The 60,948-nt window shown below is 39.3% G+C and overlaps 3 protein-coding genes across 3 annotated transcripts; all 3 read right to left on the reverse strand.

Annotated features, from left to right (window-relative positions):
• Positions 1 to 8,298: 8,298 nt before the first annotated feature.
• On the reverse strand, positions 8,299 to 8,679 carry LOC110725124. Its single transcript, XM_021904594.1, has one exon. The coding sequence runs from the start codon at positions 8,677 to 8,679 to the stop codon at positions 8,299 to 8,301; it is 381 nt and encodes a 126-aa protein (XP_021760286.1).
• Positions 8,680 to 54,841: 46,162 nt separating this feature from the next.
• On the reverse strand, positions 54,842 to 56,185 carry LOC110725135. The gene is made up of 3 exons (XM_021904604.1): positions 55,651 to 56,185; positions 55,247 to 55,531; positions 54,842 to 55,182 (listed from the first exon to the last, which is right to left on the reverse strand). Exons 1-3 carry the CDS (start codon positions 56,183 to 56,185, stop codon positions 54,842 to 54,844), a joined length of 1,161 nt encoding a protein of 386 aa, XP_021760296.1.
• Positions 56,186 to 56,422: 237 nt separating this feature from the next.
• LOC110725146 lies at positions 56,423 to 57,400 on the reverse strand. Its single transcript, XM_021904614.1, has 2 exons — positions 57,311 to 57,400; positions 56,423 to 57,226 (listed from the first exon to the last, which is right to left on the reverse strand). Exons 1-2 carry the CDS (start codon positions 57,398 to 57,400, stop codon positions 56,423 to 56,425), a joined length of 894 nt encoding a protein of 297 aa, XP_021760306.1.
• Between the last annotated feature and the right edge of the window lie 3,548 nt (positions 57,401 to 60,948).

Here is a 60,948-nt window from a genome sequence, read left to right on the forward strand (position 1 = left end):
CACATCACAGGGTTTACCACCATTTTTTTCACCATTTCAAGTACAAAGAAGTAACATGAACATCATTTCACAAAAGTAGTACCCAAAAATGGAGATTTGCTTAATTCTCCGTCAAATCATGCAATTTTTGTCTCAAATTTCTCACAAACACACATACATACATATACAAGTAAAATCATGGCAAGAATTTCACCATAAAACCTCAAAATTAAAAATCCCCAAATTGATTTTTTTTAAGGTTTTTTCATGAAATTACTTGAAGCAAATTTGAGATAAAAATTAAGAAGAACTTACATAGATCTTTGTAGAGGTTCGAAAATGTGGAATATGGCGAAAAATTGGAGCAAATTCAGTAGAAAATCGAGCAGCAAAAAGACTCATTAAAATAAGAAAACTCCGGCCACCAGCAGACCGCCGCGACACGGTCAACTGAATCCGTGACACGGCGAGGTTGTCCCGTGTCACGGTGAGCTTCACAGGCGACGGAGCTCCAGAGACTCCGACGGCAGCTCCGGCAGTAAACAGCAACCTCGAACAACAGCAACAGCAGTAGGCAGCAACGAAATGCAAAAAACTTAAAAAAATTAAAAAAGAAAGAGAAGAGGCAAATCGCCGTGACACGGCGGTGAACTCCGGCCGATGGGAAGCAAAACCGAGCGCCGGTGAGCAGTCGACGAGGCACGGCCAACCAAGAAAATTTTTGAGCTTTTTGAGTAAGAATCAGACGAGGAAGAGAATGGCCAAAATGAGAAAAAACTGTTGATATTTAAAAACATAAAAATCCCGTGCAACGAACCCCGTTCCCATGTAACGGTCAAATTTTTGTGTGGTGCACAAGCCTTGACCGGTCAAAGATTCTTTTTTTTGCCGTTTTTCAGCCATTCGGTTCCCGTGACACGAGACCCTCTTGCCGTGTCACGGGAAGCAGCTTCGCGTGACGGGGGGTCCCTCCCGTGTCACGGGAATTTGTTTTGTGACACGGCGATTTTTGTACAGTTATTTGCGAATATTCTGTTATTTTGACTGAAAGTGCACGATTTTTTGCATAAATTGGACAGTTATTTTTCGCTGGAATTACGCGGAAAATTGTAATTGATACTTAAAGGGCACTAAAATTACCATTTTACCCCTAGCAAGTATCAAAGTCTATTTTTCGGCATTTTAAGCACCTAATATGGTCGAATAATCAAATTAAAGGTGTGAATCATCTGCGGCCCACGTTCGGGGATAATCGAACCATCATACACTTACAAATTTCAGCAATCGTCGGCTTTCATCAGGTTTGGAGAGCGTTATCGGTGGATTTTTCTTCAAGTATAGAAAACCGCCAAGTCGGCTTTCCTCAGGCATGTAAAGCGTTATCGGTGGATTTTTCTTCAAGTATAGAAAACCACCAAATTCCTTTGTCGGCTTTCCTCAAGCATGGAAGGCATTATCGGTGAAATTCTTCAAGCATAGAATGACACCAAGTTCATACGTTGACTTTCCTCAGGCATGGAAAGTATTATCCGGTAGCTTTCTTCAGGCTTAGAAAACTACCAAACTCTTCAGTCGGCTTTCCTCAAGCATGGAAAGCAGTTCAACAAATGTTACTCGGTGGATTCCTTCAAGCTTAGGAAGCTGCCAAATTCGTTCGTCACCAATACACTGGTGTCAGATACGTATCCTATCCTTTTACTCTTTTATATGTGGAACTAACATTTTTCTGCAGGTATCGGCGTACACAGAGTGATTTAGGATCGCAGAACGTCTTAAATCATTCTCCGTCCCTATTGGATACTTTAACTATCGTTTTCGAAACTAACGTTTCTACAAACTCAGTCAAAGTGGGGGCTTCTGTAGACACCTAAAAATGTTTCCCCGAAACCAAACCCGATGATGAACAACTTTCACCCCCACTATTGGTCGGGTTTAGTATTTAATCCCGAGAGTGCTTAAAAAATCGTATTTTATTAAATTCATATTTTTGAACAGTCCATGGATTAGTCTTGATGTTTGGTAAAAGCATAGTTTTAATTTCAGCCCAAACTTATAAATTAATTCTAGCCCAAACCTTTTTTATTTTATTGTTTTATTATTTATTTTTGGCCCAAACCCTTTATTTATTTTTATTTAATTATTTTCTTATTTTAGCCCGAATTATAAAAAGTCAGAAGGCCCGAAATTGTCGATCGGCACTTAAATGCCGAAGGAAATTAGGGTTAAAAATGTATTTAGATGGAAAAAACAGGCAGGAATATCCCGCGCCACGGCAGGTACCTACCGTGTCACGGGAATCTTTCCCGTCTAACGGTGGGATTTCCCGTGACACGGGAGGTCTGCCGTGACACGGGACATTCCGTGTCTTTTCCGCGTAAACCCTTGACGCGTTTTCTATCCCGTTTTCTGAAAATTTCCCGCGTCACGCCAAAAGCGTACTGTGTCACGGGAAACAGTGCCGTCTGGCAGTGGAGCTTCCCGTATCACGGTACAATTTGACGGTGTCACGGAATACTTTTTTAGGGTTTTTATCATTTTAGGGTTCCGTGTGCTGCTTCAGCATATTTTCCCTATAAATACCCCCTCTTTTCTGATGTACAGTGCACCGAGTAATTCTCTTATTTTATTTTCTCTCTTCTATGATTTAGCCTAAACACTAGCCTACCCTTTTCTACTTCAAAATTCCTTCTTCAAGTACTCAAAGGAGTCCATACTTCACTCGTGGTTCCATCCTTAAGCCTAGGCGTGAAAGGTAGAACTGTTTGAGGGTTTGGCCCCAAAATCAACTTTACTTTATTTTATTTAATTTAATTTAATTATTGCTTTATTATTTCCTTGAAGTTACTAACTCGTTTATTATTTTGTAGTTGCAAACAAATAGAATCAAAGTAAGAGTCATGCTCCTTTTATTTTTATTATTCTTCTAACGATTTTATGTTGCTGGAATTGTGATTAAATTGGTTTTAATAAAAATGTTATTCTATTATTTATGATCACCATATTGCATGTTTAAAGGGAATATGTAATTGAAAATCACGCCTAATAAGATAATTTGGACAACCGGTTTAGGATCCCTTTTAATCTTATTATTAATTGAAGTGATCACCAATATTTTAGAATTTTGTGTGCATTAATATTCAACCAATTTAGTTAAATAATAGTTTGGAGCGAATTGAATTATTGTTTGTATGCCTTTGAGATCACAAGAATGCTTTTCAATATAAGAATCGAGTAGAGGCCAATACGAGCGAATGTGAATCCATGACTCACTTCGTACCATCATCCCCGATCCTCCTTTCGTGGTTCCAAACCATATGGAGTTAGTAATCTCATGGATTATGAATGGGGTGTAACCTTCACGGGTCAATCGTTGTTGCCTATCGTTGTCCCTTATTCGTGGTTGCCTTTTATGATCCGTGAACGGTTTACAAGTTACTTAAAAACTTGTTGGCGGCTCCCTACTTTCCTTGTCCCTAATCGTGTCCTTTATCGTTATGTCAATTCCCACTTCCTATGAGTGCCAAGCATATTCACCACATGCTTTAACGTAGGCGCATTTCGAGCGATGCCTACAGTAGGATAAATTTGGGATTATGTGAGAGAAAAGCTATGCATTGGGAGCCAAAACCTAATAAACCCATGATCAAATAATGATGATCATACATCTGCATAAACATAACCAACTCCAACAAAAACCACCAAATACAACTCTAATAATCATAAACAATCCCAACACTTACAATAATCCCTCATAAAAATATGATAATGTAGAACTTTGAGTGAAAAACAAACTTTGAACTCATTCTTTATTACTTTTTTTTTCAAAGTTGAATTTTTCTTTTTTTTTTCTTTAGAACAACCTTCAAATAGAACATTTGAGCATTAAATTTTTTTTCTTTTGCTCTTTTTTTTCTTTCTTTTTAACTTATATTGGAAACTTCAACTTTGAAACACAATATCAATATTTTCCAATCAAAAATCAAAGAACAAACACTCTTCTTTTATTCCCACATTGTGCAAATAATGTGCACACCACAACTCCCTCATCTCACCAACTAATAGCTCCCTCAAGCAAAGCTTGGGACTAGTAACCAATGGGGCTCATATAGGCTTGTAATGTGGCTAAATAAACAATAAAAGGGCACAAGCAACAACATGGGTAACAAGAAGGGAACAAATGTATCTAAATACTCTGAAGGCTACCTAAAAGAATGAACGCCTTCGTCCTCCTCATGTGCATAATAATAAGTCATGAAACACTACTCATAGTTGCAAATCAATACTCAAATTCATTGACATACCAGGAATTATGGAACTATCACACATTTCCTAACCAAATCAACTAGTCAAGCACTATATTCACAAGTAGTTAGGCAAAATTGACTCATGTTTAGGAATCCTAGCAATTAAACTTCAAATCATGACCAACAAATCCACAATGCTCATTATCAATAACCAAGAATCAAAACAAATTTTTCTCAAGTACGGGGCACAGGGAAGTATGATTCATAATTCATTGGAACGTATTTTTGAATTTTTTTGTATTTTTCATATATAAGAAATCAATAAAAACTACACTAGGAAAGCAAATAAAAACTATACTAGAAAGCAAATAAAAAGAGAAAAGGAAGAGAATTACCAAGTAAAAGAACACCCCCCAAGCCAAATCAAGCAATGCCCTCATTGACTTGGGAGAGTAGCCTACTCCTCATCCTCATCCATCCTCGAATAGCCCCTGCCGTGGCTAGAACCGGCTCCTCCATGGCTAGAGCCACCGCCTCCATACCCCGAACCACCTGCAAAGTAGTTAGGGTCCAAATTCCCCCAAGCCCACCAAAAGGTACATCGGTCCAATAGCCATGGACCGATGAGTAGTCGACGTAGGTACCAAAGGCACTTGGGTTCGTATATCCACCCTGCGGATATTGGAACCAATCAGGGACAAGTGAATCGGGGGGAATAGCCCCCCTCACCGTTCATGACCTCTTGAAAGCCATTGATGGTGTATAGAATAGGAATTGAGTGGTTTCTCTCTCTTAGGGCTTAGAAAAGGTTGAGAGAAAATGGTAGAAATTGGGTTTAGATTGCAGAGAAAGGTGAAAGGATTAGAAATATGTAAAAAAATTTGAGTTTTGATAAAAGGATTGGAGAGGATCTTGAAGAATAAGTGATTTGAAGGTGTAAAAATAGAGATTTTAGAGAGAGAAAGTAAAGTAGAAGAAGATGAAGTAAGAAGGAAATGAGGAAAGAAAGACGAAGAAAAATATAAGGGACGACCAAAAATAGGCGCGCCCGATCGGGCGGATAATTATGATTCCAGAATCGTTGTTGCACGCCCGATCTGGCGCGCTCCGCCCGATCGGGCACGAACACGAACGAAAAATTCGCCCTATGGCTCGCCCGATCGGGCAAGCTTCGCCCGACATATCTTTTCCTTCACTCGATTTGCGCCCGATCGGGCAACCTCGCCTGATCGGGCGAAATTTGCTCGAGTTAGTGACTGAACTTGCGCTTGATCGGGCAAGCCTCGCCCGATCGGGCCCGTGCCCAGTCGTTTTCTTAGCTTTTCTTCGTCTTCAAATTTTTTCTAAGTCTTTCGACCTCTTTAATTTATACCTGTACAAAAACACTTATAAACGGTAAAATTACACTCTCCTCGCCTCTCAAAAAGAAAATAAATAAAAGGGAAAAACTAGTCTAGAAAGCAAGAAATACGAGTTGCCTCCCGCAAAGCGCTGGTTTATCTAGGTCCCGCACGACCCTCTTACCACCATTGATGTTCAGGTTGGAAGTGGAGTTAGGAAGGTGTAACACCCCAATAATTCTCCCTTTTCCAAACCACTTACTTTAAATAAAAATAGAGGAGAACCATTGGCATGTTACCGCCACGAGTTAAAACGTTAAGGCTTTATCAAAGTATCGCAGCGGAAAATCAAACTTAAGTCTTTAAAATAACATAGTTTAGAAAATCAATAAATCAAAGCTTACAAATTGGAACCATATAAGGCCCTTATTTAAAACCAAGCCAATATTCAAAATCCCAACATAATTAAAATAGCCAAGCATAAATAAGTTCGACACAAAGAACGAATACACTCAATCACACCATCCCTTGACAATGCGATTGTCAAATCTCGAACTTCACATCATCAAGCTAACCTGTGCAATACTGCTCCCTAATAATACAAGTGTATTAATTGGATAATCACAAGGTCATTGAAAGGTGAAGGCCATGACCAAAGAAAACACACACAAAAGCACGCAATCAGCAAAGCTGAGTACATACAAGCTACAACGCACAAAACCTAACATGCTCAACTAATTAAAGTAAATAACATACAATGTGAATTCAATAATCAAGACTCCACACTTAAACAATTCAATTGACTCAACATACTTATGAACTAATTCCAAACACTTGACTCTTTATATATAATTTAATTAATTTAATTTATTTAGTTTGGAGTAAGCAATAGACGAGGTTGTCCAATCCACCAAATCATTTTGGTCCCAAATGACCATTTAAAATAAAAGTTTAGCGCGATGCAAGAATGGGCGCGACTCCATTCTCACAAAGTTAGTCTAGGATCCCATCTAACTTTCATTATAAAATAAAAATGTAAATACCAAAAGAGAAGAGGACATGTTGATCAAACAAGCCTCGGAAAGCCATGGGCTACCACCGTGTACCCCAACCCATAATTGTCAATACTCTAGAAGTGCACGCTTTCTAGAGTTTTATTGCTCATCCATGTTTCACTTTACGTGATTACAATTTTAATTAATAGTCGACTCAATCAAATAGACCATACATAAAAATCATACATCAATTTACTTTTAATCTTATTTAGGACAATGGTGATCACATCATAAATTGACCTTTGATTTAATTAAACTTCCAAATTATCCAAATTGTTGAACATAGTCAACCCACCTAGCCATTTCGGCTTAATCCACTTTTACTCAACATACTAACAAGTCATGCTTGATTTATAAATAAAATAATAATAACCTTGTGGAATAATTAATAAATACATTCCAATTAAACCATTTAACTCCAATCCTTTAATAATCCAAATGTGGTTAACAAACCAATCCAATAAAATTATGCTTGTATCAACATTCCATACAAACAATTAATCCAATATAATTCAACATGTTTGCATCCATAATTCCATACAAACATAATCAATTCACCAAAACATGTCTCATAAACATAAGCACATGAATTAATTAAATGTATAACCAAACAATTTTCATCCAAGTGTTCTCTAATCATGAAACTAAGTTCTTTTCTTTGGTACCTAAACATGATACTACTTACAACGAAGTAGACATGTACGTACCTCGTATAAACAATCCTTTGTGCCACTTTTAATCACTTAAAAGTATCCTAAGAGATAATCACTTCCTAGAAAACAAGCAACAACAATAAATTAATACTTAACCAAATTTCCAGCAATATAATTTAGATTAAAATTCCTTAAAACTCCATTAAAAACAAGTTTTTATGCTTAATTAATCAATAGAAATCCAATAGGAACAAAAGCCCCAATTTAATTAGTCATAAGAACCCTAAAATCCCAATTTAAATAAATTGAAACCCTAGGTTTTAAAATTATAAAATCCGAAAATTATAACAACAATTATAATCTGAAATTATTAGTTTAAAACATCAAAAAAACATGATTTTGATACTAAAAATATAAAATTTATACTATAAAATCAAAACCCAAAACAGTTTAATCAATTCTAAGCAAAACTAAAAAAAGAATAAATAAAACAAAGGAGAGAAAGAAGGGCGGCAGCCACGGTGGTGGCTGGGCTGGTGGGCCGGCAAGGTCGCCGGCGGCGGCGGCAGGGGGGTGCGCCGGAGGTGGCTGCTGGGCGGCAGTGGTGGTGAGTGAGGACTCACGTAGGAAAAGAGAAAGAAGAAAGAAAAGAAAATAAAAGAAAATAAAAGGAAAAAGAAAAGGAAAAGGAAAAAGGAAAATAAGAAAATAAAATAAAGAGGAGAGAAAATATGACTAACCTTTTTGTGTGGGGAAAAATTTGGGGATGTATGGGGTATTTATAGGAGAGAGAGTGGTGTAGGGAAAGTTGTAAGATTGGGCCTCATAAAATTAATGGGTCAATCAAGCATGTAAAGTGAGATTGACTTTTATTGTTTGGACATAAATATAGAATGAAGGTATGTATAAAAATTTTGTACCAAAATAATTTTCGACCCAAAATTAAAAATTGAAACTTTTGAAATTAAATTCCGGAAAAATACAAATAAATATTATAAATAATATATAATTTCATTTATAATATATTTTAAAAATATGGGGGATTACAGAAGGTTTCCTCCACATCCCCACTAGTAGTGCCCTCATGATACACCTTCAGTCGTTGGCCATTTACCTTAAACTCTTCAACCTTGTCATTGACCAACTCTACCGAGCCAAATTTGTTCACCCTTGTGCCAGTGAAGGGACCGGACCACCTAGATTTCAACTTTCCTAGGAAAATCTTTAATCTAGAATTGAATAGAAGAACTTTATCACCTGGTGCAAACTCTCTTGGTAAGATCCTCTTGTCATGCCACTTCTTGGTCTTCTCCTTGTAGATTCGCGCACTATCATATGCTGACAGTCTAAACTCATCTAACTCATTGAGTTGGAGGAGTCTTTTCTTACCCGAGGCCTTAGGGTCCATGTTAAGCTCCTAGATCGCCCAAAAAGCTTTGTACACCAATTCCACGGGAAGATGACATGCCTTACCATAAACTAATCTATAAGGTGAAGTACCAATTGGTGTCTTAAATGTTGTTTGGTATGCCAAAAGTGTGTCATCGAGCTTCATACTCCAATCTTTCCTTGACTTGGCTACTACCTTTTCTAGGATCGCCTTGATTTCCCTATTAGAGACCTCAACTTGACAACTAGTTTGAGGGTGGTAACTAAGCCCGGTTCTGTGATATACACCATACTTCTTAAGGAGGTTATCCAGTTGTCTTTCATGGAAGTGGGTACCTCCATCACTAATGATAGCCCGTGAAACGCCAAACCTTAGAAATATGGTCTTCTTGAAGAGCTTGGTGACTACCTTGGCATCGTTTGTTGGTGAAGATATGGCCTCAACCCACTTAGACACATAATCGACGGCTACAAGAATGTAGCAATTCCCATTGGAAGATGGTAACGACCCCATGTAATCAATACCCCAAACATCGAATATTTTTACTTCAAGAATCCCAGTTTGGGGCATCTCATGCCTCCGCGAAATGTTGCCAGTCCTCTGGCAAGAATCACAAGCCTGCACAAAAGTGTTAGCATCCCTGAACATAGTAGGACAATAGAAGCCTGACTCATTAATCTTAGCCACCGTTTTACTGGGGCCGTGATGTCCTCCATAAGGTGAGGTATGATAGGCGGTAAGAACACCATGAGCATCCCATTTGGGAACACACCTGCGAAATATTCCATCTGCACACTCACGAAACAAAAAATGATCATCCCAAAAATAATGTTTAACATCATAAAGGAATTTCTTTTTCTGTTGATAGGACAAGTCAGGAGGTAGAGTACCACCCACTAAATAATTAGCGAAGTCTGCATACCATGGGTGTTGCTCTACAACTGCATATAGGTTTTCATCAGGGAAAGAATCATCTATAGGTAAGGAATCCTTACCCTCATCATACCTGATACGTGACAAGTGGTCTGCCACTACGTTCTCTGCTCCCTTTTCATCTTTTATTTCTATGTTGAAATCTTGGAGCAAAAGAACCCACCGGAGTAGCCTTTGCTTTGATTCCGCCTTAGCTATCAAATATTTTAGTGTTGCATGATCAGTAAAAACAATAACTTTAGAACCAACTAGATATGATCTAAATTTTTCTAAAGCATAAATAACAGCAAGAAACTCCTTTTCCGTAGTGGCGTAGTTGACTTGGGCTTCATCCAAGGTTTTGCTGGCATAATAAATAGCATGCAAAACCTTGTCCTTCCTCTGTCCGAGCACGGCTATTAGCGCGAAGTCACTTGCATCACACATGATCTCGAAAGGAAGGTTCCAATCGGGAGCACATATGATGGGTGCCGATATCAAAGCCTGCTTAATCCTGTTAAAAGCCTAAAGACACTCATCAATAAAAATAAATGGGGCATCCTTGAGCAAAAGCTGTGTCAGTGGATTAGCTATTTTAGAAAAATCTTTGATAAAGCGGCGATAAAACCCCGCATGACCCAAGAAGCTTCTAACTCCCTTAACATTGACTGGGGGAGGTAATTGCTCAATCACTGATACTTTAGCCTTGTCTACTTGTATTCCCTTATCAGATACAATGTGGCCAAGGACTACTCCCTCTATCACCATAAAGTGACATTTTTCCCAATTAAGGACTAAGTTGCACTCTTCACATCTTTTCAAAATTTTAGCGAGATTATTTAAACATGAATCAAATGAAGAACCATATACGCTAAAATCATCCATAAAGACCTCCATAATAGACTCTATGAAATCAGAAAAAATGCTCATCATGCAACGGTGAAAGGTAACGGGTGCATTACATAAACCAAAGGGCATTCTACGATATGCAAAAGTGCCATAAGGGCATGTAAAGGTAGTGTTTTCCTGATCTTCTGGGTGAATCGGAATTTGAAAAAATCTCGAATACCCATCCAAATAGCAAAAGAATTGTAATTGGCTAACCTCTCAAGCAATTGATCTATAAAGGGAAGAGGTAAGTGATCCTTTTTAGTGGCGATATTTAATCTACGATAGTCTATGCACATACACCACCCTGTTACAGTTCTAGTGGGAATTAATTCATTTTTTCATTTGCTATCACAGTCATCCTATCCTTCTTTGGCACTACCTGCATAGGACTTACCCACTTGGAGTCAGAAATAGGATAGATAATACCTGCATCAAGTAATTTCATCACCTCCTTCTTGACTACTTCCTGCATGTTGGGATTTAACCTTCGTTAGGGTTGAATGCAGGGCTTGTAATTTTCATCTAGATGAATCCTGTGCATACAAAAGTTAGGGCTAATACCCTTGAGATCATCAATACTGTACCCTATAGCCTTCTTATGGGTTTTGAGAACCCCTAGAAGTTGGGAAGATTGTAGGTCAGTGAGTGCAGTACTGATGATCACGGGGTGTAGTTCCTGTTCATCCAGAAATAATATTTTAAATGAGAAGGGAGAGGTTTTAGCTCAGGTTTCTTGACCTCTTCAGGTTTTGATTCTTGAACTAACTTTACTACCTTCATTGTTTCCTTAGGGCTCAACTCTTTTAAGGAAAGAGCCTTTTCAATATCCTGTACCTCATTACCCCAAACGCTTGCATTGTCGCTAGATAAATTCTCGCAGAGAACTTCCTCTAAGGGATCCTTCGCAAGAAACTGTGGCAAGCTATCATCACAAATCATCCATTATATCAATTATATCAATGTAGCAACAATTTTCCTCTAACATAGGCCCTTTCAAAACCTTCCCTAAATTGAAAGTAACATTATCGTCACCTAAAGAAAGGGTTAGTTTACCATTTTTTACATCAATAATCGCTCATGCAGTGTGGAGGAAAGGCCTACCTAATATAATGGGTATTTGCGTGTCCTCTGCCATATCTAAAACAACAAAATCAACAGGAATGAAAAATTTACCAATTCTGACAGGTACGTCCTCTAAAATACCTAAGGGGTATTTTACCGAACGATCTGCCATCTTCAAATTTATATTAGTAATTTTTAATTCTCCCATATTTAATTTAGCGCAGATAGGCGATGGCATGACATTGAAACTAGCACCCAAATCACACAAAGCTTTATCAATAAAAACATTCCCAATGTGACAAGGGATAGAAAAACTACCGGGATCCTTTAATTTAGGAGGGATTTATTTTGCAATAAAGCGTTACACTCCTCTATGAAAGCTACAGTTTCTACTTCATTAAAGGCCCTTTTCCTAGTCAGAATGTCTTTCATAAATTTAGCATAAGCAAGAACTTGAGTGATTAAATCAGTGAAAGGAACTGTTACCTGCAGGTTTTTCACAACCTCTAAAAACTTACCGAATTGTTTATCAAGCTTACTCTTCCGTTGTCTATTAGGGAATGGAAGCTTGATAACTGGGCTCTGCACATCTCCTCCCTTATCCTGCGATTTACCCTGCACAGAAACATTAGTAGGGTTAGTATCTATTTGTAGCCCTGTAGGGCTAGCAGGATTAGCATTTGGTATAGAGGAATCTAGATTAGGAACTGGTCTATCTTCCTTTGTCATAGGAGGTCCATCATAATGTGAACCACTCCTTAGAGTGATTGCATTAGCATGATCTGTAGGATGGATAGGTTGAGATGGTAGAGCTCCCTGCTGACGGGATTGTAGGGTAAATGAAAGTTATGCAATTTGATTGTCCATGATTTTATTATGGGCTAGGATAGAATCAATTTGCGCATCCCTACTCTCCATATGCTTTTGCATGTTGGCAAGCATTGCTCTAATTTCTGCTATGGCAGGGTCAGAAGATGATGAGGGTGGTGCTTGGCTTTTCTGGCCAGAATTAGGATGATAATATTTTTGCTGTGGTGATGTTTGTTGTTGTGGTTGTTGTGGAGGTGGAGGATTTTGTACATTGGTGCTCCGGTATGAAATATAAGGATGATTTTTATAACCGGCATTGTAGGAATTGGAATATGGGTTATTTTGCCTATAGGTTTGAAAGGCATTAACTTGTTCCATAGAGCTCCTACAATCTTGCTCCCAATGACCTACAATTCCACAATTTTCACGAAAAGCTTCATGGTTAGCAACAGCAGAAACATTAGCTACAGAGTTAGGAACAGCAGTAAGATTATCTAATTTTTGACAAATAAATGTTAACTGAGCTTGCAAAAAGGATACGGAATCGACACTATGTTTTCCTTTATTTGCAAACCCTCTCGGATTCTCATATTGGAAATTGTGTATTGCCTTGTCTTCGATAACATGTCTTGCATCATCCACATTTAAATTCATAAACCTCCCACTAGCTGCCGAATCTAGTACTGATCTAGAAGAATTTCCAAGTCCATTATAAAATTATTGGATCAATTGCGATTGTGCTAGATTGTGGTGGGGGCACTCTCTCTGTAGATCCTTGAACCTCTCCCAAACCTCATATAATGTTTCGTCGACCTCTTGAGCGAAGTTCTGAATAGCACTCCTTAGCACCGCTGTTCTCTCTGCAGGATAATATTTATTATAGAAATTCAAAACAAGAGTTTCCCAGTCGGTAATACCAAGTACAGTTCTATTCAAACCATTAAACCATAATTTTGCTTTGTCACATAATGAAAAGGGAAAAAGAATCTCCCTGATTTGGTCTTGCGTGACCCCGGCTTGTTTAATGGTGTTACAATATTGGCAGAAATCTGCAATGTGAAGATTGGGGTCTTCACCCTTAGCTCCGCTGAACTTCTTCCTCTCTATCATAGTGATAAATTGGGGCTTGATCTCAAATTGAACTCCATCTAGAGCCGAGGTGGGAGTAAGGTGCGGGAAATCTGTTAGCTTCGGTTGCGAATAGTCACTGAGTTTCTTCTAGGCCGTCATCTCTGATTCTGAATCTCAAGGAATATCTGTGTCACTAGAATCAAAGGGAAGATCTCTTCGATCGTTGTCCTCCTCAGATCCCGCTAGAATTTTTCTATAGAGTCTCCTTTTCCTATGAAAAGAACGCTCGATCTCAGGGTTAAAAGGGATGTAACCTGATCTGGAACACCTTGGCATAAACAAAGAACTAAAGACAAATATGAGAATTGCCTCAAAGAACTAATGTTCTCTGAGGCAAAAAGGGAGATAATCTAGACTACAAAAATATAATCAGAAAACAAAAATAAAACCGTTTCCCCAGCAACGGCGCCAAATTTTGACAGGGTAAAGTCGTATCCCTAATCAAAAATAATTACCTAAATCTCTAACTAAAGTAGATAGGGAAGTAGGGTCGAATTCCACAGGGAAACAGGTCTTTTTAATTCTAATTAATTATTATAATCTAAATTATCTAAGTAACCAATATTTTTAGGTATGAATTCTATACTACGAAGAATAAGTTTAGGAAGAAAAGGAACAATAATAAGGAAGCCTAGGGGCATAGTTTCACCAATAATTAATATTCCGGGATAGAACGAAGTAATTAATAATTAACAATGCACAGATAACATGATTAACAGGCTCTCGCAATTTATTAATCAACATAGATCTAACAGGCTCTCGCAATTTACTAGATCTAAGTTCCTATTAAAAATAGCCTTTAATATTAAATCAACATCTGCTCGATTCATCAATTCAATATTGCCAAACATTCACAATCAAATTACATCTGCTCGATTCATAATCTAATTGCAAAGAATTAAAACAATTCAATAAGAAATTATCATGCAATATCAATAATCAATAATAACAAACTATCCCTTCATATTGATTATGGATCCCCATAAACCCTAGAATGAAACTACTCACAAATCATCATAACTAAGCCAATCAAGTAAATAATTAAAAGCATAATCAAGAAAGCAATTAAAATAACTGAAATTAAAAGGGAAGAAATTGTACCAAAAATAAATCTGGAATTAAAGGAAGTATTAAGAACAAAAGTTTAGAGAGAGTTTAAGAGATAGAAAAATACTAATTAGAGAGAGAAAGACTAAGAAATAAGGTAAACTAATAATTCCGTACAAAATCGTATTTAAACGTTTTCTAAAACAAGAATTAAAACTAAACTTAATCAGGTCCTCCAGAAACGCGCGCCCGATCGGGCAAAGGGCCGCCCGATCGGGCGCGCCTTTTGCCTCGCGTTCCTACCCAGCAGCATCGCTCGATCGTGCTAGATGCTCGCACGATCGGGCGCGCCTCAGCACTCTCAGCTTAATAATCTTGCCGCGCCCGATCGGGCTAGAGGTTGCTCGATCGGGTCTTTGCTCCTCTTGAGGCTTGGACTTCGATTGCACTAGAGGTTGCTCGATCGGGTCTTTGCTCCTCTTGAGGCTTGGACTTCGATTGGGCTAGATTTCTCGGCCCAATCTGGGTTTCCTCACGGGTCTCAAATACTCGGTCCAAATGCCTCGGGATCCCAATTATCGAGCCCTTAATCACCGGGCTCCAAAAGTGGTCGTGCCCTTCTAGCTTCCGTAGTCGATCCATATAGCCCGGGACAATGCTCCAAAAGTGCAATTTCCTGTAAAATACAACTAAAACTACGAAAACACTAGAACACACAAATTAGTAATAAAAGTGGCCCGAAAGAGCCAAAAACACTACTAATAACGACCAAGGGACGGGGGTAAAACACTATATAAAATGGACATATCAAATGCGCACAACACGCATCCTCGACAGCCACATGTTAATTCATTGAAGTGCATAAACCAAATTAATCCAAGAACTATTCTTTAAATAAAATTTAGTTCAACATGATGAAACAAAAATGAAGGGCTACTCTCACTATTAATTTAACCTACATAAATTAATCATGATATTTGACAAAATTAAAAGGGATTTGGAATAATGAACATAAATATTCAATGAAAAATTCGAACTTTCACTTGTGAATCTTTAAAAAATAAAATTTTCCAATAGGAAGGTTAATTAAAATTAAGTCACAATTTTGAAACCTTTTGATTCTGATAAACTTAATAAATGATTAAATCAATAAAATTCAATAAACAATTATGGAATTTAGTAACATAATGTTCCAACCAACTAAAATAATTAAAGGTTAGATCTTTAATACTTAAGAGCCTCAAAACAAAAACTTTTCACGCTTAAAGCATTGTGTTTGCAATTATGAGAAAATTTGAGCCAACCATTAAGAACCAATTACTACTTAATAATCATGCTCAAAAGTGGTGCAAAATTGAAGAAGTATAAATGAAAGAACCAAACACATAATCAAAATTAACATGCCATTAAGATTTAGGGTTTAAAATATTTCAAATTTTTTGGCAAAAAAAAAAATCCCTCAAAATAGGCATTTCTAGGAAGAATTTGGCTTTTTCACAATTGTTAGTGGCTCAGAATGTTTGCAGAACATCGATTCCAACTAGTCTTGTGTGAAAATCTGGGTTCAGGACAAAAATTCTAATTAAAGCGATATTGAAATTAATAAAATTGAGCTACTAATCTAATTAGAAATCATAACAAGAAATTAAATCCATTAAAACACCTTGAAAATATCAGTTACAAAAATAATTGATCAAGGCTCCGATAAATGATGTTCGGTTTCAGAAAGTACGACTTTCTACAGAAACAAAACCCAAACCCTAGACCCGCTCACAGTTAATTTAATTAATAAGCATCATTAACAAGATAGGGAGAAAGACAATATTACCCTTGATGTGTGCTTCGCTCGCTTGACGAGCTCTTACTTAGAAAGCTTCTAGTCTCTCATGTGCGTAGACCTCCAATGGAAATCAACCCACAACGCGATTTGTCCGGTCTCTATTCAGAGTTTAGCCGTGCTAGATCAAAAATAAGCTTACTCGAGTTTTAATGAACTTAAAGCTTTTCTCTCTTTGGCGATGCATGCCTTATTCAGTTCAATTCAAGTGGGTTTCTTAAATCCCAATACATGGGTTTTTATAGAGAATTCCCACCAACATTCCTCTTGCCCATCAATGTGGAAGAGTTGGTAAATATCCTTTTTCTTTTTTTGTTATAAATCAAAAATAAAAAGAAAAAATAATTGAGTAATTAATCAACAAGTGTCAAGAAAGGAAGGAGAGAGTAGGTGAGGACCATAAGGGAAGGGGGAAAGACTTGCTCCCCATAACGCACCAACCGGCTCACTTACATGACATCGCGTGGCACCCAGCCTTAGGCACCAAGGCGCGCCCAACTAGCGGCTTTGAGCTCGATAAGGCCTACCCGTTTGCATGTGCGAGCTACTTGCTGACTTAGCCTAGCAAGCCACGCATGCTTAATGGCTGCTGGTCGAGGCTATTGCGCGCCTACTACTAGCAGTGCTAGCACGCTAGCACGTTGCTAGCTTGCTAGCGCTGCTAGCGTACTAGTTTTGCAGCTACTTGCTAGTATTGGCTTGCTAGCGTGCCGCGCCATGCACCAGCCAGCACTGTTAGCAAGCTTGCCATGGTGCAGCGCGCATGCTAGCTTCCATCTACCACCACTTTCCCCTAACACTCGGTTTGCTCAGGGCATTCCGATGCTAAGAGTATTTTGGTAATTGTTGATTAATTGGTTTTTGCCGTCTCATCTTGATTAATTTGACTCGACTGGCGATGCTTGGTCCCGATGCTCTTAGCTCAATATCCGACGTCTATGTTCATATTACTCTAGTGACTCAGTAATTCCTTTTGGATTACTTCATCATGAAGGATAGTTAATTCTTGGGTGTGAACCGAAGGGTTCAGTCAAGATTAAGCTGTAATATTAATTATACATTAATATTACTGATCAGAAGCGGCCTCTGTAAGGAGGGTGATCCCATCGTAAGGGGTACTCTCCTTAAATGCCCTTGGCCACTTAAAAGCCTAGGACTTTCACTTGTTAGGGTGTAGTAGGATTTGAATTCCTGACTGTTTGGGGGACCTTGAATTAGAATTTATTCTATCATCACGCTTTTTTGTAAGAAACAAGTAGGAGTTGCCAATGAGTTTTAGGAAAAACTCATAAACCTCGTTCATGCCTTTCTTCCATGTGGAGTTCAGGGAAAAATTAGCCCAAATCATAAGTTTACCCATGCCCAAATTGGTCTATAATCCAGAAATGAGTTTGGGAGCAAGGGTACTAGGATAGCGTTCCTTTTAAAGGGTAATCGTGATCCTAGTATGACCTATACTAGCTCTTCCTTTTTTACAATTTCATCACCAAACAATATATGCAACGCGATAGCTAAAACTATGTTAGTTGATTTTATTTACAAACATTAATTCACGTAGGAATAACATTGCAAAGTCGTTATCTAATTTAATAATATTCGTGAAAGAACAAGAAAATAAACAAGATTCGCCTTGGCTTAAGTGAACAACCAACAATTACTTAATTCAATTCTAATCTTTATTTAATGCAAGATGCTATGTGGAATTTATTTATTAATTATTTTAAAGGTGATCAAACAATACTAATTAATTAATTAATTAAAGTCCTTTTAAACAAGAAAATAAAGGTGATTTAACTAAGTGCTCGGAAATTTACCACTTCTCTTTGCTAGATCTTTGTTTAGAACACCTATGGACACCTTCTTGTTGGGGAACCTCCACCGTAGTAACAATGTATGAAAAGGGTGAGTGTTTAGGACAAAAGAGCTAGGTTGCACAAGTTCACAAGTTATTTCTCCAGAGCTTTAGGTTAATTTCCGTCTGTTGAAGCCTCGGTTTAAGCTTGTATTTATAGGGAATGATTAGGTTTAGGGTATCGAGCCTTCTACTGCAGCAGGTGTCGCGCGCAATAGAGAGAGTTGCGCGCGGCAACCCAACGCAAGTTATAGAGTTATGCTGCTATGAGCAGCGCAACTAAATGTCTTGCGCGGCTTTATGGTAAGATTCGATTTTATATTTTCCGTATAATTCGGAATAATTCTTAATATTCCGCAGCGCAACTCTGAAAGTTGCGCTGGGTGTCGCTCGCAACCGAATTATTTGCACGCGACAGCCTAGCGTGACTTTGTGAGATGCGCGCGGCATATTCTGCGGCAGCACTAAGTTTTAACCTAGGCGCTCCTAAATTCGTCATTATTAGGGTTTAAGCACGGGCTAATGTCTAATTATGATCGGGTTTAGTTAATTGGACCTTTGTTTTGGCTTATTCTATTATTTGGGCTAGTCTTTTGTGTTTTGTGGCTTAACCAGTTATCCATAAGCATTCTTTACATCGATCTAACATGAAGATGGTTTTATTTATCGTCATTGCACTTCCTGTCAGGACAGGAGGCTAAAATTAGATGTCTACAGTTAGCCCCCACTTTGATCAAGTCTAGAATAGACGAAGATCAAAGTAGTCAAGGAAATAAATCCGAGACTCATTCTGCAAAGTTCTCTAAGGATAGAGAATCTTTCAGTAATGTTTAAGGATATCGAAACAATCCTTGGTTCGCTAAGTGTTTGAAACAAGTAGCTATTAAGGCTACAAAAAATCCTTCCTAGTCTTAACGCGCTAAAAAATCTAGATTGATCCATTGCAATTGTAGAACGGCCTTACAAGTAAAAGTATTACGGGTGATGTTAGTTCATGTGAAGAGATTGGTTTTAAAAGAATAAAAGGGGAGGATTTCCTCTCAATCGTGTCATCGTTAGTATAAAGTCCCTCAATATGTCATTGAAACTTTAGCCTGACTTTAACAAAGTGAAACATGAAAAAGGGGTTTTCGGTATTCGAGCCGAAATGGTCCGGTATTCGAGCCGGAAGTCCACAAGATAGAAATACATGTCTCATGACTAGAGGCATATATCCCAATTCAGTGAGAGGGAAGTAAGACAGCAACTCTCTCATCAATTTTGTCCACAAGATGAGTACACTTGTCTCAGGACTTGGGGCACGCGACTACATAGGTGCGACATCGTCTCGTCGCTTCTTTAAACAAGGGGTGGATTCGACACCCTAACTGTCCGGTAAGTTATTAAGCGCACTAACTACAATATCCATTCAACAAGTGCCTGTTCCTGACGGTTCAGCGCGCCTATCGACTCGTTGAGCTAACGCCTACAGTAATTCTCTACCTCTTAGTCCCGAGAAATAGATCTCGTAAAGCTTGGGCTGAGTGAAATTTTAAGCATCACCTACGCCGTACAGTTTTGCGCCATACGATACGCCATTAACATTTTTATGCTGCATGAAAACGCCTTCCTTTTTGCTTCGGACGTGAAAAAAGAAGAAAACCCGGACCTTTGTAACGCCAGTACAGTAAAATGAAAAACCTGTCTATGGGTGCTCTTACACAAAAAGCACCACTACGGAACGTCTTAAGGCACTCTTAAGAAAAACGTTCAAAACGTAAGCTTGGGGAAGGCATAAAGCACGGTGTGCATGCAATATGATGCAAAAAACTAACAAAAAAGTAAAAAAACTACAATATACAAAGCAATTAAAAAGATTATGATAATTTGCGCGCCATTACGTCTAATAACGAGCTAAAACCGTTCAAAAAATGATCAAACGGATCAAAATAAAAATCTCGGTCTTTTAGTGACTAGTATGTGCGCGCAACTCAAAAGGTCGCGCTGGCCAGGCGCGCGCATCGTTCTGAGTTGCGTTGGTATGTCACGCGCAAGATCTAAAGTTGCGCGTGTCGTTTATGTCAGTAAAGTGAAAATCACAGACGCGATTTTTTACCTCACCATTTTTCTCTTCCTTCGCCATTTTTGACTCTTTCTTTCTCTAAAAAGCTCGAGTTTTTGCGATTTCGTCCTCAATTCATATTTGCCATAATCCAATGTAAGTTGTTTGCTAAATTTGCTCTTTTTCGGCTGAATTCGAACGATTTTTGAATTGTTAAACCCCAAATTTTGAATTTGGGGTTTTTTTATTCGGCTTATTTTTCTTGAAATTGTTTGATCTATGTTGTTATGATATGTTTAAGGAGTGTTTTGCAACAAATTTCATGAAAAATGGTTAAGTATTGAACCTTGTATGAGCATTTCTTTGTTCAAGTTCGTTCTTTGCAATCCTACTCAAATTTGGCTTGATTTTCTCTGTTATTTTGTTTGCCCATTTTGGTTATACTTGTTAATTATACAAAAATTGTAGTATTGGAACTAGCTTTGCTTCCATAATTAATATATTGAAAATTTTGAATCCAAAAAAATTGGCGCGAAGTGTATACATAGCCTATTTTTGCCATATTCAAACTCCAAAATTGTTTGGTAGACGATAATTATGTTTATATTACTGTTTTTCGTCTAGAATTAGTTGATTCTTTGACATTTTTGAATATAATACCTTGAATGTTTAGTTTAAACTGGTATAAGATGGCTTTTGTGGGTGTTAAAAGCCCCCATTAGTGAGTTTAACTGCAGGTATCGTAGCCCCCAAGTATGGGTTGTGTTCGATTTTCGTGTTTTTCTCTATCGGTAGCCGTTATGCTGCCGAAATGCGTCTAGAAATAAGTATATTAGTTAAATTTAGGAAATAAAATAAAATAAACTAATTAAAGAAATTTTATCCATCAAAGCATGGACTCGCCTCCGTTTGTCGATGCCGAGGAGGTTCTCGTTGGTCCGGACAAGGCGGTTTGCCCTCAGAAGAGGGTGACCTGTCCTTGAGAGAAGGTTCAAGAGCGACGCGTCGCAGCCGATCGACGTTGCCAGGATGAGATGGTTTGGGAGGCTCCTCCCAACTGGGACCCTAGGGTTCTTAACTGGGACCCAGACCACCACGTTTCGATCCGAGGGTGGCATGACCGTTTTTTATTTGAATTCTTTTATTTAGAGTGAGCCTGACATGCGTTTGTACGACTTTGGTGACCTGAGAGCCCGTTTTGAGAGTTTGCTGGAGGTGGCAAAGGAGATTGTAGCACTTTCTAGGATTGACTCCGAGCTGGCGGCTCTTCGGGATTTATCGAGCTAGTCTGCATTGTCAGCTTTCCTCCGTGGATTGCTGGAGATTTGGTGGGATTCCACCAACACTTTCCACTTTCCATGGGGAGAGATGATGGTTACCCCTTTTTTCTATGATTACGGGTTTTCCTTGAAGAGGAGAGCCTGCAATTATAGAGCTTGGTTAAGGGATAAAACGAGAGATTGCGCAACCTTGTGGGGGACCGTCTTGCGTCGGCCCTTCACGTGTACGTGCAATCTTATCCGTACTCGATTCTTGCCGACGAGTTGTTGGCTGACGAGCTTGACCGGCTGCGTACACCACTCGGATATACATTGCCCACGTTCTTTCCATCACCATCTTGAGTGATCGAGGAGAGTGTTTTGCCATTGGGTTACTTATTTGCCTTAGCGATTTAGGGCAAGTTGGTGACTTGAGTTGGGCGGAGGTGTCGTATGCCCGTATGCTTACAGCTATGGGCAAGGCGACCCGGGTCATGGATTCCGTGGCAGTTATTAAGGTACCTCGGATCTCGCTTACATGGCATGGTCGTCTCCTTGAGGTACGTGTTTTATGCTTTTTTCGGTTATTACTTTTGTTTTTTCCTTTAGCCTTATCTTTTTTCGATTTCAGGCTTGGGAATACTTGTACCTGCCTTTCTTAGCCCCCAGGATGCTTGGGGCTACTCGTTTTCCTATCGGCCATCGATTGGTCAAGATTAAGAGGAGACGAGCACTAGTAGAAAAACCCAAAAGGCCGTCGGTTCAAAACCCCCCTTTGCCACCGATTTTGAACCGTTGGGCATTTGGGGGGTGGAAATACTCCTCTAAAAAGCCACTGGTTCAAAACTGGTGGCAAAAACAAGTATTGCCACCGGTTAACCGGTGGCAATAACCATTCCCGGGTTTTTTTAAAGGGGTTATTGGCACCGGTTCCTGTTCAAAACCGGTGCCAATAATGGCTAAAAAAAATATTTTTTTTTTTTTTTTGCATTTTTTTCACTTAAATTGATAAATAAACACTAACATATATATAAACTTACATATTTTCATTTAAAAAATGTTGTAATATTACAATTTTTGTCCAAAAATTAAAATAAATTACAAGGTTACAAACATATGCAGCTACACAGTAGCAGAAGTGCAAAACAACAACACATAAGGAGCAGCACAAAAGCATAACACCAGCACAGAAGCAGCCCCATATCTTAGTAAAACAAATTGAACTTCTTAGATGAAATTCTGGAACCTGCAAATCAAGAAAGCAATAGAAATTGAGATTAGTTAATGAAGCTTATATAATTTAAAAACGCGAATCTTAACAAATAGAATAAGACAATTTTTTTAATACAAGAGGATTAAAGTTCCTTGCTAGGCCACCTGCAGCAGTAGCCTCGGTAGGGCAGCAGCAGCTGCAACCTTGCTAGGCCACCTGCAGCTGCAGCCTTGCTAGGCCACCTGCAACAGCATCCTCGGCAGGGCACTTGACTCAAACAGAATTCCTCAAGTGCCCCGGCCTCTTCTTTGACTGCCTGAAGGTACTTGATCATAGCCAGATGAGTTGCCTCATATTTTCCCTTATACTGGCTTACGACCAACAGTGAATCAGAGTAGGCGTCAATTTTGGTTGCCCCTGCTCCTTACACATGCGAATTCCGGCTAGCAGGGCTTCATATTCTACCTCGTTATTTAAGGATTGAAACTTAAACCGCAATGCATATTCAAATCTGTTTCCCTCAAGGGACTCGTATATAATTCCTACACCACAAGTGTTCTTCGTCGAGCTCCCGTCTACATACACTTTCCAAACCTAATCAATGTTATCCCGCTGAACCGGTCGCGTCATTTCAACAATGAAGTTGGCAAACGCCTGACCTTTCATTGCCTTTCTCGGTTCAAAAGTGATTTCAAGAATTTGCATTTCAATAGCCCATTTCAGCATTCTACCGAATGATTCCAAGGTTGGCATTGGCCGCTTGAGGGGCTGATTGGTGTAAATTACCACCGGATTGGCCAGAAAATACGGCTTCAATTTCTTGAAGGCCATATACAGGGCACGGCCAAATTTTTCAACCATAGGATACCGGAGCTCAGCATTTTTTAGAACATGGCTAATGAAATAGACCGGGAGCTGAATGTCGTCTCTTTCAGCAAGGAGAACAGCACTGAGAGCATGATGTGAAACGGCTAGGTACATATATAACAGCTCTTTGGGCAGAGGGCTAACCAGCCTTGGCAAAGAGTGCAGGTGCTCTTTCAGCTTTTGAAAGGCCGCCTCAGCATCATCCCCCCATTCAAATCTGGTCTTCTTCCTGATTGCTTGGAAGAAGTAAAGGCATTTGTCACCTGACCGGCTGAGGAACCTCCCCAAAGTCGCCAGGCAACCGGTTAGTGTTTGTGCTTCCTTCACAGTGCAGGGTGACTTCATGTCAATTACCGCCTGTATCTTCTCGGGGTTAGCCTCTATCCCCCTTTGATCAATCATGAATCCGAGAAACTTCCCAGACTCAACACCAAAGATGCATTTCTTAGGATTTAACATAACCTTATGCCGCCTGAGTGTGGTGAAGGTTTCACAGAGATCAGCAAGGTGATCCGCCTGCTTCTTGTATTTGACTATCATGTAATCAATGTACGCCTCCACATTCCTCCCAATTTAATTAATGAAGACCGTATTAATCATCCGTTGGAATGTAGCCGGCGCATTTTTCAAGCCAAACGGTATCACAGTGTAACAGAATAACCCTTGATCAGTGACGAAGGCCGTCTTCTCTTGATTTTTTTTTCCACAAGGGTATCTGATGGAAGCCGGAGTAGGCATCCATGAAACTCATCAAGGCATGCCCGGCTGTCGAATGGACCAAATTGTCGATCATTGGAAGTGGGTAACTGTCCTTAGGACATGCCTTGTTGAGGTCTATGTAATCAACACATATACGCCAGGTACCATTCGGCTTCTTTACAAGCACAACAATCGCCACCCAGTCGGGAAAATAATATGGCCGAATGAACCTAGCGTCCTACAGTTTTTTACTTCGGCAGCTGCCGCCTGACTTCTCTCCTCACCGTGATTTCTTTTCTTTTTCCGGATGGGCTTCTTTTTAGGATCCACGGTGAGTTTGTGGACAGCAAGATCCGGGCTAACGCCTGGCATCTCCTCCACTTCAAAGGCAAAAATGTCTTTGAATTCTTTCAGCAGGAGGTGCAAATCTGCACCCTATTTAGCATGAGCAGTCGTCCCAACCTTAACAGTACGCTTTGGACGGCTGTCGTCCAGAGGTATATCAATATGGTCTCCAGCCGGCTGGGGACGGAGCTCAGGTGACCGCTCCCCGGTCATTGATTACTATTTTTTCTCTTTTTTCACCTCCTCCAACAGCGGTGCCTTTCTTTTCTTTCCAACTGCTGGTGGGGCTGGGCTGGGTCGGCATCCTTGATAGTGTCACGGTCTATTGGTTCTTGACCTTGGTCGCCTAGGATCACAGTATCTTTGACGGCTGAGAGGTAGCATACTTGGTCGCCTTGAGCCGTCATCCTTCTCATACTTGATGAACATGAGAGAAGGGATGATTACTGCCTTGGCTTCATTGAGGGTTGTTTGGCCTAGAATAATGTTGTAGGTGGTGAGTTCCTTAACGATTAAGAACTTGATGACCAGGTGTCGTCCTTTTCCTTTTTCACCCAGCCAAATTGGTAGATCAGCCCTTCCGACTGGTTAAACCATTCCACCCCCAAAACCAACCAGAGGGTGTGTAACCGGATGCATGCTGCTGACATTGTATTTCAGCTTTTGCAGGCACCTGAGACTGATGATGTCCCATGAGCTGCCGGTGTCAATAAGGATTCGTCCAACCACCTGGTTGGCAACCTTACATTCAATGACGACCGGGTCATCATGCGGACGGCGAACGCTGCCCTTGTCCTTCTCAGTGATCAGTACGTCAGGGAAGGAGGAGCTAGTAGCCGCTTGATCATCATCATCATTGTCCATCTTTCGAAGATGGATCTTGGTGCCCCAGATGGTAGGGCCACCGCATGAGAACCCGCCTGCTATGGTGTAGACCGGCTCCTTATCGGTGTTCGAACCAGTCCACCGTGTCAAGGGAAACTTTCCCGTCTGACGTTGGGGTTCCCCGTGACACGGGACACCTGCTGTGACACGAGGGTTTCCGTGTCCTTTCCGTGTAAACCCTTAACGCGTTTTCTCCCCCGTTCACTAAATATTTCCCGCGTCACACAACAGTACACCGTGTCACGGGAATGTTTCCCGTCTGACAGTGGGAATTCCTGTGTCACGGAAAAATTTTCTGTGTCGCGGTATCTTTTTTAGGGTTTTTATCTTTTTAGGGTTTCGTGTGTTCCCTCAACACATTTTTTCTATAAATACCCCCTTATTTCTGATGTACGGGGCATCAATTAGTTCTCTATTTTTCTCTCTTCTATGCTCTAGCCTAAACACTAGCCTACCCTTCTTCTTTCAAAAGTCCTTCTTCAAGCACTCCAAGGAGTCCATACTTTACTCGTGGTTCTGTCCTTAAGCCAATGCGTGAAAAGTAGAACTGTTTGAGGGTTTGGCCCCAAATCTACTCTACTTTATTTAATTTAATTTAATTACTGATTAATTGTTATTTCCTTGAAGTTACTAACTCGTTTATTATTTTGTAGTTGCAAGCAAACAGAATCAAAGTAAGATTTATGTTCCTTTTATTTCTATTTTTTTTCTAACGATTTTATATTGTTGGAATTATTGTTAAATTTCTTCCAATATTAATGTTTGTTCTATTATTTATTATGATCACTATATTGCATGTTAAAGGGAATATGTAATTGAAAATCACACCTAATAAAATAATTTGGACAACCAGTTTAGGTTCCTTTTTAAATTTGTTGTTTAATCAAGTGATCACAATTTTATAGAATTATATGTTGCATTAATATTAAACCAATTTAGCTTAATAATAGTTTGGAGCGAATTGAATCTCTATTTGTATGCCTTTGAGATAGCAGGAATCACTTTATACTATAAGAATCGAGTAGAGGCCAATAAGGGCGAATGTGACTCCATGACTCACTTCGTACCATCATCCCCGATCCTCCTTTCGTGGTTTCGAACCATATGGAGTTAGTAATCTCATGGATTATGAATGGGGTGTAACCTTCACGGGTCAATCGTTGTTGCCTATCGTTGTCCCTCATCGTGATTGCCTTTTTATGAACCGTGAACAGTTTACAAGTTCCTTAAAAACTTTTTTGCGGCTCCCTACTTTATTTGTCACTAATCGTATACGTCAATTCCAACTTCCTAAGAGTGCCAAGCATATTCACACATGCTTTAACGTAAGCGCACTTCAAATGACGCCTATAATTTGGCGACTCCACTAGGGAAGGTCGATACCCTCCACTTACGTTTTTTTTCACGTCATACACAATCACACACAATGAGTCTCAAGAACACACTAATACACACTAATAAATACATAAACTGTGAATAATGTACAAAATGAGTCATAATAAATAAGCAGCATCAAGTGTCATCACAATATGTACAAATAAAGACCCTCGGTCAAAAATCTGTAAAACTAGAAGAGTGAGGATCACTGTCATCTCATGCCTGTGAATATGGGAGCGGCGAGCCAAAGAGTCTCGCCATCATCCGGGTACGAGGAGTAGTATCCCTACTAGTCCCTGTAACTATAGTAGCAGTCAAACTCAAAGCAGGACCCGTCCAACTGGCAAACGGTGAAGACTGACTCAAAGAAGTAGGAATCGTCGGTGGAGGCATCGTCCCATACACTAGAACAGAAAACAAGCCTGGCATCGGGGGAGGAAGCGCCCCAAACGATGGAGCTGAGTATAGGCTCTGATCCACGGGAGTGATAACTGGCCTGAACTCAGGCTGTGAAGACTATGAAAATGACTGTCGCTGCCACTAACCCTGACCCTGAAAGCGCCTGGGAGACTGAGGCTGCTGCCACTGAACCTCTTGAAACGGCTGAGAAATCTGAGGCTCCCGATGAGACTAAGAATGCTCATGAACCTCAGGAGATCGTCTGCCACGACTAGGCCCCCCCCCCTCGTCCGAGCCTCTATGCCTCAAGCGCGAGCGGGAACTCCGTTGCTCCTGAAAGACACAAAATCAAAAGATGTCAATGGCGAAAGATAGAACAAATGGTAAAAATTAAAAAGGGATCATACCTCAAGAACATCGCAAGAACCGCCTCGACAAATCGCACCACGCCAAAGCTTGATGATGCAGTTTTTCAAAGCGTCAATCAGCGTCATGAAGCCCATCATCTGCGGGTGAGTAGGTTGAGAACAAAGCAAAGAGAAAGATTGGTAACAAGCCGTATCAAAAAGGATGAATAATGTATCAAAATCTTACCAGCTCAAAAACATCAGGCAAAGAATTCTTCGCCTGTCTGAAACCCTCTGGCGCGTCAGCAATATGGTCCTCAGTAATACTAATCGGCCCTAGGTAGCGGACTGATTGAGGCGGAATCTCAATCCTCCCCACACGGCGAACATTCGTCTGAAAATACGATAGAATAATCAAGTTATTCGACGGTTTAAACAGAGACTAGAAACAAACTCCTCAAAAGAAATCATACCTCAGGAAGACGGGGTGGAGGAGCCAAGGAGGGATGCAAAAATGTTGCGCTCTCCCCTGTTTATCAACCCCCTAAGCAAGCGCGAGTCCAGCATCGACTCCGGTGGAAACACGGGCACCACAAAGTGATCACCACTTTTCTGACAAACGACACGCTTCCCCAGATACCAGACAAAGCGTCCAGTACCGACAAAAACAGTGCGGTACGTTGGAAGCTGCAAGGCCTCGGGAAGATTAGTCATCCTAGCCCAAGACCGATACTGGACACCAATAGCAACCTGAAAAACCAAAAAAGTTGCAATGAAGTGTCAAAAATAACGTCAAGATAGAAAATAACAGGCTACGGAAGTAATTCTTACACTAACGGAAGAGGTGCCTCGGCGTAGCAGCCCGCGTAGCGTAGAGATAGACTCCACTCGTTACTCGCCTCGGTCACGCCAGCTGTCTCCGACAGGGAAGTCATGAACCGCTCCACGACGCCGTCGAGGGGCCAATCTCGAAAAGTTCTCATAGAATCATAACTGCAATGAAAAGTAATCTTTAAGCACATGATTCGAACAAATTAAAATAAAACAAGAAGAGAAAAGGATCGTCACCTCTACGACTCTCCATAAACCGTAGACAGTGACAGGGGACTCGTCGTTCAGCGGCCTACAACCATGATGTAACGACAAGAGAAGATCGGCATATCCAAGGTTGGCCCAGTTAAAGGATCCTATCTCACTGATCCTAAGCAAAGAAGGAAGGTAGCAAACGAGCGCACGCGAACTCCTATCAGGAGAAAGAGTCATGGAAATGAGAATCAAAATGAAGATTCGCACTCGCTGCTCAGGTGATGCCTCCTCCATGTCAAAACCACGGGCCAGAATAGAAGCCAACTGTGATCGACCGCTCCTAGGACCACCTCGATACACCGGCTGAGTCCTGATATGCTGAACGATCGGACCTAACAAATCGGCTGCCTCAGCCGCCCCCCAAGAAAGATCAGAAATCTACGCTACGGCCCGGGTCAGTGAAGCGTAGACCATTGATCATGCTAAAATCTAGAGGGGTCACTGTCATCTCCCCCCCAAGCAAAGTGAAAAGTGTTGGTAGTTTCCCAAAAATACTCCAACAACACGCGAAAGACTTTTGTGCCACAACCCTAGGGGCTGCAAAACCCTATGATCGCTGAATAAAAGTTTACTAGACCAGCTGATTCCCATAAGGCGTTCGTAGCAGGATCTCTCGTGATAATCCCATGAAGTCGAGGAATCAAATCTCCGGCTCCAGAACCGTGATGGCGAAGCGTGCCGTCGACTATGTCGGCAAGTGGACAATGAGAAACGTAGTTCTCACAACAGAAAACCAACTGGTCTGGTGTCCACGGAGGTGGAGCCCACCTACCACTACCCGTACAGGGTTGAGGCTCAGATTCTATGACATCACCATCCATACCCTCAGGAATCATGGAAGTGTCCTTCCGAAAAGCCTGACGCCGGCCATGAGTGGAAAGATCGTGATCCCTCGTCTAGGCATGCTATTATAAAAATAAAAATCTAAATGCTTAGCATCATTTCCGAAGATATTTAGTTCTTTAATTCAAATTGCATTTTAATAAAAATCTAAATGCTCAGCATCAGTTCCTTAGTAGTTTAGTTATTTATTTCAAGTTGCATTTTTCTATTATACGCTAAATTTTTACCTCAAGGCTAAAAATTAGCAAAATAATGGAATTATTTATAGTATTTAGTTTCTCCATGACGAACTAATACTATGTTCTCCTAATTGCATGATACTATGTTCTCCATGACAATGTAGTACATGAACAACACAAAACATGTTTCAAAATTGCACGAAAACAATAGATCGACGCATCATGGCATGTCATCATTTCAAGTGCAAAAGAACAACAAGAACACCATTTCACAAGTAGTACAAAAAAATTGTGATTTGCTCCATTCTTCACCAAATCATGCAATTTTTGTCTTAAATCGCTCACAAACACACATACATAGATATACAAGTAAATTCATGGCAAGAATTTTAACATAAACCTCAAGATCAAAAAAATCCCCAAATTAATTTTTAAGGGTTTTTACATGAAATTACTCATTTGAAGCAAATTCGAGACAAAAATCAAAGGAAACTTACATGGATCCTTGTGGAGAATCGAAAATGAAGAAAGTAGCAAAAATTTAGAGCAAAATTGATGAGAATTTGAGCTCCAAAGCTCGAAAAACAGTGAAGACAACAGTGCAGGCTGCTGCGACACGGTCAGCCTAAGCCGTGACACGGTGTTCAGGTCCCGTGTCACGGTGATTCTGAGAGACGACGGAGCTCCGGCCAGTAGCGGCGAGCACCGGAACAGCAGCAGCAGCGAGCAGTAGCGAAAAAAAATAAAAAATAAAAAAAAAAACAAAAACCCCAGCAGAACCGCCGTGTCACGGTGAACCTTATCGTGACACGGTGAAGACGGTCGTGTGCCGGTGCACCCCGCCGTGGCTCGGTAATCTGAGCGATTTAAAATGAAAAAAAAAATGGAGAAATGAAATAGCAGAAAAAGCAAGAAAATGGTGAAAAGCATCTCGAATTTCAAGACAAGAAAATGACCGTCACACGACCCCGTTACCGTTCCACGTTGTCCGTTACTAGTAACGGTGTTTAGGCACGTGGTACGGTGTGATGCACGTGGCGCGTGAGATTTTTGTGCCAAAAGAAAATACCACGACACAGGAATTCCTCTCGTCTGACGGTAATTGTGCACCGTGTCGCGGGATTATTCCACGTGGCCTCGGAGCTCTGGCTGTTGTTTTGCACACTCCTCGAAGCTGGCAGCGAATATTCCTGGCAATTTGACCAAAATTGCACGATTTTCCACACAAAATTTACAATTAGTTTTTCAGTAAAATTACGCGGAAAATTCTATCTGACATTTAAAGGGTATCAAAATTACTATTTTGCCCCTTGCAAGCTTCAAAGTCAATTTGCCGACGTTTTACACACCTAATGTGGTCGGATAGTCGACTTGAAGGTGTGAATCATCTATGTTCCACGTTCGGGGATAATCAAACCATCATACACTTGCAAATTTCAGCTATTACAATAGTAGTCGGCTTTACTCAAGCATGGAAAGCATTATCAGTGGATTTTTTCTTCAAGTGTAGAAAACCGCCAAGTCGGCTTCCCTCAAGCATGGAAAGCGTTATTGGTGAATTTTTTCTTCAAGTATAGAAAACCGCCAAGACGGATTTCCTGTAGCATGGAAAGCGTTATCGGTGGATTTTTCTTTAAGTATAAAAAACCGCCAAGTCGTCTTTCCTCAAGCATGGAAGGCATTATCGGTGGATATCTTCAAGCATAGAATGACACCAAATCCATACATCGACTTTCCTCAGGCATGGAAAGTATCATCTGGTAGGTTTCTTGAGGCTTAGAAAGCTACCAAATTCCTCAGTCGGCTTTCCTCAGGCATGGAAAGCGTTTCAACGAACGTCATCCGGTGGATTCCTTCAAGCATAGGAAGCTGCCAAACTCATTTGTCACCGATACACTGGTGCCAGATACGTATTCTATCTTTTTACTCTTTTATCTGTGGAATTAACATTTTTCTGCAGGTATCGGCGTATGCAGAGTGATTTAGGATCACAGAATGTCTTAAATCATTCTCCGTCCCTATCGGTTACTTTGACTATCATTTTCGAAACTAACGTTTCTACAAACTTTGTCAAAGTGGGGGTATCTGTAGACACCTAAAAATGTCTCCGCAAAACCAAACTCGATGATGAACATCCTTTCACCGCCACTATTGGTTGGGTTCAGTATTTAATCCCGAGAGTGCTTAAAAAATCGTATTTAATTAAATTCAATTTTTAAATAGTCCATGGATCAGTCTTGATGTTTAGTTAAAGCCTAGTTTTTTATTTTAGCCCAAACCTTTTTTATTTTATTGTTTTACTATTTATTTTGGCCCAAACCTTTTATTTATTTTATTTACTTATTTTCTTATTTTAGCCCAAATAACAATAAATCAGAAATGGCCCGAAATTATTAATCGGCACTTAAAATGCTGTACGAAATTAGGGTTAAAAATGAATTTAGACAGAAAAGAGGACTGAAAACTCCCGCGTCACGGCAACAGTCCCTCGTGTCACGAGAAACTATCCCATTTGACGGTGGGGTTCCCCGTGACACGTGACACCTGCTATGACACAAGGGTTTCCGTGTCCTTTCCGGGTAAACCCTTAACCCGTTTTCTCCCCCTTTCACTAAATATTTCCCGCGTCACACAACAGTACACCGTGTCACGGGAATGTTTCCCGTCTGACGGTGGGAATTCTCGTGTCACGGTAAACTTTGTCGTGTCGCGGTATCTTTTTTATGGTTTTTATCTTTTTAGGGTTTCGTGTTTTCCCTCAGCACATTTTTTCTATAAATACCCCCTAATTTTTGATGTACGGGGCATCAATTAGTTCTCTATTTTTCTCTCTTCTATGCTCTAGCCTAAACACTATCCTACCCTTCTTCTTTCAAAATTCCTTCTTCAAGCACTCCAAGGAGTCCATACTTTACTCGTGGTTCTGTCCTTAAGCCAATGCGTGAAAAGTAGAACTGTTTAAGGGTTTGGCCCCAAATCTACTCTACTTTATTTAATTTAATTTAATTACTGATTAATTGTTATTTCCTTGAAGTTACTAACTCGTTTATTATTTTGTAGTTGCAAGCAAACAGAATCAAAGTAAGATTTATGTTCCTTTTATTTCTATTTTTTTCTAACGATTTTATATTGTTGGAATTATTGTTAAATTTCTTCCAATATTAATGTTTGTTCTATTATTTATTATGATCACCATATTGCATGTTAAAGGGAATATGTAATTGAAAGTCACGCCTAATAAGAATTATATGTTGCATTAATATTAAACCAATTTAGCTTAAAAATAGTTTGGAGAAAATTGAATCTCTGTTTGTATGCCTTTGAGATCGCAGGAATCACTTTTCACTATAACAATCGAGTAGAGGCCAATACGAGCGAATGTGACTCCATGACTCACTTCATACCATCATCCCCAATCCTCCTTTCGTGGTTCCAAACCATATGGAGTTAGTAGTCTCATGGATTATGAATGGGGTGTAACCTTCACGGGTCAATCGTTGTTGCCTATCGTTGTCCCTCATCGTGGTTGCCTTTTAATGATCCGTGAACGGTTTACAAGTTCCTTAAAAACTTGTTGGCGGCTCCCTACTTTATTTGTCCCTAATCGTATACGTAAATTCCCACTTCCTAAGAGTGCCAAGCATAATCATACATTCTTTAACGTAGGCGCACATCAAACGAAGCCTACAAGCCCCGCCCTGAGATAGCATGAGATCGGCAAGGGGTACCAACAGGTGACCTCTCCGACAAAGCGGCCTCGCGTCATTGAACATATGACGTGGAGAAGGAGAAGGGACTACAAGAATCTCTGAGGAGTGCTGAATAGCAACTCTCTCTCCTAAGGTACACTGCCGCCTCATACGTCCCTTGGAAGTAGCGACGCTTAGCAATATACTGCGCAGCTAGCTCAGGAATGACCAAACCGTTCCATGGTCGGTATAGCACGTCAGGCTCCTACAAAGATAAAGCCCTACCAAAACTAATACAAAGATGTTAACTATGCAAAAGAACATACCGAGAGAATCAGCTCTCGAACACGGGCAGTAGTCGCCTGGTTATCGTAGCGACCGCCCCAACAGGCGCCAAGAGGGAACTCGCGTGTAGATGGCCTCACCAGCGCAAGCGAAGGAAAGTACTCGTAGAACCAAATCTACAAAGATAAAAGATAACAGCAAGAGCTAACTAGAGCTTAGGGCTAACTTTGTAAGAGATAAAGTATACCTCTACGACTTTCTAGAAGCCGGAAAGAGCGATTTCTCCTGTGTAAGACCGGTGACGACATGAGTCTCGCAACCCTCGAAGAAAGTCAACATAGGCCAAGATGGCCCAATCATAAGTCTCGATTAGGTGAAGATCGCGGACAACAGAAAGGTAGTAAAGCAGCACCCTTCTACCCTTGTCAGGGGAAAACGTCCCTGACAGCAAAATAAGTGCGAAGATGCGCACCCGTTGCTCTCGTGTGGTCGCATCGTCCTCAAAAGCCATCGCCAGAGTAGACCGGTGAATGCACTTGGAGCTGAATCGTGATGGCTCCACCTTAGCACGGGCCCGAACAGCAATCGGACCCAACAACTCATCAATCTCAGGAGAGAATACGCAGATAAAGTTGTCGAATGGCAGCGCAGTCGAACTAAACTCCAGTCCCGAGATGAGACTTAAGTCGGCTGGGGTGACCATCATCTCACCCCAAGGAAAGTGAAAAGTGTTGGTGGTGTCCCAGAGGAATTCCACCAAAGCACGAACCACGTGGTGGCTTGCATCGAACAAGTGCATGGCCTGTGTGGCCCGAAACAGGGCAGTCAGCCCACAAGACTCCCAAAGAAGTCGCAACTCCTCATCGCCGCTGAAGTACGTGTTGTACAGCTTGCCTCGGGTGTCGTTACATGAGCCGTGGCAGCGCGTCCTACCGCTAGTGATCCCTCGACGCACCTTCTCTGAAATGTGGTGGTCAGGGGAAAAGTACAGTGTCCGCTTGTCCCACTCAAGGAAGGGACCAAGAGAAGTGGACGGGTCAGCGTCCTCCTCGACGGGCTCGTGCTCCCGTCGCGTATCTCGGGATCGGGAGCAGTAACCTTGCTATCTAGCCATACTACATTGTGCAGAATTGAAAAAAATAAAGGTTCTATTGTATCTAAGGTTTGCCTAGCCACATGATACTATGTTCGCAAAAAAAAACAGAGTACGTAGTACTAAAACAGAGCACAATTTCAATTCAAGCATATATGGCATTTTTCAAGTAACCAAACTATTTCTTGCAATATTATGATAATTATTGTGACAAATTGGACAAGAATTGCTAGAAAAAACATTAGGAACGAGTGACATTGTTTTCCCGGCCTTAAGAGGGTCAACAATGGTGAATTGTTCGTTTCTTCCCCAAATTGAGTCAAACAAGTCTCAAAATACTCCCAAGGCAATATATAAACATAATCAAGCAATTTCATGGCATAAAATTTTACAAACAAAGCAAATGGAGCAATATAAGTTTCGAATTTTCAAGAAATTCGTGAATAAACATGTGCGAAATTCATCAAGATTCGAGTGAGTTGGGAAAAACCTTACATAGATCAGGAACTAGATGAACAAAGATTTGATTTGCAACAAATTTGAGCGAGTTTGGTTGAGAAACGAGCAAGAACAAGCAATTCAAAGTTTTGTAACGACGGACTCGAAAAAAATGAAGCAGTAGCAGCAACACGGGGATGAAAGGGGATTTATACAAAATTCCCGATTCAAGCGTCGCACGAAAGCTCTATCGCCGAGCGACTGAGTGCTGATAAGTGACTTTTATGTAACTTTTAGGGAGTTTATTGAGTCGTTTTCCGGCTTATTTTCCAATAATTTTGCTCATTTTGTCCTTCATTTCTTTTATTTGCTTATTCATGTCTTTTATCTTTATTTTAAGTATTTTTGTAGATTTTAATAGTTTTTAGTTTATTTTTGTAGTATTAGTTAATAGTTTCCCACTTCTCTCGTTTTATTTATTTTCTTTTAGTTTCTAGTTTGTTTTTTTTATTTCATTTAATTTTATTATTTCTTTAGTTTTAGCATTTTATTTTACTTTATTTATCTTATTTTATTTTATTTTATTTAATCTTTTGATAATCCCCTCGTGTTGTTTTTGGTTGTAGGTGTTTTTGGGTCCTTGGTCGATCGAGTTCAAGGTCCGAGAATTGAGTCAAACAACATGCTCCAAGCTGTCATAGCTGCTATCTCCTTATTCTACACTCCACCATCACCTAAACCTACACCACACACTCCTCTTCACCTCCCCTGCTCCATCTCCTTAACCCGCAGCGCACCACCATCTCAACCACATCTACCCAACGGCAATAACAGCAATAGCAACAGCAACGAACACAACACCATCAGCTCACCCATTTCATCCACCTCACACAACCCCACAACAGCCACCAGCAACCACAACTGCATCAGCCCAACAACACCAACAGCAACCGCAGCCAACTCCCCTACTCCAACTCTCCTTCTCACGCAACCCCCACACCCAGAACCACCGTCAGCCACCAATTAAAGCCGTTCCCAGCAGCAACGCTGCCCACGCAAACCAAACCCCAACATCTCTAACCACCAATTACCACCTTCTGCCCCCTCAGGCCATCGCCAAAACCGCCAACAACCACCAATAGCCCCCGAATTCACCACGCACACCAGCCAAATTGATCCCAATTCCCCAACAAACAACAACAATTAACCACCTTCAAATAATCGCGGCGTCGCCAAACACTCCACAACAGCCCCCTGCTTTACCCCGTAGCTCCACAGCCACTATTTTGCCACTAATTCGAATCCCATCCACCGTCACACACTCACCAACAACCTGTAACAGAGCAGCCACCGAATTAACAGCCACCGTCAGCCACCAATTAAAGCTGCCAGCACAGCAGCGATTTCCGGCCAACACTCTTCACCATTTGCAAACAATCGATCCTCAATTAAGGTCTAATTTGATTGAAGCTATTCGCGGCCACGCATCCCTGTTAGAAAGCGCACAAATGGAGTCCAAATTCAGATTCGAGGTAGTAGCATCTGCGCGAGCTCTGCGCGATGTCTTCACGGGCGCACAAATGTGGGTTCAATCACGAGCTTCTCACGTGATTTTATTGAAAATCAGACGGCCATGATTTATTTATGCTTGATGAGGATTTTGCTGATTGATGTCGATGAAGGGTGAAGATGCGTGCGATGGAATGGATGATGTGAATCAGAGCAACAACGAGAAAGGGGAATTAGGGGTCTGATTGTTTTCGGTGGGATTTGTTTGTTTTTCCCCTTTTTAATTTATTTTTCCTTTCCTTCCTTTTTATTCTTAGTTTTATCATTTAATTATTTTAGTTAGTTTTCTTTTTATTTGTCTTTTATTTTCCTTTTATTATAAATACCCCTTTTGGGGTTAATACTCTCTTAACTTTTAACAACCATTTTTTAGATTAGTTTAGGAGAGCTTCTCTCTCTTAAGGTTAGATTAGATAATTTTTAGTGAGAGAAAGTAGATTTCTGCTCAATTTTCTTCCAAGTATTCAACTTTTTTCAAGTTTAATCTTCAATCAAGCAAGAATTCAAGTTTTCATCTTTCATTAATCTCTTCTTTAGTAATCTCTAATCCTTTCCTTTAGCTTTATTTATTTGTATTTATTGTTGCTTATTTTTGTTAATCTTATTAGTTCATCTAGTTGTTATTGATTTCATTGTTTTTAATCATGTTTTGTTTTGAGTTTCTTGAGTTTGTTTCCAGTTTTGATATTATGTTTAATCTCTCTTCTCTAGGATAATCTTTTAGCTAGGGGAAGGGGGTGGAAGATATGAGTTGATATTGGATGAATGATGATGGTTGGATTGAACTTATGCCATAAATTGATGAAAGACATGTTTTTAATAGCTTGAGATTATTGTTGCACTCTATTTGATGTTTCCTAGTTTAAATGCATGAAAGTGATTTGAACTAGATTAAGATCATCTCTATTTTAATGATTGCATGAAAATGAGTTATTAGAGTGGAGTTTTTATGGATTGTGTTTCTTTGTTCTCTTGATTTGATTGTAACTAATAGGATGCATGAGAATGATACTTATTAGTGTAGACCTCTTTCATTGATTTTCCTAGACTATTGCATGAGAACGAATTGTTTAGGTAGAATCTTGTGTTCTTTGGCATGTGTTTCATGATAACCATTATTATTTCCTTCTTTCTAATCATATTTGACACCCCTGTATCCCTAGGGTCTTTTTCCGATGATTTAAATCATCATTTTCTTGCTTATTTGTAGTTTTAGTGTTCTTACTCAACAAAACCCCAAAAAAAAAATCCCCTTTTTACTCTCGCATTAGTGATTATTGATGTTGAATTAGTGTGCTTCCTTAGTGGTTCGACCCTTTACTTGCCACTAACTAGTTTGGTGTAAGTTTAGGTATTATAAATGATTAATTTGATTAGGGTAGTAGCTTAATGAACTATCTTATCCCTATCAAGTGCAGTGTCTAGCGATAGAGCAAAATCGCGGCGCTAGAGGCGTTGTAGTGGCGACAGAGCTCGAAGCCTCTCGGGGTGGTTATTTCGACCTCATACAACAATTTTGGGTTCCTTGGTACGCCAATTAGCCCCTATAAGAAATTTGACATGATTTATTAATCGGCTCGGTTATAATCGCATTTAGTGATCGGCCTGATAAATGATCGTCTCAGTTAGCTTATAGCGCCTAAACATTGGCTCACTACAAAGGCACCGATATAATAGTTCACAAACAACAAAAGCACCGACATAATGGTTTACAATTCAAAAGCACCGACATACTGGTTCACAAACAACAAAAGCGCCAACGCACTGGCATAGCAAAAGCAAGGTTCAAGCTAACTTTAAAGGATCAACAGGCGTTGGTCTTCGGTGATACTCTTTAGAGCATTATCGCAACAAATGAGGATAGCTTCAGGCGAAGCAATTTTCGATCATGTTCCCTGGCTTGCGGAAGATGGTTATAAAGCGCTAGAAGGTCGTTTCAGGCGAAGCAATCTTAGATTTCTCTAGCTTGCAGAAGACTATCACGACAGAATTAGAGGCAGTTACAGACATAGCAGTCTTTAGGGGTATCCCCTAGCTTGAGGAAGATTGTCAAAACAGCAAGATAGCGTTCCCTAGCTTTTGGAAGGGTGTCACAACAACAAATGCAACAGATCGGTTACCTCCCAAAGACGTGTGCTCGACGGTGCAAGATACGCGTTTCTTAACTCTTTTATCTGTTTTACTAATGCTAGTTTGCAAGTTTCGACGTTACAAGAATGATTTAGGATCCCATAACGTTCTGAATCATTCTACGTCCCTATAGCTACTTTGACTTTTGTTTTCAAAACTTGCGTTTATCCAAACTATGTCAAAGTGGGGGCTTCTGTAGACACCCATTTGTGTCTCCCTAAAACCAAACCCAGTGATGAGTACCTTTCACATCGAATCATAACCGAATGATGTGAAAGTGTGGAAAGTCTAGTGTTGCGATTAGCCGATTAGTTTTTAGTTCTTTCCCTTCTCTCTGTTTTCGAAAACCAGTTTTATGAAAATAGCCAATCCAATTTAGTTTGGTCCATGGCAAGGGTCCAATAATGGTGTAGTTGGGTTAGGTTCAAAAAGAGCTTTCCAACGATATATTATAAGCCTAATTCCGATGAATAATGAGGAAATTATGGCCAAATTACTAAACTAGGCCCGGTTTGATTTTATATGCGGCACAATGATCTAGAGGAGGGCCTTTTATGATTTATCATTCCTAATGCAATTAGGATTGATTACGGTCTACTAGAATCTTCTAGAAGGTTCTTTTGAATCTTAATTTGATTAGCATTGATAATTGAATTTTAAGAGTTTTATTTAAAATAAAAGAAGTGTTTTAAGGAAATTACAGTTTTAACCTTCGTACGCTTTAAATTTTATCAAAATAAGAAAACGCATGGAAAAACTGATTGGAGCGCCGCACTATAGTATGTCGCCTGGCGACAGGCCTGGCGTCGCGGCGACACGTCTATCGCCTGGCGACAGGGGCGTGTTTGGCGACAGTGTCGTGTTTTATTCTTTTCGAAACTCTGATTTATCATATCCGGTTGATTTTCTTTATTAATAGCCTCCAAAAAACTTTGTTTTCAATCACCAACTCTCATCAAGAAATTCTTTATATACTCTTTCTCTCTTTTTTAAACTAGCCTTTTCTCAAAACAAAATTCCGCATTCACAAGATCTAGACACACCTAGCCAAGTTTGAAGTTGTCTTCGCCCTAGAGGTGAAAGGTTTGATTTCTAAGGGTTTGGTCCTAAATCTAGTCTAAACTTTCTTTATATTCTTTCTTTCAATTATTTAATTTAATTCTTTTAATTTTATATTTTCCTTGAAGTTACTAACGTGTGTATTTTGTTATTAGAAAGAGGTACGAGGCATCCAAGTAAGTGCTTTAATTGTTTTATTGATATTATGATATAGAAATCATGTTCAGGTTCCTATTTTGATTCCTAGTATCATGTTAGGATGCTTTTCTTAATTTGATGTTTAGGGTGACAACAATAAGTTCCTAGTATCATGTTTAGGATAAAGAATATAATGTCAATTATGATTTCTATGGTGTCTTTTATTGTCTTTCCTAATATTCATGTTAATATCATGTTAGGGCTATATATTTGATCTTTGATGCTTAGTAACATGCTAGGGTTTGTTATTAATCTTGTCAGTATAATGCCTAGGATCTTGCTATTAATATTATGCATTAACATGATTATTATAATTATGATTATTTTTATGATTATTATGATTATTATTTTGATTGTTTTTGTTATGATTATTATTATGTTGCTTGATGCTTATTTATTGTTATTGCTTGATCACGCCTTTTATGCATGTTTAAAGGGAATATGTATTTGTAATCACGCTGAATAAGATAATTAATAATCTTGTTTAGGTTTAATTTGATTATAATTCAAGTGATCGCCAATAATAGTTTTGTTTGTGCATTAATATTCAACCAACGTAGTTAAACAGGTTTAGGGTTAACCTAATGGTTGTATGTTAGTCAGAAAGCGCACATGAATATGAGAAAAATAAAATAGAGGCCTATTATTAGGGTAGGTTCAATTTCTTTTAGATTAGATTTGTACTTTCATCCCCAAACTTCCAGTCTTGGTTCCAGACCTATTGTAGTTAACAATCTCCTGGATCATTAAGGGGTGTAACCTTCACCCTGTGAACGATTTACAAGTTCCTAAAACTTGTTGGTGACTCTTTTGCTCTAGCTTCCTTCCCTTTGGACGCCACCATGCTTAAGTGTATGATCACAATGGGGTTCAAGTTTGGGGTAATGCTTGAAATATTCCCTAGAGTAGTGTTTTTCTTCTTGGCATGATAGGAGTTTTAAATTCAACTTTTTCACCTAGGCGTTTCTTAACAGGAGATATCTTGTCTCCCAGATGATTCTTCACATTGGTTGTATTTTGAACTCTCTTCTTGTCCTTTTTAGGCCAATCAAGTAGCCAATGGTTCACATCCTTGGACAAAGGAGGAACCTTTTGGGTAACAACTTCCCATAAAAGCCTAGCACTCCAATAAGCATCAAACCTCTCTACTTCTTGTGACACACGAAATTCATAAGGACGACGAAGGTCTCCAAAAGGAATGGTTTGAGCAAGGCCATACTATCTTTTTACCCTGCAGGGGTAATAAAAAGTCAACTTGGATAAGCTAGGAAGACGACAGAAGGGTTGATTGTTGACACCAACCATCTTCTCAATTTTCCACCATGAGATGATCCATTTGATGGAAAAATCACAAAAGGCGAATATTTTGCTTCACTCCCTGCGACCCATCTTTAAGGAAAAGCGTTTCTTTCACCTCACAAAGTAGTTTGTTGAATATTTTTCAATGTTATCAGGAGGGCTAACTAATTCTAGCCTCTCCATTAGCCACATCTGCAAAAATTCAATGCAAATAATTAGTATTACTATACAAAAATATTTATTTTTGATTTCTGTAATTAAAAATATTAGTTTTCTACCTGTAATAAAATTAGAGAGCCTCGAAAAGGTGCTTTTGGATTTTTCTTTCCTTCATCCAAACTGAGCATAGTTTCTCCAACAATCAATGGCATTGGATTCCTCCCTGATTCAATTTGTTCCATGACAGACACTAAAATTGCTTGACCATCACGATTATTTCCACTAGTGAGGAGATATTGGCTAAACATGCAAAAGAGAAAAGCTCTCCTCCTATAAACCTGAAAAGACTCGACTATGGTTTATCAAAGTAGTGTCGTGCAAATTCTTTCAGTTTACTACGGTTCCATCTACAATATTTGTTAAAACCCTATCTTAAAGATTAAAGAAATGCTCAAAATATTTATAATAATATTCGCTCATATTAGGAATTACCGCAAGATCCATGGAAGGAAAACCTAGAATAGCACCAAATTCATCCGGTAAAGGACTAATTTCATCATAGCCTAGTCTAAAGCAATGAGTGTTTTGATCCCAATATTCTAAGGCGGTATGAATAAATTTAATCACAACATCAACTCCATCAATTTCCCCCAATTAGCATCAATCCATTACTCATATATGCTTCACCATTCCCCTAGGAAGAAAACTACTCACAATCCAAAGAAATCAAGATCAAAATTAAGTTAAACAACAATTTCATCATCATCATATCAATAAAACTAATTCAATCACAAATTCAATTCAAACTTGAACAATCAACAAAAAATTTGAAATCATAAAGCTAAAGATTGCATTAAAGTAAAGAAATCCTTACAAACTTTGTTCAATTCAATGGAGAAAATGCTAGAATCATCAATCCTCAATCATTAATCAAGAACTTCTCTCTCTACAATCTAGAGTTTCTCTCTCTACAAAAATGATCTACAAATACCATTCTAATTCTCCAAAATATCCACTCTCTAATTCTTCTCTAAAAATAGAATGAAAAACTATATATAGTAAAACTAACAAAGAGAAATTAGTTAGATCGTCCCCAAATAAACCAGTACAGCCGCAGCTAACTATAAGGGAGAGCGCGGCCGTGCAAATTTGGGTACGGAACAGAGACCCAAACAGGCGCGCCCGCGCCTGAGAGAGGGCCCCGCGCTACCAGGTCGAGCGGCCGCGCCGTAGTCGTTCCAGGGAACAGGGTAGGCCTCTTCACCATCATGCCGATGCTCTTCGTGCATTCCACTCAATGCTCTTAATAAACACGGGACGACCTTGCAGTTTCCAAACTCCATGTTTGTGGGTTCAACACGAGAATTCGTGCCCCCACGGCTTGAAGGCACGTCTCCTTGCTTGAGCTTCAAATGGAGAACATTAGGCATCCTAATCAATGCCAAACTTGGGAAGGGGCTTCAGGAATCATTGGATAACAAAGTTAACTTGAAAATGAAAGAAAAACAAGCAAATAAAAGAGAAAATAACAAAATAAACCAAGAAATGCATAAAAATAGAAATTCAAATAAGAAAGTGCAAACTAAAGAATTAAAGACTAAAATTAAGGAAAAGAGCTATAGAATAGCATAAAATTTACCCTAAAGAAAACCAAATGAGTGCCATAAATGACACTCATCAAATTCCCCCATGCTAAAATTTTGCTCGTCCTCGAGCAAAACAAAGCAAGAAAGAATAAGGATGAAAGACTTACTCAAAAAGAAAAAGAAAGACATAAGACGGGAATATACACTAAGACTCACTATCTTAGGAATCACGGTTGTTTTTTTAGCTACAACAAGCCCTTTAAACCCCAAAGTCGCCTATGAGAACGAGTGAGGTCTCGTAAAGGTTCCCTAAGAGATTAACCTATAAATCTCCACCAACATACATTAGGCAAACCACAAAAAGTAATTTAAAAGAAAGAAAAGCAAAATTGAAACCTTTACCAATTGGACTTTACAAAATGACTACATTTCAAATGAATAAACATCTTTCTTCAGCAAATAGGGGTATGCACGTTTTAAGATATCCGAGGTTGATTGAAACATAGAATATGCTAAACGTAGAGAACTAGTTATCACAATTCACCTTTATCCCATTCGATCTTACCGCGTTCTCCCTATAGTCTCAAATCTCCCTTTAATGAGAATCCCAATGGCTCCTCGAAGGAGCCGGAAAAGAACACACTTTTGGGCTACTCGACGTCTTGACTTTGCATCCCCTCTCTTTAGGCTTTAACTCATAATGCCCTCCGTCGATATCTGACTCAACCTCTAGGTCAAAAGGTCTTTCCCAATGGTTGTAACGTAAGGGCAAAAAGGGTGAGGGTAGGCTTAAAATTTTAAAATATGGCAGTATTCCTAATTAGTGAAGCAAAGGGTGATCAAACCTTCTCCTCATAACCAAGCAATCGCCAAATAAAAACATACTAACCCCCAAGCTTATTCAAAGCTATCACCACAAGCATATATACAAAAAGCGTAAAGGCTTCTCCCCCAAGCTTATAGGAAGCATTGTCCTGAACAATTGAAAAGGGAAAAGAATCACATCAAAATGTTTTTGGATTTTTTCATTTTCTAATTTTCTTTAATTGTTCATGTATTTAAAGCAAATGTCCTCACCTCTTATGACTTTGGACGGCTTCTTCCAAATTGCACTTATTATGTCCTTGCCTTTTTTAACTATGGACGGCTTTTACCAAACATTCATATGCCATTAATAATATATACAAAAGACAAGCTTGCTTACAAATAGAACCAAAATCCAACTTTATACACCACAAACTCCAAAAACATGACCATTTGCTTCACAAAAACAAAAAATGGAACAAAAAGAAACAAAAGGCTCAAGATTCTAAAGATGTGGCTTGAAAAGAAGGAAAAAGGCTCAAATGGTTAGCAAGAAGGCAATGTAAATCCAATGAACTAAAAAGAAAGAAAATTAACTTAGAAAAGAAAAATTACCACCCCGAAAAGATGCCTTTGTCTTCCCTAGATGGTTCGGTCTCGTGTTTGAGAATTATGAGTCAAGATTCAAGATTAGGTCCGCAATAGTCAAGGATCCATGCCGCTCATGCAAAATATGTAGAAGGCTTGAAAAACGATGAACCTCACATGGATGTAGCAAAACTCACTATAGGTGTCAAATCGACTATAGGAAGCAACTGCCAACATGCCACAAACAAGTAGAATCCGGTTTAATGATCCTCCTAGTTCTTAGACATGCTACCTTAGCATACACCTATCCTAGAGTCAACCAAACATATTCTCAAACCGTGCATACCCATACCACTAGGAAAATAATCATTCAAAAGCAAAAATCGGTTGTATATAGTCCAATTTAAAAGAAAAACAAAAAGTGACAAATAAAGCCTCAAAACATACCAAAAACCAAAATCAAGAAGAAAGAAAAATAAAATAAAATAAAATAAAAAGAGAAAAAGAAAAATATAGATAAATGAAAAGTAGAAAAATAAAGAAAGGAACGAAAATGCAAGTATAACACGTAATTCCCAATCAACAAACAAGTGATCAAATGACAACATCGCCAATGATCCCAAACACTCTAGGTGTTATAAGCATCCATCCTCGAACCATTCAACTTCTCCTAAAACTAATCCTAAACTATGCATCCAAGAAAATAAAAGATAAAGAAAAATAAGAAAGGTCTCACCGGCTTCCGAGCAATGCTGAAATAGTAAGGTGAAGAATCAACCACCTCATGAAGCTCCAAGAAACAAAGCATCATCGTCAAAGCCATGTGAGAACAAAAATAGAAAAGAGAACTATAGTCAAAGAAAACGGTTAGTAACTTCAAAACAAAATAAAAGAAAGGAAAGCGAAAAAGAAAGAAACTAATAAGCAAAAATAAACTAAACTAAACTATCAAGAAAGCAAAGATAAGAAAAAAAGAACTAAATAACCAACTAAACATCTAACTCATCAACAAAGTACTAAGTTACAAATTCTGGATTTAATTGTTTGGATTCATGGGATTTGGATATTAGGGGGTTGGATTCTTGGGAGCAACACATGCATCATCATCAATGAAAAAACATCACAACAACAAGAACAAGAAAGAGAGAAATAGGCATGAAAGAGCATACACTATTGAAAAGAGATCTAGAAAGAGACCATCATACAAAGGTGATTATCCATATATAGTTAAAGTTATTAATTTTGGATAAAATTTGTTGGGATATTATAAGCATATTTCAAAAGGATAATAATTGATTTAAATAACGTGATTATCTCATAACTAAATTAGGATATAATTGATTTTAAAATTATTTGATTGGCTAATAATTAGGATAGAATCTCCGAAATTAGTTATGTTAATCATGGAGAATAAATGTGATTTATCTTCCAATATTAGAATATGATTTGATTCTATCTCATGCCTAAGTTAAAAGATATGATCTTTTATAATTGATCATGAATAATATATGATTTATCTAATTATAATTTAAAATATGGGATATTTTTGGGAAATATGAACATTTGATGTTGTAGTTTAGACAAGAATGTTGAGTGATTAATTATATGGTAATATATGATATTATATTGCTATATATAGACTAGTATGACCTATATATTCTAAATATGATCTACACATTGTGATGTATTTTTGTAATCTAAATACGGTCTGCGTACCGTTAAGTATTTTGCATTGTAACTTTTTATTTAAAATAAATAGATTAGTTATTTAAATATTTTAGTCAAAAGAAGCTCATGAAGTGAAGGTCCAAAGGAGCAAGGTGGATGGATATCCATGAAGGCTCAAGTGGGAGCATTTCAATTCTAGTTTATTAAGACTAAGGGGTCATACTTTATTCTATGCATTAGTAGATTAAGCATGTTAGATTTATTTTATGTTGATCGATGATGCACTAAAGTTCACTAAATAATCACAACATAATAAATCTAAGTCCCAATAATATTGAGATTGCTTTTCAATTAAAAACCCAACAACACTTTGATAATTAATGATGGGTCATTCCAAAGTTGGATGTCATTTTTTATCTTAGGTAACTTGGGGTAAATCAAGTCTTACAATTTTACAAAGTTATCTAAAGAGTTTAGAATCCTGAAACAAAGAGAAATAATTAAACATGTGAAAACAAAGAGAAATAATTAAACATGTGATGGTTAATAATTTAAGCAAGAGTTACAACGGTTGTAATCAGTAAAGAAATACCTCACCTTGAAAATGTAATGGTTGATGGTAGAGCCAAACCCCTGACTATTATTGCACAAATAAAGGGTCTTGGAATTAATTAATTCAATTGGGAGCATTTAATTATTGAATAAAGTGCTTTAAAGTAACCTATTTAATTATTTTATGGTACTTTAATATTAATTAAACATAATTATTAAACTTTGCCTTATTCTGTCATAGATGGGTAGCCGTAACAACAATGACAACAACACTTTACCACCAATAATGATAACAAGGTTAATTTTCTCAACTTCAATGATTGGGAAAGCGAACTTCAAGAGTTACGTATGTTATATTATCTTCTATTCCAGAGGATTGGGCTGGAAGATTTATGGACAATGAACCTTATCTCCTATTCATGTGCTTACAAGATGTTTGCAATGGAATAGTTTATGCTAGGAAAGTCTGTACAAATTCATGTGGATATGACGGTTCAACTATTCAACTACATGAGTATGTTCGGGAAACCATTCTAAGATCATGAGGTTCATGATATAATTCTGCATTCACTGCATGATGGTTTTGACCTTGAGAAACTGTTACATGACGATGATGATTAAACAATCAAGTTGATTGACTATTTACTAAAAAATCATGCAAAGAATTACCTAAAAGGAGAATAAGCCAATGCTTGAACAAGGATGTCCCCACTACGATGAAATGTCAGGTAAGAGTTACCTAATATCCTTGTTATAAACATTTTAACTGTCACTTAGGTATGTGACACCAAGTTGCAGTGCTAAATTTACTAATGTTATGCAGAAATTGCAAAGAAATGAGGCTAGCATGAAAATGGAGCTTGAAGGTGCATTAGAAGTGTTCGAGTGATTAGAGATAGCTTCATTTTTTTTTTAGAATTATTATGAGGATTTAGACTTATTTCCAATTTTTTATAAGACAATATTTTTTTTTTTTGTGAAAATACTGATTGGTTATATTTGGCATGGACAAGTGTTTATCCATGACCAAAGTACTAAATTGTTTTATTTTGCTACATATGAGTTAATTTTCTTAATTTCCAAACACTAAATTATTCACATGCCATTTTCGCTCCTTGTTCAACTCTCCTTCTTTCTCCTCTTCATTGTTGATTCTCAATTTCTCAGTAGATTCAAAGTCTTTAATCTTCATTAGCTCACTTAACTAAGTACTTTACTCTTTAATTTCCCCTCTCTTTATAATTGCTAAAGGGTAGGGTGATTCCGTGAAAATTTTTGATTTGTTCATTAATTTTATTTTTTCATTTTCTTCTATTTTTTTATATGAAATAATTTATGAAGAATTTTTTAACGGAACGAAAGCATGAGCAGTACCAAGATTATTAATTTATTTTGGAAATGTAGTTATGTTTTAATATTAACAGGTTATTGTATTAATCAAATCATACAGAAGTTTAAAATGTTAAACAAAAAAAAGGTAAAGTATAAAAAAAAAAGTCAAATTCATATTTTTGGAAAAAAAAATTAAAAAAAATTAGGTTGGGTTTAGGTTGACCTGATTACCTCCAAGTCAGGTTTAGGTTCAGTTTTTAGACATGTTTATGTAAACAGGTCGGTTTTAGGTTGGGGTTGTTGACCCATTTATGTAAAAAGGTTAACCTGAACCCGACCTGTTTTCCAGCCCTACTTCTAGGGCCCTTGCTCCAATTTCACGCAACTTGGGTTAATTTGTTTTAGTTATAGTTTGAGTGGGATTAGATATTAACTTGGACTAAAATTCCTTTTCCTTTCTTATAAAGGATGGAGTAATCACGTAGGTAGGGAGGTTAATTTTAGTTTAGATTAGATAGGTTTTAGATTAATCTTTGTATTCTTTAGATAAAACGTTATGCTTTACTTCAGTTTTAGAATATTATTGTTTTACGCAAACTACAGTTTCTATTGATGCCGGCGTAGGGACCTCTTCTTCCCTAGGGAGTTTTTCAGAGTGGGACGAGTGCACTCTGCATTTCGCACCTGAGTTCCACATTTCTGAGCGTGTTCGGCGATGGATTCACAGCGAGAGAGTCTGTAGCCATGGTTTTGGCAACAAGACCATCGACTCTTTGTACGATACTTTCTTCCGTGACCATAATGGTCTGCGCGTCCTGTGGGAGTCTTGTGGCTAGACTATCTTGTTGTGAACCACTCGGGCCCTGTACTTTTTCGGATAGAGCCACTATGTAGTCCGAGCTTTAGTGGAGTTCTTCTGGGACACCACCAACACCTTCCATTTTCCTTGGGGTGAGATGACCGTTACCCTTACTGACTTCAGTCTCATCACGTGATTGGAGTTTACTTCGGTCCTGCTTCCTTTCGATAGCGAGATCTCTGTCTTTTCTCCAGAGGTACCGGAGCTGTTCGGCCCTATCACCCTTCAGGCTCGTGGTGAGGCTGAGCCGACACATCTTAGCTCTATATGCATTCGCTGGACCACGCTTGCGGCGGCCTTTCAAGACAGTGCGACCACCCCTGAGCAGCGGGTGCACATTTTTGCCCTCATCTTATTGTCAACGACCTTTTCCCCTGATAGAGGTAGTATAGTACTACTACTACCTGCCTGCTCTTCGCGACCTTTCTATGGTCGGGTCGTACGATTGGGCTAGCTTGGCCTACGCAGACTTCCTGGTCGGATTGCGACTCGTTAGTCGTCATAGCTCCTTCGAGGGAGACATCGCGCTTTCTAGCTTTTGGAGAGTCGTAGAGGTACACTTTATTTCCTTTAAAGTTAACTATAGATATGTATTTGAATTTATTGACATTTCTTTATCTTCATAGATATGGTTCTACGAGTACTTTCCATCTCTTGCGCCGGAGAGACCTTCTCCTCGCGAGCTCCCCGTTACTGCCGGTTGGGGAGGTCGTCATAGTGAGGATGCTACTACTAGGCGCGTTCGAGAGTTGATCCTCTCGGTATGCTCCTCAGATACTTGCCTTTTTATACCTTTAGTAGAATTTTATGTTATGAGTATGCATTTTATAGGAGTCGGCCGTAGTGTTTCGGTCGTGGGCCGATTTTAACGTTCCTGCGCTTGCTGTACAGTACATCGCTCAGCGTCGGTACTTCCAGGGGACGTATGATGCTGCGGTGTATCTAAAAGAAAGAGAGGCTATTCAGCACTCCTCGAAGGCTTTTGTTGTTCCTGCTCGCATTCCTCGGCATATGTCCGATAAGGGGAGATTGAGGACCTTGGCGAGTAGGTCTCTAGAGGGCACACCTTGGCGGGCTCATGCCCATCCGGAGCTATGCTACATAGAGGCATTACTACCGCTCTTGGCTCCACCACCTGCTTTTCTAGAGGGAGCAGGGGAGGTATTCTTCATTTTCTGCGTTTGTCTCTTGTATAGCCCCCAAGTAGGTATTTATTACTTAGCTTATTTTGTAGGATGCGCACACGAAGTTCGTTGCTCCTCTCGTGTCCATCACTTATTAGGGGGATGTGTGGCCCTGCCAAGGAGATGATTCCTCTGGCTCCTCCAGATCACTGCTTTATTGAGTAATTGATACCTCAGCACCAGAATTGGGTGAGTCATTTATTTTCCTTTTTACTTGCACATTTATCTTTGATTTTTACTGACTTGTCTATTGACATTTCTCTCGCGAGGTGGTAACGAGAATGTCGAGGGGTTTGGACGCCTTTCGTTACTAGCTAGTGAAATTGAGGGATCAAGCTTCTTGTCGCCGTGACGACACTGCAGATGTATTTCTCTTATCCTTATCTCATGCTTTATTTACTCATTTAGCATCTGACATGATTTACTTTTTGCAGGGACAGCCTATTCCTCGTCCACACACTCGGGCGAGACCTAAGGCTAGGAGAGAGAGGTTTGGGTCCGACTCGAGGTGTCATCGTACCTCTTCCAAGGGTGAGGGTGGCCGGTCGGAGACGGCTCCAATTGAGAGACCAAAGGGTTCAGGCTCTTTGTTTGAGGGTGCATACGCTAGGCCGGCAGGCCAAGGAGGCGTTTCATCTACTCCTTTAGGGGGTGGTGGGACGTACAAGGTTGGCTCGTCGTCCTAGCAGCTGGCGTAACCTCAGCCGTTGGCTATTCAGCATCAGGGTGAGCCTGGATGGGCTGGCCCTACTCTGTCGATCCCGACTGTCGGCGATCCTGGAGCCGGTGAGGGACATACTCCACGATCTACGTTGCTCTTCGACACTTTGGGAGACTTTGGGAGTGCCTCCCTATTTGCGTCCTCCGGTACCGTAGTTGTACCTGAATTTATTTTATTTGACTTGTAGGACTTATTATGCTTATTTTGTCTTTGTATTTTATGTGCATGTGAGTGTGTGAAAAACTTCTGACTAATTTTTGCGCAAAAAATTTATGTCACTTCCGACTTTCTCCCCCAAAAAGAAAAAATGAAAAATAAAATTTTGACTAACATAAGCCTAAAATTAATTAAGCTTAAATTAATCGAAAAGTGTTTGAAAGGGGTCAAAAAATGTAAATTTAATGTACAAAATCAAGTCATAATTAAAAACAAAACATATAATTTGCATAGCGTAAAGAGCTGACGTCGAGCCGACTTTCTGTCGCCAAACGCTGACCTTGTCGCCAGGCGACAGACCTCATCGCTTGACGTTGTTCCTGTAGTCTTGCACTGCACCTTTTTTCTCCAAATCCTTGATGTACCACTTTGTGCATAAATAGCCCCCAAATCTTCCGAGTTTTGTATATTTCGAACATATTAAAATAATAGTTATAGCTTTAATTCTCTTTAAGCAATCATATCTAAAAATTTTAGTGATTTTACTCGTGAGTGGTGCCGATCTTTGACTGCTAGGGAGAGAAAAGAGCTTGAACAATAAATTGGCAAGCTTCAACAACAAATTGGCCACCGAGACAAACCCCTAAGAAAAGTAAAGTTCCCCCAAGCTAATCATAGATACATCGCAACATCCCATCAATACAAAGCAAAGAAAACATAAGACAAGGGATAGAGGCAAATGGCACAAAAATGAGGGAACCAGCTACCACTACCACTTGGCTCGGAGCCGTTATTGTCATCCCCATCATAGGAAAACCCGAATGGGGGACCATAAGGATCCCATCCCCCGATATAACCAAGTGGCCAACCATAGTGCCCCTAAAGTTATCTTGCTGCCAAGGGGCAAGGGGAGTGAATTGCTCGGGCAAGGCGAGCGGTAGTGGGCGCTCGGGTGTACATAGGAGTAGATAGGATCACCCCTATAGTCGCTCCCACCAGGAACACGGTAATCATAGTAACCGTGCTCATCGGGGAATGAGCGAGTCTCGGTGTTGGACCCTGGGGGTCCTTGCCAATATGGGTACGTGGGTACCCCATCACCCCCAAAAGATGGTATAGGACCATATTGGGATGGAAATTAAGGGTAGTTAACCGGGGGAGTGATGTATCCCCGGTTAACACCCGCATCATATAAATGTTGTTGTTGGAGAAACATACCTTGTTGCATCTCCGTAATTCCTCTCATTTGAGGGTAGAGGGCCTCAAAGTCTTGATCGTACATTCCCTCCAACCGAATTTGCATGCCCTTCATTTGAAAACTAAGGGCATCCAAGTCGGTGTTAGCAAATTTGTGTTGTTGTTGATGTTGTTGTTGTTGTTGTTGTTTTTATTGTTGTTACATCGTCTCTTCTTCTTCTTCTTCACCCATATCTTCATCATCATCATAGTAGCGAGGGCGGTGACTTTTGGGCACATGCCAAATATTTACCACATTCTCGCGGTGGAGAGAAGTCAGGGAAGGGTTAGGAAGATAGCACCAATGCGTGTTCTCCCGAAACCAATCAAACACCTCGTTTTCCTCATTCTTTGCTAAGAACTAGATTTGCTTCAATTTCTTGATGTCGAGGTGAAGAGAATCAACATCCCCCACCGTAGTGCAAGGCGGCAAATAGTGCCCGAGCTCAAGGTTGGTTACTAGCTTGTGACCATGCTCCCACAAGGAATCTCGCCGGATTCCCTATCTTGCAATCCTTGGCAATACTTGACAAATGTGTACCCCAAATTCAGACAACCTCGATACTCCTCACGAGTAGCCACCCAAAGAATCCGAAGCTCCAACTGACTCATTTTACCCAACTCTTGCTTCGGAAATACCGAATACCCCAAAAGCCGATGGAGAACTCGGAGACATGGTTGGTACACCTTATTGATCATAGCATATCGGGTCAAAAAGTCACCACACCCTGAAACATCATCCCACCATGAGTTTTTGTCATACGCATCATTGAAAAAGAGATCGAGATCAAAGATATCTGAGTTTGGATCGAAATCAAGAGCCGCATTGAACTCTTTGAGAGATTGATTAAAATGAATGTTTAAGAGTTGAAACCAAACTCGATAGTAACCTCCCTCAGCCATAACAAGATCAACCGTAGCCAAAAACTCCAAAGTAGGTTGACCATACGTACGGAAGCTCCGGCTCACGAATGATCCCATACGGAGGTTGTTGAGCAATTCCCTTAAGTCTTCATCAATTCCCAACTTGATCATGTCCGTTTGGAAGTAATGCTGGGAAGGTTTAAGGGAACGATTATCTAAATAGCTTAACAATCCAGTCACAATACACCACAAACACCACAAGAAACACCAACCAACAATTCAAGATGCCTCAATCACACTCCTTTACCAACACCGTCATTCAACAACTCACTACCAAAATCAAACTAACCCAAATTTACACAATCACCACCAATTCAAATCAACAATTGCTTTCCAACACTACACCAATCACAATGAAACCAATAACCAATGCTCAACAATATCAATATCATACTACCAAAAATACGACCTCAACAATTCTCAACAATCATGCTCAATTTAGCTAAAAAAACATCAAACAACACAATGTGAGGCAATAACAATCAGCAACAACATATATAATCAACCAAAATCATTCATCAAAATCACCAAAAATCATACTACTACTATTCACAACCATCAACATTCCAATACTTGCAACTATATGATATAATTATGCAATTAAGAGTAAAAGAAGATGTTTATACCATACAAAATGCAAAATTGAACAAGTTTTGGCCACCAATTCCCTCAAAAAACGAACCCAATTTGCTTCAACAATGGATGAGAGAGATAAAAGGTTGAAATAGATGGAAATAGTGTAGTCTGTATTGAAAAGGATAAAAATGTGGGAAGATTTGATGATTTTTGAATGAAAATTGGTTGATTGTGTGATGAAATTTGATGAGAGGGGTTAGGGTTTGTGCAGTTTTGAGGGTGAGATGAGAGGGGGTGCGTTTGAGTGTGATAGGGAAGAAGGATAAATGAGTAAAAGAAAGGGGAAAGAAGAGATAAAGGCACAGTTGCAAGGGTGCGCGCCTGAGCCCTCCCCTGGAGCGCCCACGCCATATAGGCAATATGATTCTTTGCTTCTTTAGTGCGTTCATCTGTGGGTTTTTCGTTCAATATCATCTCGGGATTTTTGAACCCATCAAAATGATCAGTTTCTAAACATGAAGAATGTGGGTTCAACATCCCTAAAATAATGATAGCACCACAATGAACTCACCAAGTTCAAATTTTCTTCAAATTTTAGCACAATTTCCCTATCTTACATCACTAGTATTTCTTGTTACCTCAAAATTCGATAAACTGGAACATACATCACATAGAAAACCGCAAAACACCTATCCATTGCTCGTGCTCATTTGAATAATCCATCTCCATGAATTTACCCTACAATTCCAAAAGAAAAACAAATGAAAGAAAAGAAGATAAAAGAAAGAAAATTAAGAAAATAGAAATCAAAAGAAAAAGGTTAGAAATCTCCGAGTTGCCTCCCGAGAAGCACTTGCTTATGGTCTTAAGCTCGACCCTTCCTCCAAATCATGGAGGGTCAAAGGACACTACCTTACTTAAAGTGGCGGAAAGTACAAACTTCTCTTCAATTTGTAGCAACTCCTCATTGTTGCTTGATGAAACCTCATTTGCTTAAACTTCAAAAACAACCTTCTCATTCTTCAACTTCAATCTCATTCGCTTCTTCCTAGAAACCCTTGCCTTCTTCTTAGCCTTGTTCCTTCTTGTAGATGGGTTAACACCATCCACTTCCTTGGAACCATCCTCCTCCTCTAGAGGACAAAGCTCAAACCAATGTGGAATGTCAATTACCTCTTCGTCCTTAGCCATTGAAAGCTCCTTTTCTTTTTTACTAACTTTCATGCCATCAAACTTCACAAGCACATCATCAAAAATCTCGTGAACACCGTTAGTTGAAGAATTAATCACACACACATTATCCAATGAACGAAGGGAATTATCATTCATGACTCCTTTCATTCATAAAAGACAAGGATTCATGCATTGGTTTTAGCTTAAAACTTTATTTTTCATTACCAACTCTCAAAGTGATACGGTCTCCTTTAACATCTATTAGAGAACCCGAGGTAGCTAATAATAGTCTCCCTAGAGTAATAGAAATGTGGTCATCCTCTTCAATTTCTAGCACAATAAAATCTACGAGAATTGTGAAACCACCTATCCTAAGGGGAACATCTTCAACTTTTCCTTTTGGGAACATAATAGATCTATCAACCAATTGCAAGGTCATGTTCGTAGGAAGAATTTCTCTTAGATTAAGCTTCTTGAACACCGAGTAAGGCATAATGCTAACACTAGCACCTAAGTCACACAAAGCATTTTCAAACAACTTACTCTTGATTTTCCAGGGAATAGAGAAATAGCCCGGATTTTCATCTTCTTTGGTAGGTCATTGTGAATCAATGCACTACAACATTCACCAAACTCTATCGAATCTATCTCATTGCACTCTCTCTTGCCACTCAAAATATCCTTAAGGAATTTGGAATATCTAGGAATTTGGGTCATAGCTTCGGTGAGAGGGATAGAAAGATGGACCTCCTTCAACATGTCAACATATCTCCCAAATTGTTCATCTAACTTGTTTCTCATAAACTTTTGGGGATATGGAAGGTCGGGTTTTCTCACTTCCTCTTGCACTCTCTCAACACTCTTCTTTTTCACAAGGATTTCTTCTTTGCTCACACTCTTAGACACATCTTTCTCTTTTTCCTCACTTGAATCACAATCACTCTTCTTCTCATCCTCCTCACTATTCCTAGAAACTCTCTCTTTAAGCACTTTTCCACTATTTGTGGTGATAGAATAAACGGGTTTCTTAGGATCAACTCCTTGAGAGGGTAGTGAAGAAGGGCTAGCACAATCTTTTAAAGTGTTGGATAGTTGAGTTATTTGGGTTTCAAGAATATTGTTGTGTGTCATCATCTCATTGAAATTCTTATCACTCACCGACATTTAGGTGTTAAAAATCTTGGTTTGATTCTCAATGATCTCCTCTAAAGTAGTCTTGGAAGATAGGGGTCCCCTTTGGTTGTTGTTTTGAAAATTTCCCCAATTTTGATTGTTCCAATTACCTCATCCTTGATTGTTACCAAAATTTTGGTGTTGGCCACCAAAACTATGAGATTGGCCTTGATTTCCATACCCTTGGCTTTGGTTTTGATTACCATAACCTTGGTTGTTATAGTTACCTCAGAAACCTTGATTTCCTTGGTTCCTATAACCACCATTGTTGTAGTTATCAAAAATACCTTGTTGGTGAGAATTCCTATTCCCAAAATTCCTTGGACCATCAAATCTTTGACCATTGTTATTATTGGAAACAAAATTCACTTGCTCACAATCATTGTTTTCAATATCATCACAATTCTCAAAATGGTCATAAGACCCACAAACATCACAAAAGACACAAACACTTGGCATATTACTTGAGGTAGAAGGAGGAGTAGATTTAGATGGTGTACCTCTCCCTTTTATGTGGGAGGGAAGACTTGGTGCAATCGAAGAGGCACTCTCTAACTTGGATTTAATCAATGTAATCTCCTTTCCCAAGTTTGAGATTTGGGAAGACAAGTTATTGATTGCGTTAAGATGATCAACCGAATAAACCGTTGAGGCACTCTTGCTTATGGACTCTCTCTCTCCTTCTTTCCAATCCATGTAGTGATGAACTATATCCTCAATTATATCTACAACCTCTTCTTCTGTCTTGTTTATAATCGGGCCTCCGGCTCCAGCACCAAGACACGACTTCCCTTGGGGGCTCAATCCTCCATAGAAAATTTGTATGATTTGATAAGTTGGAATACCATGATGAGGACATTCTTGTTGATACTCCTTGTATCTTTCCCAAGCCTCATACAAACTCTCACTAGGCTTTTGCTTGAAACTTTGGATTAGAGTTCTTGCCTCGGCGGTCTTCTTTTGAGGATAGAAGTGGGAAAGAAACTCCTTAGTAACCTCATCCCAAGTTCTCAAGGAATTATGTTTCACTTCCTTGTCCAACCATTACAAAGCCCTTCCGATTAAAGAAAACGGAAATAGCTTGAGCCTTATGAATTCTTGAGAAACCCCATTGACCTTGATTATATAACAATACTTCTCGAACTCTTTGAGATGGTTTAGTGGGCTTTCATGCTTGGCACCACTAAATTGCCTTCGTTCAATCATTGTATCATTGACGGCCTTATCTCAAAGTCATTGACGGGAGTTGTTGGTGGAGCTATGCCACTCTCAAATCTATAAGCGCCGGGAGTTCCCAACTCCTTCAAAGAAACTCTTGGATTAGCTCCCATGCTAACTCGATCCTCCTTTTCTCTTTCTTGGCAAATTTCCTCTCTTGGAGAGCTTGGACTCAAAGAACGATTAGCAACCCTTATCCTTGTTATTGTTCTCCCGATTTCCAGATCAAATGGCACTAAAGTCCTTCCTCTTATCCTACATATACAAAAAATTCAAAGCAAATATCAATAGCACGGCTACAAAAGTAGCCTAAAGAAAAATATATTTGTATTTTTGAAATTAAGTGAAATGGACTCAACAATAATAGCAAACAACTACGACATTCCCTGGCAACGGCACCATTTTGGTCAAGGGTGGAGACTAGGTCGTTGAAAACTAATCTACCCTCAGTCAAACAAAATTTATAATCTCTCAACACACCCTTATACCTAGCATAGTGATGGGTGTCATAAATGGCACCCATTTGATGAGTATTTAGGTTGTTTTCATCCTCTTTTCATAGCTTTCTTGCTCAATAAATGCTTAGTTTTATGCTTTGTTGCTTAGTTTTACCTTTCCTCGCTTATTTTGTAGTTTTTGTGTATTTCGTTGGTTTTCTAGCCTTTTCTCCTTTATTTTCTCTATTTCCGTGGTTGTAGGTATTGTACGAGGTTTACGCCTTGATATTGGTGATCCACTAAGGTGGAGGAAGCTTTTAGAACAAGCTCATGGCATTTGAAAAGCTCAAGATGCAAGGAAGTGGAAATTCCAAGTCTTGGCTCTTGCGCTCGCATGTCGTGCTACCATTAAGAAGTGGTGTACCCACTAATCAAGAGCATTATCTACTACCACTCCTAGTGTTCATCAACATCATAAGTCATGCGACCTTAGCGAACGCACGAAGCCGCGAGAATCTCGAAGGAACCTAGCTAGGCGCGTACGCACATCAAGGAGGCGCGGGCGCACCTAGGGGTGGCGCGGTCGCACCTAAGGGTGGCGCGGGCGCACCCATTGCGTGCACAGGCGCACCTCCCCTACTGCGCGGGAGCGCCTTTGTGGGTATTTTATGCTCGGTTTTTGGTGTTTTCGCGCCTCTATATATATCTATGTAAACCCGATTTTTGGGGTAAGTTTAGAAACAAAGCTTTAGAAGAAGATTTTGATCATATTCTTAGCTTAGTGAAGAGCTTCTCTCTCTAGTTTTAGGGTTAGTTTTAGGAGTAGATTTTAGAGAGAAAATTAAGGAATTTCAATGGTGATTTGAGAGATTGAAGATGCAAGGGTGACAATTCTATTGGAGATCTTCTCTATTATCAATGAGCATTTCTAACTCTATCTCATTTATTGTTTTGATTAGTTTATTCATGTTTGTTTAATTTGATTTCATTGGATTTTGATGTTTGATTTTTGATTAGTGTAATTGTTCTTCATATTTTGTTGATTCTTGATTCCTTTAGTTGTTTGTTGATTTGATGATGTTGTTAGAGTAGTTTTCCTGCTAGGGTGATGGTGAAGCTTATATTATGTGATGAATTGATGTAGATTGGGGTAAATTGATGGAGTTGATGATGTGATTAAATTGGTTAATTGATTATGTGCATGTGTGTGTTTGATTTAGGCTTGATCACCCAAGTTATTCACACTAGATTGCATTGTAAGTTCACATTGATACGGACCATTGATTTGTGGCTTGCATTTACACGATTGAGGTGTCTTGTGACGTTTCCTAGCTAGAGTTTATCGTAGTTGACGCCAGTTAGACCTCTAGAAGAATAGCTTGATATGCTCTTTTGGTTGCTTGATTGATCTTCCCTCGCATTGCTTGACTTAGTCGACTTCCTATCCCAATTTGCTATGTTCATTGCTATTATTTGTGAATCCTAATCCCTAGCACTTTATTTGTTCGGTTTCTCCATTTAAGTAGTTGTTAGTGTCACCTTTTATCCTTAGACTTCGATCTTGCTTAGGCACATAATTTAAAGCACTTAGACATTACCGTTCCTTTGTGTTCGACCCTTGACTTACCTCTATACTTGTATTTAGGTTAATTGAGCTTTTACAAATTTTGTTTGGCTTAGAGAGGATTAGTCCAACGACCTAGTTCACCCCACGTCAAAATGGCGCCGTTGCCGGGGAACGGTGTCTATGTTTGAGTGTTTTTGATTGCTTAAGTCTAGGTCTTTGTGTATACTTTTCTTTTATTTGATTTTTGTTTTCTTTGTAAAAATTGCATGTCTATCTTTTCTCAATATGATGATGAGCCTTTTTGTGAATTTCTTGACTATAATTGTTGTAGTCTTTAGGAGGCTTGTGAGATTTGTTATTTTGGTTTGAATGAGCAAACTAGGGATGTAGTTGAAGGAATGCATAATGGTAGATTTAGAGAATTTTCTATTAAAGATGCTTGGGAATTTTATGTTTGATTTGCTTGGGAAGTCTATAATAAGGGTAATCGTGCTTCCTTTTTGATGTGCAATGTGTTAATTCTTCCAATGCTAGCATGATTTCCTATGATTTGTCACATGATCCCATTAGTGAACCTAGAACAAGTGCTTCCAATTCTATTTCCTCTTTTGTTCATGGTAATGAAGTGCATGCTCATGTTAACAAATCTCATATGTTTGATTGTGCCCCCACTCCCCAATGTGATGTATATGATCATGATTTCAATGTCAATTCTTCCAATCTTGGTTGTACTTCTTCTTCTCTTGTTGAGCCTCAATCTTCTACACCTTTTGAGTCTCTTATTGCTACTTTGGAAACTCAAATTAGGCATATTGAGCTTAGTGATGATCTTGGGCCTAAAAAGGAGTCGATTCTTAATTCTATGAGAAGGCAATTGGAGGTGATGAAAAAGTGTGAGGAGCTCTTGAGGAGGGAAGAAAGAGAGATGAAGAGCTAGAAATCCAATTGTCATCTTTGGTGCTTGTGTGTGAAAATTACAAAACCAATGTGTGTGTTGAGGATGATGATGGTGATTTCGAGCAACCAAGAGTGTGTGAGGATCCTATTGTTGAGCATAGGAGTGAAGGAAAGGGAGTCGAGAGTGATGATGATTTTGATGATATTTTAAGTCTAGACATCTTTTCCTTTGTTGATTTTGATGAGTCTCAAGTGTATGAATGTGACTCTTCTATCCATGAGTATTTGGACTCGTTTTAGGTTATGTCAAATGTGTTTATTGAGTGTATAAGGAATATCCATAGCCTTTTAAGCAAATTCATTGAGGATGCTTCATGGGAGAGAGATGATTTTAAGTTATATTTGCATCCATTCATGCATGGTTTTGAGACTCTAGGCTTTAAGGAAGTTGAGGGAGTTGTTGTTCATGAAGGTAGTGGAGGAGATTATGTGGTTCCTCTTTGGAGTTGGATGTTTGAGGGAGATGGTGATCATGAGTGTTCCTCTTTTGAGGACTCTATGATTGATTTTCATGCCTTCATTGGAGATATGGGACCTTATGTTGAGGGAGTAGCTACCCCTTTGCCTATTTCTCA

The sequence above is a fragment of the Chenopodium quinoa genome, unplaced genomic scaffold, assembly GCF_001683475.1.
Source record: "Chenopodium quinoa cultivar QQ74 unplaced genomic scaffold, ASM168347v1, whole genome shotgun sequence".
Classification (NCBI taxonomy): domain Eukaryota; kingdom Viridiplantae; phylum Streptophyta; class Magnoliopsida; order Caryophyllales; family Amaranthaceae; genus Chenopodium; species Chenopodium quinoa.

Excerpts from the sequence above, each read along its gene's own strand:
- LOC110725146 (XM_021904614.1), bottom strand. The coding sequence starts at position 57,400 with ATGATTGAACGAAGGCAATTTAGTGGTGCCAAGCATGAAAGCCCACTA. Across the intron at positions 57,227-57,310 it reads AGTATTGTTATATAATCAAG|GAAGTGAAACATAATTCCTT; the intron begins GTCAATGGGGTT and ends TGGTTGGACAAG.
- LOC110725135 (XM_021904604.1), bottom strand. The coding sequence starts at position 56,185 with ATGTCGGTGAGTGATAAGAATTTCAATGAGATGATGACACACAACAAT. Across the intron at positions 55,532-55,650 it reads GATAGATTCGATAGAGTTTG|GTGCTAGTGTTAGCATTATG; the intron begins GTGAATGTTGTA and ends TGTGTGACTTAG. Across the intron at positions 55,183-55,246 it reads CCGTATCACTTTGAGAGTTG|GAGTCATGAATGATAATTCC; the intron begins GTAATGAAAAAT and ends TATGAATGAAAG.
- LOC110725124 (XM_021904594.1), bottom strand. The coding sequence starts at position 8,679 with ATGGACCCTAAGGCCTCGGGTAAGAAAAGACTCCTCCAACTCAATGAG.